Source organism: Magnolia sinica, chromosome 17 (assembly GCF_029962835.1).
Source record: "Magnolia sinica isolate HGM2019 chromosome 17, MsV1, whole genome shotgun sequence".
In the NCBI taxonomy this organism is placed as follows: domain Eukaryota; kingdom Viridiplantae; phylum Streptophyta; class Magnoliopsida; order Magnoliales; family Magnoliaceae; genus Magnolia; species Magnolia sinica.
Genome location: NC_080589.1, coordinates 12207279 through 12279367, shown reverse-complemented (window position 1 = coordinate 12279367; position 72089 = coordinate 12207279). Strand labels below are relative to the sequence as shown.

The window sequence follows — 72089 nt, the reverse complement described above, 5'->3', positions numbered from 1 at the left end:
CCACCAGATATACACAGATGTATATTATATATATTATATATTATATATAATACATATCACAGGTGGTTCCCACGTGGGGCCACCAAATATAATATAATATAATTATATATAATATTATATTTTAAAAGAAGCAACGTCCAGAGGCTCTGAACGGATGGTGTGGATTAAAAACACTTACATCAAGGTTGTTCTCACCTCACATGTGTCACATGTGCAAGGTGGGCCCCACAGCAGCAGATGGGCAGTGTAAGATATAATACATACATCTGGTGGGTCCATGTAAATGGACAGACGGTGTGGATGACATCCACACAGCTGGGTCCCACAGACCCCGCTGACGTCAATAAAGCAGCTATATAGCTGTGTATAAGCAGTTGCTGCTATTTCAAGGCAGCACAGGTGGGTCCCACATAGGGTCCACCATAACATATATTTATATAAAATATATATTATATTAATATATTAATATATTTAAAGCTGGTGAGTACACCCCACTGTCAATTTACACCTCACTGTATTACTACGTGTGGGCCCTGCCCAGGTGGGCCACCAAATGGCTGAGTGGCGTGGATAAGACATACATCAAGGTGGGGTCCATGCATGTGGGCCGCCCCACTTAAGGATCCAGCTGATATTAGTGTTTTCCTTTCAACCAAAACAGCAGTAAGGTGGGCCCACTTACTAGATGGCTTAGATAAAATACATACTTCATGTTGGGGTCCATCCGGGTGGGCCACATGGCCACATCATCACAAAAAGATGAAAGAGAGGGAGAGAGAGAAAGAAAGATGCGAGCGATGGAGGGACCCCACCACTATGGGTCCCTTTTTAAACAATGCATACATCAAGATGGGTCCCACATATGTGGCCCTCAAATCACAAAATCAAATAATAGAATCACCCACCATTAGATCTTGGACTCTTCCTTCCACCGATGCTATCTAGAGCTCCAAGGGTGCATTTTCAACGGTTGAGATGATCTTTAGATGATGGAGATGAGAGGTAGGAAGGTGGGCCACACCTAGCTATCTCATGGAGCATTGGACGTGGGATGCTTGGGAGGAAAATGAGAGAGAGAGAGATGAGAGAGAGAGAGATGGGTGAGTGATGGGTGAGGGATGGGTGAAAGGTGATGGGTGGATGTACTTGTGTAAGGGAAAGAAGTTGACTTTGGGGGGTTGTTGTACTTGGGGATGGAATGGTTGTACTTGACATTTGATATGACATGTTGTAGAGATTCTCTCTGTATTTGTAACGTGCGGCGTTTTTCTCGAACTGAACACAGGCCCACATCTCCTAACCCGGGTATCGCCTCAGCGCGTAAGATGCAACGTCCAAACCGCAGCAATGGCGCGGTCGTGAGGATATAAGTTTCGAGTCGAGCCAACTTTAATATACGGGACATGACTTAGGATCACGCACAAACGCCGATAACAGATCACGGGTTGCTAGAATTCGACTAGGAGGGTCGTGGAGGCATACGGAATGGTACGGGCTAGGATACGGGTCCCACAGCACCTATTATCCTTAAATACTCTCAAATATACACACAATGGTGAGCTTTATCAGAAAGTCTCTAAGTTATTCGAACTCGGGGACCTAATCATTCTAAGTTCTCAACAATCATAAAGTGTAGGGTATCTATCAGCAGATATGTGATATTATCCTTAGGTATTCCCAAGTTATGCTCTGATACCAACTTTTGTCACGCTCCAAACCAGGAAATCGGATTCACAGGAATTCCGATTGCCGATCAGATCCTGGGATCCTATAAGGAGGATTTTCCAACGTGCATTTATCTCGTAAGAGGCATAACCACAAGTTTACCCTAATCACAAAGGCAACATCATCATCACATATCCATTAATATAAATATGTGAATACAATACTGAAAGAAAAATACATATGTTAAAATCAAAACTCCAGAAGTTAGCTACATGCTCCATGCTCCATACTGCTACAACCTAACATCACCTGCACGCATCTATTATACATAAGCTTGTAGAAAGCTTAGAGGGTGGTGAAAGTATGTGCGTAAGATAAGTGTCAAGCACACAAATACAACGTCACAATCATATAATGTCGGGATTACAGGTAAGATCATGAATCATACGATATTAGAGTAAGCGGAAATACTAACAAGTTTATGAGTCAATCAATATTAGAGTACGCAATACAGATCAATTATGCAAATGAGGAGTCATAAAGAACCAAATATCAGATGCCATATCTAGACCATATAAATGCAGAAACAAAGTAACCTAAAATATCATATGCCGCAGATGTAATACAATATGCGGTGCGAATGGAGTGACCATGCTGGAGTGTGAAGTCGGGATGATAGAATGTAGTATCGTAGGCTATGGGGTCCATCACAAGGGACTTCTATCGAAATCAGTCCCATACCTAAATTTGGATAGTCAGACTCAATGTGATAAACTCCTGATCTCAAGTTAGTCGTGCACCTCAACCAAAATCCTGATCATTGTGAAGGCACATATAACAAATAGTTGCACACCACCAACCCGAGTGGATAGTGAATGAATGAATAAATGAATGAGTATGCAACTCCTGTCCAATAAGTCCACATATCAGTACTATTCATCTTTAGGATCATCACCGGGGTCTAGTACACTCTACACCAGCTTGCCACCCCATCAAGCGCACAACTGGGTAAGTGGAAAAGGCCTCACTATCCGCCTGGCCAGTAGTCTGCCAATATCTACCTGACACGTCGATAGCAGACCCATTCATGAGCTGGTCAAACTCAACCTAAATATGCCTACTCCCTCATACGGGTAAGGCCACACCCCCTCCCAACTGACCACGACACAGTGGGAGACGCGGCCTACTGGTATACGGCCCTCATGCGCTCATATATATCCACTCAGTCTCGACGTTGGGGCATCCTTTGGTACCAAGAGGGTTTAGAAATTTTCACCCAAGGCCATCTATGGCAGCCCGATGCTAATAACATATTTTCGGTGTCCCATCTGTCCATCCACGATATGCCTGTAGAGGCTACGACCCTGATGTCACTAGGGTATATAGTATCACAACACACAATGCCAGATGTATGAGTCATACAATCCAGTCATGCATCAATCATGCGCATACCGTGCGCTCATGTGAGGCAATCTTTGTCCATCAGGGAGTCTCATAATAATCTGTCCAATGACATATGCAATGGTCAACCATATCTCATAACAAACATACAGATGATGCATATAGGCATGTATCATGATGTTATGCTATCACATACTCATAATCGATATCAATAACCAGTATCGACAATAGGCCTCGACAATGTAGACATTTAACCAACATTGCCTCCAAGGAATGGCCCCCATAGAGCCTAACATATAGTGGACCCATGGCCTCACACAAGGGCCAAATATACAACATTATGGGCCTCACTTAAGAGCTTAATACACATCACAATGGGCCTTTCACATGGGCCTCACATATATCACAATGAGCTCCATCTCCTGACCCTCAAACGCACCACAATGGGCCTCATCACATAGGCCTCACATATGTTACATAGGCCTCAAATGCGTCAAGTCGAGGCCGAATCCTCATCAGAATGGGCCTTAAATACGGGCCGCATATACATCACAATGGGCCTCGACAATTGGCCTCGATATCTGGCCTCGACAATCGGCTTCGACAATCGGAGTTGGCCTCGATAATCGGAATGACCTCGACAATCGGAAACGGACTCGATAATCGAAATCGGTATCGACAATTGGAATCAGCCTCAATGATCGGAATTAGCTTCGATAATCAGAATCAGCCTCAATAATCAGAATCGGCCTCTACGCAAGGTGGGATCCATAGATGGATGGTCGATGATGGACCAAGTAATATCAAAGGGGCCTAGTCATTTGGGTCAACCCACGAGAGAATGATGAGGAAGGGCCTAACAAGGCCAAAGGGAAGGTCACAATGTGGGCGTTCAACCATCATTGTCCATCAATGTGGTCATTTAACAAACATTGCTCCCAAGGAATGGTGCTTATAGGGCCAATCGGATAGGGGCTCATGGCCTAATACAAGGACCTAATATACATCGTCATGGGCCTCAATTACATCAAATGAGCCGAATCAATCAAGTGGGCCAAATCAAGTGGGCCGATCAAATGGGCCGATTCAAATAGGCCGAGTCAAGTGGGCCGAGTCAAATGGGCCAATTCAAATGGGCCGAGTCAAGTGGGCCAGGTCAGATGAGCTGAGTTGAATGGGCCGATCAAATGGGCCAATCAAGTGGGCCAAGTCAAGTGGGTCGCTCCAATGGGCTCATATTCATCAAATGGGTTGCATCATTAGGGCCCAAAATACATCATATCGGGCCCTATCAAGTGGGCCCAAAATACATCACATGGGTTGCCTTAACGGGCCATACCGCTACCCCATTCATCTATTATTAGGGATCTTTTTAGAATATTATGTAAAAATATGAATCATATCAAGAGATCATCAGGACCATACCACACATAACAGTGGTGATAGTGATTCCCACTGTTAAAATTAAGAGGGCCCACCAAAGCATTTATTTTCCATCGAGTTAGTTCATAAGGTCATAAAGACCTAAACTTAGAGGAAAAACAAATATCATATTGGTTCAAAACTTCTATAACCCAAAGGGTTTTAATGGTAGGCATTCAAACCACTGTTTCTGTATTGTGGTCCGCTTGATACCAGATCTGTCTTATTTTTAGTCTCAAGCCTTGAGACAAGCCTGCCAAATGGATGGACAGTTTAGACGTAACACATACATCAGTGGGCCCCACAGAATTTGCTTACTTTAATTATAGTAGCAAGCTACTGCTGAAGTTGGGCCATCCATCAGATGAACGACGTGGACACAATATATACATCACCATGTGGCCCATGCCACTGCTGCTACACGTATAGCAGCTGTATATGGGGGTCCCACCGTCCTGTGGTGTGGACGGTGTGGATAAGACCTTTACATCACAGTAGGGTCCTCAGAACTCGATGATATTACTGCATCCCACCGTCCATTATGAAACACATATACGGTGGGGTCCACAGAGCTTGGTGACGTCAACACAGCAACTGATTATCTGCTGTTAGACGCACCAACCAATCTACGTCCCATGTAAGCGGGTCCCACGTGAAAGTGGCCCACCCGATATATATACCATCCAAACGTTCGTCGGGTGGGTCCCACATGAGAGGGTGGCCCACCAAATATTTATTATAATATATTTCTTATATTATATATATTATATATATCATATCATATATATATATATATATATATGTAGTGTCTTCCCACCATCCAGATCCATCTGAATGGTGCAGATTGCTTATGATAAAGGTGGGTCCCACGTGGGAGGGTGGCCCACCATAATAGGTATTAATAATAATAATAATAAAATATTAAAATGATGAAGTATCATATATGATATATATATATACATATACCTATGTATGTACGAGAGGGAGTGAGGTGCCAGCGTCCAGGCTCTTTGGACGCTAGATGGATGGCTGGAGTGGCTGCACCGTTGTGGGCCATCTACACACGTGCAACACGTGTGGAGTGGTCCCCACTCCTTGCTGTCATATGATGGAGACGTTCATCAAGGTGGGGCCCACACATGTCGCCCACATTGGATCCAGGTCAAACTGATACTTATGTTTTCTTTCATTTAAGCCCGTCCAAACGGACTACCATGTGGGCCACTCAGTGGACGACATAGATAAAATACATACTTCATGGTGGGCCGCACACACACACACGTCGTCATCCATAAGAGAGGGAGAGAGAAAGAGAGAAAAACGAGATGGGGAGGCCACTATTGGGCCCTCCCGAATACAATGCATACATCAAGTGGGTCCCACAACAAGTGGTCCCAAGAACAAGTTTTAACGGTCGATCACCCACCTATTCACTCCATCTTTAGCTCCTTGAACTCCTATGCTCCTTACCTTCCATTTTAATGGAGGTTGATGGAGAATGAGTGGTTGAGATAGGAGATGAGAAGGTGGGCCACACTTAGTTTTTGGGAGAGAGCTTAGACGTTGGAAGCTCTCATGAGATTTGGGAATTGCTTAGAGAATGAGAGGGAGAGAGGAATGATGGATTGATAGGGATGGGTGTTGTAAGGAAGGGGATGGAGAGGTAAGGTTTTGTTGGAAATTTAAAAAAAGAAGGATGGGTAGGGAGAGAGTGAGGGTTGACTTGTGGAAAAGAGGAGGTGAGCATTTGTACTTGGGATAAGGTGAGGTGGCATTGAGGTATGGTGGTGTACTTGACTTGATTTGATGTGATGAGTCGTAGAGATTCTCTCAGAATTCGCAACACGTGGCGTTTCTTTAGAATGAATGCAGGCTCATATTCCCTGGCCCGAGTATCGGATCGATGTGTGAGTCGCTAGGGTACAAGTTTCGAGTCAAGCCGACTTCGGTATGCAGGACTCAGTAGTGTGCAAACATCGGATACAGGTCGAGGGTTGTTGGAATTTAACCAAAAAGACCGCGGAAACCTAGGAATGGTACGGTCTAAGATACGGGTCTTACATGGGGGTTTTCCACTAATGTACCAGTTTAAATTTCCTAAACAATCACAAGTAATCCACAAGCATGCGAAGTTATGTAAGGTAAATATTAAGAAGCATGTAATCTAACCATTTAATTCCAATAATTACAGATATGATTATAAGATGGAGATAGCAATTATCAATTGAAATTAAAATAAAAACTATCACTTAAGTTAATGGAAAAATGGAAAGCTTAAGGGGAATAAATCATCACCTTATATTTGAATCGCTAACTAACGTTGCTAGGAAGTTCGTACACCCTCAAAGTTGAGTCCTACCATGGATTGTGAAGTTGTACATGAGATCAATGTTTTACCAAGTGTCTATGGTCAAGATTTATACGACCTAGGGTTTGGATTTCTTTTAGGGTTTTAGTATAAGATTAGGATATCATCCTAGAGTTTAGTTATAAGCTTTAGATTCTAGGATTTGAATCCTAGATTATTATTAATGTTATTATTATTATTATTATTGTACCATGGGCCAAATAATATTCATGATAGGAGTATCAATCCATCATATTAATAATGATGGAGTACAAGTTCATATTTAAATATACCGATATTATCCATTATTCTTTTAAATGACTAATAATACCGATATCAATCCATTATATAATAAGATCTTTTACTAACAATAATATAATAAGGATTTACACTTATATTCGTATTAATAAGGATTATACTAATCTTATAAGGAAAATGATAAATATTTTCTAATGATAATAATGATAACAATAATAATGGCTATCCATAAAGGATATGGTCATGATAATAAATACTATGATCTACCGTTGAGACTAACGTTTAAGAGAGTTAAATGGAATTTTAATATGTAATAACTAAGATTTGTTTATGATAACTAGGTTGAGCACAAATGATTTTCCAATGGCTAATCATATCTGATGTTATCAATCCTCATAGAATAGTGGCAAAAAATGGTAAAACATAGTGTGGACTATTATCAATGATAATATTTAGGAATAAATACTAATATCTAACATCCAACCGTTGTAGTTCTATAGTAACTAGTACTAGCACAAATTAACCTTCTAGTAGCTAATCACATTTAATAACCGCAATAGTTATAATAACACTAATGATAATAGTGAATCAAATAATTTATGTTGGGAAAGAAAACTGACCCATGTAAGTTGACTCAACAGCGAGTCGACTCAGCTAGAGTCGAGTGAGTTGATTCTCCCTCCCCCTTTCTTCTTCTTTCTATTTCTTCTCCTTTATTCTCTTCTTCTCTCTCTCTTTTTCTCTCTCTATCTTCCTTCAACTAAGGCCAGCTGGACACGTCTAGGTCCACACTTAACTGATCTAGACTCAGCTCAGTGACTCGGCTCGGTTTGAGCTCAACCCGATAGCCCTCATTTCCTCTCTTTTTTTCTATTCCTTTCCTTCTACTTTCCACCTGCTAGAAATCCAACAAAATTTGGACCATACCAAACCAACTCGACAAGATCCGAATGCAATATATATTAACAAAAGTGTAACATCTCAGAAAAAACTGTACAAAGACCTGAGTACCACCTCAGGTAGAAACCGCTAAGGATTGAATTATGTAAAAATTAGACAAAAATTAATTAAGTACTAAACTGAATTAATTAGTAGATTAGCTTGAACCGCTTTCTGTACGAACTGCAAGACCCAAAACTAGTAGAATAGCTAACTCTACATCACCTAAAAATATAGGAGAAATCTCAAAACCTAGTTGCTCTCGAGAGCACACTGAAACTCCATATCGGACCTGGACCACGCGTCGAAAGTCCGACTACCGCGAAACTATATAATTATGACCACCTTACTAGGCTCGACAACTATCTCAAGAATCAAGTCCAAATAATATCCAAAAATACACAACTTGAGCTTGGAGCGAAGTGTGTGAGAAACACGAATATCTTTAGAAAATAGACTCAAACTTAAGTGAATGGGGCCATTCGCTTACAGGCCAAATCTAAGGTTTTAGACCGTTAGATTTTGACCCAACTACACTCTTGGATCAGGAAAATTTTCCTACACATGTTAGTGTACTTGTGGCCCTGATCGAGTGACGATAGCCATTGAACTGAAACTGATCCTCCATGGTCGATCCACAAATCCGATCAGACCGAAATCTTAACCTGACATAGATCCATTGTCTGGAAACTTTCTCCAAACTGTATGCGAGGTATGGACCTCCAGATGAACTCTGTTGGTCTGAAACAGACGACTTTTGGCTATAACCTAAGTATACCATGGCCCTGAGGTCATTGACATTAGTTCTGGGCCTATATAAGGGCCTTAACCCACTCCTCTCTCATTCCATACGAATTTCCTAAACCCTACGAGAGAGAAGAGAGAAAAGAAGAGAAAAGTGTGAGGAGAAGAGTGAAAGTCAGGGAGATCGAGGCATTGTTTCTCTCATGCGACTACACGCACTAGATCACCTCTTTGCTACACTACTCAATTCATTTCAATGGTGACTTGGGTAAGGAATCCTAACCCTAATCTCATTTTTGAAGTCCAAATAGAGGAATCAACATAATAGCTAACCTATTCCGTGATTCAGGTAGCCGTTGTGCCGTAGACAAAGACGTAGTGTTCGAACTGAGTTCGATACGAGTTTACCGATGGAAGGTGTGGACTATAAACGTTTAGGTTATGGTTTTCAAGGCTTTTAATGTCAGCAATGATTTATGTCTGACTTGATTGTTGCCATATGATCTTAGTTACGATGTATTCGATAGATTATATATGTGTATGAACTATGTGTTTATATAATGCATTCTATGTGTTTATTGAAATGTTTGAATGAATATAAAATTATGATTTGTGCTTACTATGACTATTAATTGAAAATACATGTTTGTTGTAGGTATGATAACTTCCTTGTAAAAGGATTTGCCATAATATATGCTATAACTAACTTTTATGTATGTAGTAAAGTGTAGTCTAAGTGTTTGACAAAATGTTTGAATGAGAAATTGTTTGACAAATTGTATTTAATAAGAGTATTGAGATAGGATTCTCAACTACCTTATGAATATCTATAATTTCCTTCATGTAATCTATATTGCTACTACGTGATTTTTGTAGAAGATGCATATGTATATTAACATGTTCTGTGTTTGATAAAATGCTCAAATGATTATTGTATTTGTATTTGTTGTTAAATTGTTGTTATGATTATCACATGTGAATATCAACTGCTTTTGAGTATGATTGAGACTACTACGTAGTCCAGGTAATCGATAATATTTTTCGATCTAGTGGCCAAATTAGTTTCGCCACAACGGATATGTTCGATGAATCCGAGTCATACGGTGATTATCGATAGTGGTTAGGCCACGAGGAGCATGTATGCACTCCATATCGATTAATTTAGCGTGCACTCGTACTAATCGGACTGTCAAGTAACCCGATTGGCCTAATGTGTGTTTACCATGTATGGATACTATTGCTTGAATCTAAGGTACCACTTACCAATGCAAAGCCCGTTTAACCTTGGTACCACGATCCGCTAAGTCTCATGAGTCGGGCATGGTGGTGTATGGGATACCATGGTCGAGCTGTCGGCCTACACTGAGGTGACGAGCCTCCCCGTAGTGATCAGTGAGCAATACAAACTCGTGAGCCGAATATGATGATGTATGGGATACCATATTCGAGTTGTTAGCCTACGCTAAGGTGACGAGCCTTTCCGTAGTGACCTCGAGTATAAACTAAGGCCTACACTGAGGTGACGAGCCTCTTCGTAGTGACCTGAACTTGCTTATCCACTGCTTTCAAATCAGGGGTGATGTTGCCCTATAACTTGCCTATCGTATGTAATTAACTAGGATTGATGACCCTAGATGGATCATCGTTTGGGTAAATGATATAAAGGGAGGTACCTTAACTTCCCGAATACGCAGTATGAATAAGCCTAATCAAGAACTCAGCTAACAAGTACATGCACCGCATTGCATGCGCTTTGGCGATGAAGGCACAGTGGGAGTAGCATGTGCGACCGTGAGATGGTGTCATTGAGGGAGTGCAGGCGAGGGCATTCATCATCATAAAATATCATTCCTGCATTAACAAGAGTACTTAGGATATGATTGTTGTACTGCTTTATCATTATTGCTTGACTGAATTGATAACATGTTAACCTTTGCCTTATAGTACCACTGAGTTGATCACTCACTCCCACTCTAGAACAGTGTTTCAAAATATCAATCAGACCCTATTTTAGTTTCAAATGAGGGCGAGGCTTACGAGGTGGAGCCCGACTTTTATGATGACGAGGAGTTCTCCTACTGCAATCTCTGGCGGGTCTATGTAGACCTGGAGTTGTGTCAACGGGGTCACAGGGATACAGATTAGATGCCATTATATTGTATTATTTTATAAATTTTGGAACTATACATGTAATTATTTAACCTGGTGACATGTTCATACTCTGGGGACTTACAACCACTTATATACTTTATATAGTTATCACAGTCTTCCGCTTACGTAATTCAGTTGCCTCTAGAGTATGATATGCTATTTTAGTGTAATTTCATTCATGTTTAATGTACTAATACGGACAACATTTAATCATCATTATCTATGTTGCATAAGTGATGCGTTGGAACTCGGAAGCTGAGCTTCTGCTCGACCCCAGATTTTCAGGGCGTTACAAGTTGGTGTTAAACCATGATATAGATTAAATTGGACCTGAGTTATGGTAACACGATGCACACAGACATACTTTGAGTTAGGAGAAAGCGGTAGAACGTAGAAACAGTCATATGATTCCCAGTTTTACCGACAGGTGAAACTGACCGTGAAATATGACCCGTAAGCATCTGTGATCATGTGAGATGATCCTAACACCTTTATAGACCTTCAGTCAATGAGTGTAGATGGTGATTTGGCATATTTCGCACTCAAATAACCTGGAAAGCTTGAATATACATGAGTTAGAACCTGAAACCGCACCAAACGAGCTCGGGGGCCTAAACCATATAAAACAGTGGGACCCGAGGTGGGTCCCACACATTTTCAGCACCCCGAGAGGGGGATGCCATCACCCCTGGGGCGATCAATCGCCCAAAGGTCCAGCAGACCACGATGGCATCGCCCCTACCGCGATGCATCGCGGTCCATGGTCAGTGAGCCGGTCGGGCCACAGCGGGCCGATGGATTAGTGTACAAGCGTGTGGGGCCCACGAAATCATGTGGAACCCCTTATATCTTTCCCATTTACTTCATTTCTTCCATTCCCACCCCTCCAAGCTTTCCAAACTTCTAAAAATCTCATTTTTCTCTCTCAAATCCCCCCTCCAATCTCATCTTCTTCCTTTTCTTGTACCCACCTCCACCATTCTTTCGAACCCATCTTCTACAACCACCTATCTCCCTTAAACCCTCTCATTTGAACACACCAAACCACCTTTGTGTCTCATACACCTCCAAATCCACCAACCCATTCCATCTCTCAAGCTCCCTTGGCTTCATGGCTCTTTTTGAGCTTGTGGTTACGATCTTCTCCCTCTCCACACTTCTTTCCCTCATGGGAAAGAAGAGGGCTTCCACAGATGAAACTGGGCCTAGCTGCCCAACCCCTCCAAGGAAGAAATCGGGCGTAGAAGCAACTACAAGGGTCGCATGAGAGGGGAGGATGAAGCAGTACCTTGATCCCCAAATTCCACTCGAAAGGGCCCGACCGTCAGGCATCGCACATGGTAGGTTCTAAGGTCATAGAGTTCTCTGCGAGGCTCACATGGATGAAAAACTATTTGAGCTTTATCCGGTGGTGGACCTCCTAGTGGATGCTGGATGGGGTCCCATATTTGAGGGCAAGTCACGTGCGTGTGAGAGCACTGTCCGAGCCTTCTACGCCTATATACGAGACCCGTCGCTAGAGCCTCTACAGTTCATTATTCCTGTGGGAAGACGGGAAGCCACAGTTGATATTGGTATGATAGCTCGGATTATGGGGATGGAGCATGGTGAGGTTCATGCTAGTGAGAAGAATTTCAAGAGTGTGCGTGAAAGAGATCACCGTACATGATTTCTTTGCGGCCGCCTAATCCACTGGGATCGAGGCAACTGCCTCCCAGCAACCAAAATGACTCTTGACTTCCGCCTACTCCACCACATATTCACACACATTGTGTACCCAAGGTGGAGCAATCTCTCCAAATGCACGCGTTTGATGGTGGACTTCCTATACAGAGCTAGGCAGGGAGACAAGCTGTGCCTACCTACATTTGTCCTACTCTAGATAGTTCAGACTGCATGCTCTCCTAGGACTGACATTTCACTCCCATTCGGCCGACTTGTATGCAAGCTTGCTCGAGAGTTCGACTACCGACTTGACACGAATCTTGTGCTGATTCACTTTATCAATGACTCTATGCTCAATAACATGGGTATTGGGCCACGACCATGCCATGCCCGTCGTGATGAGTATGGTGATAAGATAGAGGAAGAAAGTGAAGAGGAAGAGGGAAGCGAGGATGAGGAAGGTGAGGAAGGAAGCGACGAAGAGGAAGAGTAGGAAGAGGAAGAAGAGGAGGCCTAAGACTCTGATGGGGCTCTCCTCCTACTACACATGAGCACCACCATGATCGGGCTACTTTAGAAGGCTGCTTGGCTTAGATTGAGGAGGACCAGGTCGCCCTGAGACAGGAGGTCAGAGAGACCCGATCCAAGCTTGAAGAGAGTCAGGCCTATATGAAGCAGAGATTTAAGAAGGTGTCTCGCACCTTGAAGGCTCTCCTTTGCTGTATGCAGGACAAGGGCGCTCCCCCACTATCACCAGATTCAGACGACTAGTCCTATGTTGTAGTCATCATTGGGTCTTTTCTTTCCTTGTTTTTCTTGTTTTCTATGTTATAGCCTTGATAGGCTTAGTAGTATAATAGAGTGGTTGGTATGTTTTAGTGTTTAAAAATTTTATTTAGATTAGCTCACATGCATCTTCTGTCATGATCCATGTAAAACTACATCAGTGAAGGCAGAGATCGATTGCGATACTGAGGTGGTGACAACCCATGGACATGAGGGTACGACCTTTATTTTCCCAGTTCAGGTCAGTTGGTACTACTATATTAGTTGTTATGTTAACTTACTAGAGCATGTTGATGGTCCGACACTTGGGAGCACACCTATAGTCTGAGATTTCATGGATGTGTTCAGGACGATACCTGGACTACCTCCTCGACGCGAAATTGACTTTACCATCGACCTAGCGCCAGGCACGACACCTATATCTCTACCATGCTTCCATGTGAAATGGAGGAACTGAGGAGACAGATAGATAATCTATTGGATGCAGGCTTCATACGACCGAGAGTATCTCCTTGGGGAGCGCCCGTGTTGTTCGTGAAGAAGAAGGATAGATCACTACAATTGTGTATTGATTATCGCAGTTGAACTAAGTGATGGTGAAGAACAAGTATCTTTTGCCCAGGATAGATAATCTGTTCGATCAGTTGAAAGGGGCATAGTATTTCACTAAGATCGACTTGCAGTCAGGGTATCACCAGTTGCGCGTCAGGGATGAGGACGTGCAGAAGACAGCGTTCAGAACCAGCTTTGGGCACTACGAGTTCCTTGTGATGTCATTTGGACTCACAAATACACCGGCCATGTTCATGAACCTGATGAACATGGTGTTTCGGCTATATTTATACCGATTCGTCATCGTATTTATAGATGACATCCTGATATACTCCAAAAGTCGGAAGGATCACGAGAGGCACCTGCGAGCAGTATTTGATACTCTTAGGGAGAACCAATTATTTGCCCAGTACAAGAAATGTGACTTCTGGAAAGAAAAAGTCAAGTTCCTAGGACATGTGGTGTCTAAGGAAGGAATAGTTGTGAACCTTGCTAAGGTGACCGCAATTCAGGACTGGGAGCAGCCCGGTTCAGTTACAGAAGTGAGGAGTTTTGTGGAACTTGCTGGCCACCATCGCTGATTCATTAGGAACTTTTCCAAGATAGCTAAGCCATTTTCTCAAGCACTCAGAAGGATCTTAAGTTTGCTTGGAATGAGAAGGCAGAAGTAACTTTCAGGAACTGAAGGACAAGCTGACATCCTCTCCTATGCTAGTATTGCCAGAGCAAAAGGTCAAGTATACCATATACACCGATGCGTCTCATGTTGGTTTAGGTTGTGTTCTTATGCAGAAGAACAGGGTGATTGCCTATGCATCACGACAGTTGAGGAAGTACGAGGAAAACTACCCTACACACAACCTAGAGTTAGTGACTGTCATCTTTGCATTAAAGCTTTGGAGACATTACCTCTACGGAGAGGAGTTCGAGCTCTTTTGCAACCATAAGAGCCTCAGGTACATATTCACACAGAGAGACTTGAATATAAGCAACGATGATGGATGGAAACCTTGAAAGACTTCAAGTTTGAGGTCTCTTACCATCCTGGCAAGGCCAACCTTATGGCAGACACGTTGAGCCGTAAGAAGACGATAACATTTGCAGCTCCGCTGATGATCGAGTAATGGAACATGGTAGAATTTATGCGAGACTTTGAGCAGAAGCTTACAGTAAAGGAGCCGTTCGAGATCGTTGCACATATTCGAATGCAGCCACTTATCGATAACTGAATCATTGTGGCTCAGGGGGAGGATGAATGGTTGTTAAAGATGAGGAAACGAGCTAGCGATGATGAAGACTCTAAATGGAGAGTTGATACGGATGGGGGTTTACGTTATCATGGCCGCCTATGCCTCCCAAATCTCCATGACTTGAGAAGGGAAGTGCTCGAAGTTGCGCATAATTTGAAGATGGCGATGCATCCTGGTAGGATGAAGATATATCGAGATATGAATAGGTCATACTGGTGAGACGACATGAAGGCCCACATAGTAGATTATGTGTCCCGTTGTCTCACGTGCCAGTAGGTCAAGGCCGAACATCGCTGACCTCCTGGTTTGCTTCAGCCCATGCCCATAACTGAGTGGAAATGGGATTTCATCTCTATAGATTTCATTTCAGGGTTACCAAAGACGAGGAAGGGACATGACTCTATTTGGGTGATTGTGGACCGATTGACGAAATCGGTTCATTTTCTCCCGATTAGAGTCTTGAACTCAACAAACGATTTAGCCAGGTTGTACATCAAGGAGATAGCACGTCTGGAAGGAGTGCCTATGGAGATTGTGTCAGATTGAGACAAACGATTCACATCTATCTTCTGGACTCGCATCCAGGAAGCAATGGGTGTGAAACTAAAGTTCGGTACCACGTTCTACTCACAGACGGATGGGCAGACGAAATGGGTGAATCAGGTGTTAGAGGATATGTTATGAGCTTGTGTGCTTAATTTCAGGGACAGTTGGGATAATTGTCTTTCCTATGCTGAGTTTGCGTATAACAAGAGCTTTCAGGCAAGCATTGGCATAGCTCCCTACAAAGCATTGTATGGGCGTCCGTGTAGAGCACCGCATTGCTAGGCAGAGGTTGGCGAGAAGAGTTTGATTGGCCCAGATCTGGTGTAGGCGACCTCAGAGAAGATCGACATTATCAGGCATCGACTTCTTGCAGCACAGAGCAGACATAAGAGTTATGCCAATATAAGATGGCGACAGCTAGAGTTTGAGGTCGGAGACCATGTGTTTCTTAAAGTTCTCCCCATAAAGGAAGTCCTTCGATTTGGCAAGAAGGGGAAGTTTATGCCACGATTTATTGGACTGTTCCAGATTCTAGACCGAGTGGGTGTGGTAGCGTACCGCCTTGCTTTACCCACACCACCCGTAGTTATGCACAACGTACTTCATGTATCAATGCTGAAGAAATACATTCCTGATCCTTCCCACATCATCAAATGGGAGCAGGTAAAGTTGAGTGAAGATGCTACTTATGTACTACGATCGACATGTATTCTTGACAGGAAGGAGCAGGTGCTACGTAATAAAGTTATCCCGCTTGTGAAGGTACTGTAGACACATCACACTGAGGAAGAGGCTACTTGGGAAACAGAGGCCAAGGTCCTTAAGAACTACCCTCAGATTCTCGAGGAGTACGAAAATGTACTAATTTCGAGGATGAAATTTTTCTTTAAGGGAGGTAGATTGTAACATCTCAGAAAAATCCATATAAAGACCCAAGTACCACCTCAGGCAGAAACCGCTAAGGATCAAATTATGTAGAAATTAAATGAAAATTAATTAAGCACTAAACTGAATTAATTAGTAGATTAGCTTGAACCACTTTCTGTACAAACTGTAAGACCCAAAACTAGTAGAATCGCTAACTCTAAATCACCTAAAAACCTAGGAGAAATCTCAAAACCCAGTTGCTCTGAGAGGCACACTGAAACTCCGTATTGGACCTGGACCGCCCGTCGAAAGTCTGACTACCGCAAAACTATACAATTATGACCGCCTTACTAGGCTCTACAATTATGTCGGGAATTAAGTCCAAATAGTATCCAGAAACGCACAACTTAAGTCAGGAGCGAAATGTGTGAGAAACGCAATATCTTTATAAAATAAACTCAAACTTAAGTGAATTGGGCCGTTCACTTGTAGGCCAAAACTAAAGCTTCAGACCATCAAATTCTTACCCAACTACACCCTCAGATCAGGAAAATTCCCTACACATGTCAGTGTACTTGTGGCTTTGATAGAATGACGATAGCCGTTGAACTGAAACTGGTCCTCCACGGTCGATCCACAAATCCGATCGGACTGAAATCTTAACCTGACATAGATCCATTGTCTAGAAACTTTTTCCAGACCATATGCGATGTACGGACCTCCAAATGAGCTCTGTTAGCCATAAACAGACGACTTTTGGCTATAACCTAAGTATACCATGGCCCTGGGGCCATTGACATCAATTTTGAGCCTATATAAGGGCCTTAACCCACCCCTCTCTCATTCCATACGAATTTCCTAAACTTTAGGAGAGAGAAAAAAGAAAAGAAGAGAAAAGTGTGAGGAGAAGAGTGAAAGTCAGGGAGATCGAGGCGGTGTTTCTCTCGTGCGACTACATGCACTAGATCGCCTCTTTGCTACGCTACTCAATTCATTTCATCTATGACTTGGATATAATGTTTAGCTTGTGCATTAGCTGACTTAGATGTAGTATGTAATGCTCGTGTCTCCACATTCACGGGGATATTAACAGTTGAAGGTAATATAGAGATATAATAAAAAAAATCTGAATAATAGAAATAAGAAATAATAAAAGAATAATCTAGAGAGCTGAGACACTTTACAGTGCACTATATCTCAGAAACTCTGTTAAACGGCTTGGCTCTGGTGTACAAGGGAAAAACCAAAGAGAAGAAGAAAAGATAGAGATGTTACCACACACAACACCGCGCCTCGCCTCGCTACGACCGTGACCATAGCCAAAGCCCACGTTCATGAGCATACAAGGTTTCATCTATTAGATACTCTTGGTTCCCAATACAAATTTCATGTTAAGGATTCTAATATAAATGCTTTCTTTTCCTATTCCCTTTTCAATGTGGGACTAAACTTAACTTTAGAAAATAAAGAGAATGTCTAAAACCATAAGACAAAGGAAAATTAATTTTTTTTTATTTTTTAAATTCATTTTTCTAACAATCCCTTACAATTTAAAAAATTAGAAAAAATGGTAAAGATAGACGAAGAGAAAACTAATTGAGCAAACTAATGAGACAAAGTGCATTAACAAATGTATCTCATGGATTTGAACCTTGCCTAGTGTAAACATGTTTGGTTTGTCAAATGACAATAACATAGAGTTTTGAACTGCCCCCCAACAATGACAACCCAAACACATCACATGCACAATATTCTGGAGCAACTTGAATTTCTTAAGCCAGTATATTACATCCATGTGTTTTATCCCAGTTTCATAAGTACTCTAAAGAATGTCTCAATTTTCATTGGAAGCAGCCTCACTTCCACACTCATATAGGCAAGTCTACCAAGGATGTACCTATAGCTAGAGATCCCACTATATCATACCTATGGAATTCATTAAGGACGTAGTCCAACCTCATTACCGGTCATAGCACTGTTGCATCATAGGAATGAAATTCTCAATTTATTCATATGCAGTGCTAGAATCAAATTATGCAAAGTAATTTTTTTATTACCTGTTAAACCTAGTTCTTGAGATCTCTAGTCATATAGGCTGGGTTTCTATTACCAGTGATTTATTTAGATGGGACTCAACCCCTTTTTTCTCGATGTACTCATCGCTAATTCTCTGGCTAACACTTTAGTTAGTGGATTAGTTAGATTCTTTTGGAACCTCACAAAGTCAATTGTAATTATCTCATATTGAAGTAATTTCTTAACTAAGTTATGCCCAGAGGTAGATGTTTGGATTTCCCATTATAGGTTTTATTGTTCGCCTTCACTATAGCAAGTTGGCTATCACCATGCAACACAATTATTATCATAGATTTTCTCAACATAGGTATATCTGAAAGTAGATTTTTCAGTCATTCTACTTCTTTACCTATAATTGCAAAAGTAATAAACTCATACTCCATCGTGAACCAAGAGATGTAAGTCTGCTTCCTAAACTTTCATGATACCATGGATCCTCCAAAAGTGAAGATGTAATCACTCATGGACTTGGATTTAAAAGAATTTGATATCCAATTTGTATGACTTGGATTACAGTAATCTTCTCTAAGATTACTAGTGTATCTACTTAGTTTATCAATTGCATATGTAATTTCAGGGTTTAGTGCAATTCATTAGATACATTAAATGCCTAATACCACTAGAGTACTTAAGTTGTGAAACACTATCACTCTCATTTTTGCACAATTTCAAATGAGGATTAAAGAGAATGCTTGTTGATGTACAATCAAGAAAATTATATTTTTTTAGAATTTTTTAAACATAATATATTGTGATGAAGTGATTATATATGAATCTTTCACAATTTTGATTCCAATGATCACATTAACCTCTCTTAAGTCCTTCATGCCAAATTAAGAATTAAAAAATGATTTATTTTTATTCACCACATCAATGTTGCTTTCAAAAATTAATATCATTCGTATAAAACCATATGATAATACATACATTCTCAAATAGTTATTGTACACACACTAATCAGATTCATTGATTTGAAAATAACATTTTGTCAATTTTCTCATGTCAATGCTTTGGAGCTTGGATAAGGCCATACAAAGATTTAACCAATTTGCACACTTTATTTTCATAACCATTAATCACAAACCTCTCAAGCTGGTCTATGTAACTCTCTTCCTCTAATTCTCTATTTAGAAAAATAGTTTTCATATCCATTTGATGGATCACAAGACTGTGCATGGAAATAATATCTTTCAATACTCGTACGGTAGTGATTTTGGTAATAGGTGAATATACATTAAAGAAGTCAATACCTTCCCTTTACTTGTAACCCTTAATTACAAGCCTAGCCTTGAATTTCTCAATAGACTCAGATGATTTGAGCCTAATTTTAAACATTCATTTGCAACTTATAGGTTTGTTATACAAAGGTATGTCTACCAATTCTCAAGTATTATTGTGAAAGGTAAAATTTATTTCACTATTGATGGCTTCTTTTTAAAAATTTTGCATTAAGAGAGCTCATAACTTCAACATATGATGATGGGTCATCCTCTACAAGAAAGATGTAGAAGTCAAGTCTAAAGCTAGTCTCTAATCTGGCTCTCTTATTCCTTATAGGTTTAATGAGCTCATCTATTTTGTCATTCTCTTTGTTAATCATTACAGTTGAGTATGCTACTTCCACGGAAGAGGTAGCCTTAGATTTAGTTGGAAATATATTTTTAAAGAATTTAACATGTAGGATTCGAAGATAAAATTGACATCAATATGATTAATTATGAGACTTTAACACCAAGAATAAATATGCTTTGCTATTTTGTGTATAGTCAATGAATGCACAATTAAGGATTTTATCCCCCTAACATTTTGTATATAGGTAGAGGTAGACCGACCTTGGCCAAGAAACCATATACTTTAAGATACTCGAGATTCAGAGATTTGTTTTTCCATAGTTCATAAAGAGTCTTATTTGAATGTTTGTAAGGTACACAATCAAGAAAATGACATGTAGTAAGAATGACTTCTCCTCACAGGTTAAAGGGTAAACCAAAAGTAGAAAACATAACATTTACTATATTCATTGGTGTTCTATTTTTCATTTCAGTTATGTCATTTTGTTAAAGTGAATGTGGAGTGGTTATCTATATACAATCCATTTTGATTCACAATATGATGAGAAGTCATGAGAAAGATATTATCTACATTTATCGTATCGTAAGACCTTCATTTTTCTTTATAGTTGGTTCTTCACTTCATTCATATATATATAGAGTAACTATTTATAAAAGTCATAAAGTATTTCTTCCACGAGCAATAATATTTTTCAAATAACATATATCATTGTGAATTAAATTCAAGACTTGGGTGTTTCTTTCAACTTTTTTGAACGGTTTCTTGGAATGTTTAGATTGTACATAGATTTTACATTTATTTTAGTTTTTTCTTTCAACTCTAGAAATAAATCTATATTAATCATGTTTTTAAAAGAATGATAATTTACATGTCCTAATCTATCATACCATATATCAAGAGACTTGATCAAGTAAGTAAAACAAATAACACCATTATAATTCATAATTCTAAGCTTAAACAAGCCATCAGATACATAAATTTTTTCAACAAATGCATCATTTTTTTTAATAACACAATTCTCATATTAAATAACTAAAACCCGTTCTTGTCAAGTGTAGAGCCGGAGACATGATTCTTCCGAAGTTCCGATGCATGTAGAACATCCAAAAGGATTAGCACCTTGTCGGATGTAAGCTTCAAGCTCACATTTCCCTTGCCATTGACGTTTGTCTTGGATAAATTTTCCATGAAAATGTTCCTTCTATCTCCTACCTTCTCGTAGGAGGAAAAGCCACCTCAGTCGTAGAAAATATGTTTGTAGCTCTTGAGTCTATCCACCACTCATTCGTATTACAAGTGATGAGTGCTTCGATGATGACTCCACAAACTCCTCGACAACATGTTCATTGTCTTTCTCCTTCTTGTCATCTTTGCATAATCTACATTCTTTAGCGAAGTGATCATTTTTTCCACATATATAATACTCATCGTTCTTCTTATTATTTCTGTTAATTTTCTTATTCTTTTAGACATGTGGGTGTTTTTTCTTTGGTAGTTCAGACCTTCAATTTTCTTAACTCTTCTGGTTACTCTCTACAAGATGGGCTTTAGTTACATATTCCAAATCAAGGAAAAGTCTATCACGATTTCTTACCTCTTCTTCAATTTGTATATAAAGGACGAGGTCATCCAAGCTCATATCTTTCCTCTTACTTTTAAGAGAGTTCTTACGTTCCTTCTAAGATATTGTAAGTTTTTCAATGATTATAACAACTTGGAATGCTCGTCAATCACTATACATTCGAACGAGATTTTATGAGCAATTTTATGTAAATCATACACCTAATCTGCTATAGACTTATCATTTGACATTTTAAAATCAATACAACGACTGACTACATATTTTTTCTTTCAAGTGTCGTTTGTTTTGAATTTCTTCTCAAGGTGGTCCCACATATCTTTGGTCAATGAGTGATGACTATAGATATCGTATTTATTATTTATCATTGCATTGAGAACATAATTTTGACATAAATAATCATCATTATTCCATTTGGATTGTTCAAAGGATGTTGTTGGCTCATTAGCCTTAGACGATGTAGCGTGATTTTTAATAACAAACACCAACTTGAAGGTGGTAAGATAAAACTCCATTTTCTACTACTATCTCTTAAAATTCTTCTCATAAAAATATTAATTCTAAAATTCTTTAAAACGGTCGCCATATTAATCAAGCTTTGAATGAGAAATCTGTCTTTAAATTATTGGAAGTAATATAGAGATATAATAGAAAATATGAATAAAAGAAACAAAAAATAATAAATGAATAATCCGAAGAGTTGAGGCACATTACAGTCGTTATCTTAAAAATAAAATTTCCCTCATGAGGAAGATCCTCGATGTACTAGGTCTCAACAACTCTGACCCCGGTATACAACACCTCTCATCTTCGATGAACGGCATGGATTTGGGGCACACTCAGTCTCAATCATACAAATCTAAGCTTGCTTGTACTGATTTTCCCAAAGAAAAGATTACAGAAAGAAATCCCAAAGGGAAAATTAGAGAGAAGAAGAAGAGAGATTTTCAATAGTGGAATGGGAAATGAATTGCCTTTATAAGGAGAATAATTAGAGGCATTGCACCCAAGGCACATACAGTCATTGATGACAGTGCATGTTTTGCGCGATACGCCCCCCCACTTTTAGTTACAAATATAAATTACATGTTCAGAATTTTAATATAAAGACATTTTCTTATTCAATTTTCAATGCGGGATTAAACCCAACATTATAAAACAGATGGAATATCCACGACCATAAGATACGGAAAAAACAAATTTAATTTTTTATTTTTTTTTAAATTTATTTTTATTAACATTAGCAACATCGAAAGCTTAAAGTGACACATGGCACAACCAATTATCAAAATAGATAGTTCGTTGAATTTTAATATAAAGACATTTTCTTATTCAATTTTCAATGCGGGATTAAACCCAACATTATAAAACAGATGGAATATCCACGACCATAAGATACGGAAAAAACAAATTTAATTTTTTATTTTTTTTTAAATTTATTTTTATTAACATTAGCAACATCGAAAGCTTAAAGTGACACATGGCACAACCAATTATCAAAATAGATAGTTCGTTCAATTGTATTAATGATGACATGCCATGGGGTGAAAGTCACGCCAATCAAATGATCTTAACCATGCTAGAAATGCCATCAGAACCAGATGGTCAAGATACACCAGAGAAAACAAAATAGGTCCAACCATTATCTTGAAACATCTATTTAGTAGGTCCCACCATGAATTACTTATAATTATAGAACAACTTTTTGATTTGACGCTGCTAACCCAATGATTTATGACTCGTTCAAGTTGACTTGCACTGGGTTGAGTTTGATTCGGTTCGACCCCACAAGCTAGTGTTGAAAATAATAGGGCTTGAAAAAAATAGTTTTTTTTTATTTATTTCCTTCGAAAAACTAATCCATGAACATTTTTATAATAATGCAATGCCACTCGTAATTTTAGATTCAAATCAAACAATGCATATTGGCTATTGACCTTTTTTCATATCTACTATTTCAACGTTAGCTAAGGATAAAATGATTTACCATATCTGTGCTTAGATATCATCCTACTTAATAAGGACCTTACGTTAGAAATGTAATTGCAATTTAATTAAACTAAATGTTCACAATTCAATTAACTTGTACATTCAAACAAGGCATTAGAAATGCCATTCATTCCAATCGTAAACAAAAAACAAGCCAAACAGGGCTAATCCCTTCTGTCAATGAGAATCATAGGTCATCTAAATACAATTAATAGATTTAAGGATTCCATGTGGGATACCTTGGACTAAAAAAGCCGGCGATAACGTTGGAATTAAGTAGTTCAAGTGCACTACCGGATTTGATGCACCTCGGCGTCTTATACTGATTAATGGACCCTCCTTGGCTAATGCAAAGGTCCATCAAGGCCTCGAATGTGCCCGGCTCGACCACGCGTATCTCTAATGGGCCCACCGACTTGTCATACGTTCGGCATCGTCGATACACATAGTCAAGCGATTCCTCTATGGCCACACAACACTCTTGGAGAAGGTGGGCCTCAAGGGGGCCCGCCATGCAAGATGTGTATGCAATTTCCCAATACAATACGTAGTGGCCTGGTACGGATGATGTGTCGGCATAGCTGGTGTACTCCACTAGCAGTGCATCGTATGGTTCTAAGAGCTTCTTTGCAGTGGTCACACTCTTGTGAAGATCTTCTTCGTTGGTTTTGTCAATGTCTATGCTGAGGATGACATTCCTCCGGCAAATGAATCGAAACTGTGGAGCCCGATTGTGGAATCCGATGACTTGAAGCACATCGCCAATGCGGAACCTATACAAGCCTGTGCCAAAATGGAATTTCCAAGTGATCATTTGATTTAATATTGTGGACAAAGAGACTTAAAAATCATAGTAAAAAAAAAAAAAAAAACCCATCGACTCAACTGGGTTCCAAGTTTTATATATATATAGAGAGAGAGAGAGAGAGTTATCATAAGAATTCATGATAACTTTTTGAGAATTCATCTCCTGTGATGTGAGTGCAAGATCTGAACCCTCCACATGATACAACACCCCATAAACCCATTAGGGCCCAACGTTTACATGATCCAATGCTTTAGTAAGCCGGGACAAAAGAGAGAGAGGCAAATCAAGGGAGAAAACTATTTCGTTTTCCATAGCCGACTAATGAGGTTTCATGGGGAGTTGCGTTACGTGGATAATTCATATCTCGCACGAACCGGAGATAGTTCTCAGAAAGTTCTCACGGGTTACCATGATAACCTGTGTTATGACAAGAACTGACTTTTTGAGAACTCATTTCGCATTGAATGAGCACAAAATTTCAACCGTCCATTTGGTGCAATACCCATAAAACCTTAGGTCCTAGGACACGTGTGCAAAGGTGCGCATATAAACAGGTGTGCGGGTGAGTGTGACTCTCTCTCTCTCTCTCTCTCTCTCTCTCTCTCTCTCTCTCTCTCTCTCTCTCTTCTCTCGTCCTTACCTCTTTTAACAGATATATATGGAAACCTTCTTGAATGACCAAAATTTACATACAAATTTGGAGAACCCATCATACGTGATGTGGATCCAAAATCAAAACCGTTCATGTGGCTCGTGAAACCCCCCTGGACCAAGTTTTACTTTGATCTAAAACTTCAGGGCCATGAAAAATGAAAACAATTTCCTCCTGTAATTTGTTTATATTGGATCATGACCTGATGCATATGCAAACATGTATAGTGTGTGTGTGTGTTTGGTGTGTGTGTGTATTATATATATATTGGGAAAAGTACTATGGCTTGACCAAGAGTTCTCCCACAGGTCAGCTATGTGGCCCCACCGTGAGTTTTCAATATCCACGATAGTCAGATGAACCATTCCATCATGGGCCTAGGTCTCAAAATCAAGTCAAGTCTAATTGGGCCACACCACATACAGTAGAGTGCACCATTAAAACATTTATAACTTGGGCCCAAAGATGTGAGTTTGCAAATCCAGCACCAAACCATTATGTTGTCCACACTTGACTAATGAGGGTTCGGGGAGTTCGAGGAAATTCAAACTCGTGGCACACCAGAGATGCTTTTATATGTTTTAACGGTGTTTCACATTATTTTAGATGGTATGGCCCACGAGAGTCGTATACGGCTGATTTTTGGGAATATTCCCATAATTTAGAGGGTACCCATCAAATGCACGGTGATTGATGGTCGACACGCATCACGGTGGCCCAACAACTCGACCTCACGGGAGCTAATCGTGAGTTCGAGCGCATAGTCTTTTCCCATATATATAATATATATATATATATATATATATATATATATATATATATATATATATTTGTGTGTGCACGCTTTTAAGCTGTGATAAAATAAATAAATAAATAGGTGGGAAATGATCTCAGTGGAATCAAGTGAGGCCCAATCATGGTGCAGTCAGCATATGATTGGTCCAGGCTAGATTGCTAATCCACCCTACACGCGGCATGCATATGATGTAACCCAAACTGAGTTACTCGTTACGCTTTTATCGTACTGAGTCAACTCAGTTGGGCCCACGGTGAATGTATGTGGTTGATCCACACCGTCCATCCATTTTTCCTGCTAATTTTAGGGTTGATCCTAAAATTGCAATAAATCCAAAGCTCAAGTGGACCATGCCACAGGGAACAGTGGAATAATAATTTCCACCGTTGAAACCTTCTTAGCGACCACAATAATGTTTATTTGCCATAAAACCTGTTCATAATATAAAAAAGATAGGGATGAAGAGAAAACACAAACATTACCTTGATCTAGAACTTATGTGGCCTCAGAGAATTTTTCAGTGGTAGAGGTTGAATCACACTATTTCCTATGGTGTGGTCCACTTGAACTTTGGATATGCTTCCTTTTTGTGCTCAAGACCTAAAATTAACTGATAACATGGATGAACGGAGTGGATAAAATAAATAAGTAACGGCGGACCGCACAGAGTTTACTCAGTACGCTAAGGGTACTGAGTTACTCAGTAGGCAATCCGCTTCCGTGGGTACGTGTCGCTACTCAGCTCCGAGTTGTACGAACGGTTCAAGGGAGATCAAAGTTACATGGTCCTACAATGATGTATTTATTTTATCCACATCGGTTATCAATTTAGAAAGATCATTTTAGAGCATAAGACCAAAAATGAGTCATGTCCAAATATCACTGGACCACACCACAAAGAGAAGTGAGGCAATGATGGTCACCGTTGAAACAATTGTAGGGCTACCAGGATTTATGTAATTTATGAGTAAACCCATGTCACCGGAAACGGATTGGCTACTCACCCTGTCACCATCCCAGTGGCTCGTGGTCGGTGCTCTGTGGGCCCTACCATGATGTATGTGTTTCATCCATTTTTACAGATCATTTTAGGGCTTGATACCAAAAATGATATAGATATCAGGTGCACTACCCCACAGGAAAATAATAGTGATTGGATATCCACCATTCAAATCGTCCTAAAGCCCACGGTAGTGTTTATTTGACATCCAATCTCTTTATTATGTCATACAGACCCACATGAAGGGAAAAATCAAAGATCATCTTGATCCAAAACTTTTATGGACCCCCCTAAAAGTTTTTAATGGTTGACGTTCATTCAACACTGTTTCCTGTAATGTGGTCTACTTGAGATTAGGATATACCTCATTTTTTGCCTCATACCATAAAATTATCTATAAAAATAGATGAACGGCATGGATGAAACACATACATTATGGTGGGGCCCACAGAGCACCGACCATCAGCCATTGGCTGGTGGCAAGGGGAGTGGCCAAACAGGTCATCATGGCTCACGTTAGACTGCACCCAAACACACTTACCAGCAAATGTAGTGACGACGAGCTCATAATAGCAGCCCAGCTTAACATCCACCAAGTCCACCAGCATGTCCTTCACCACCTCCCCTTCATCATCACCACCTGACTGTGGCCCACTATCCAACGGTATAAATTCAAAGTAAGCCATATTCGGAAGAAGTGTGTACGCAACCTCACTCGGTGAGCACAATGGCTTCAAATTCACCCCGAAATAGGACTCTGAAGATGCGTACATTGCGCACACCAGCGGCAGCTTTCCAGCACTATAAAACTCCAATGCTGGTATGTATTGAGCCATCGATCCAGTCACAACCACCTCTATGTACTTAGCACCAGGCCACAGCTGTCCCAGTATTCCCATCCAAGAGCTACGGCCACAGACGGCCTTGATTTCATCTGCGAGTTGTGGGTCAGGAGATCTTAGGATATTACACATGGCATCCCTACAGTTGGGATCCGTTATGTCTTGATCGAGCTGACCCGTTCGGATATCGTGACACATTCGGGTCCAGTTCCGCTCTAGGAAGGTAATGGCGCGGAGGAAGGCGGATGCGAAGACGGCCCCTAGACGGAGGACGTCCCGCCGGTGGATTAGGCCTGATAGGAGCTGGCAGTACATGCTCTGGCCGCTGTCCATACACAGGATCGCTTGATCAGGGCTCGTGTAGTCATTGAATGGGTCCTGTGGCCGGCATTTGAAGTGCTTGCTCTTGTAGTAGCTGGTTAGGACCGGACGGGCTGGTAGGCCACATGGTGTAGCCATCTCTGTCTTGGCGAAGTAGAGGTACATGGCCTTTCCCTTGTCAAGGCCTTGGATGTACCTACAAAACACGTGAAAATGGAACTCATTTTCACAGAGATATTATAACATATATACCTTATGGGCCCACTATTATGTTTGATCATGGATTGACGACTCGGATGAGTTTGATGCGACTCATCCGAGTCGATTTGGACTTAGCTGGTTCGACACGGTGAATCACCCCTAACTTAGTGAGATGGGCTAATTTACACCCAACTCAATGAGTCATGACTCAGCTTGAGATGGGTGAGTCATGACTCTGCTCCGGATCTGACAAGTCATCACGTCTTAAATACATGTATGTGATTAGAGCTATACACAAACCGAGTTAGCTCAATTAACTCGCTCGACTCGACTCGAAAAAGCTAGACTCGACTCGGCTCAAAACTGGGTTCGAGCCAGGTTGAGCTGATGTTTGAGTTTGAAAAAATTTCGAGCTGAGTTCGAGCTAGACTGGATTCGACTCGACTTAGTTTGGAACTTGACTCAAACTTGACACGGTTCGAATTGATTCAACTCGTATCTGGTTCACTTGGTATAAATATTTTGTATATATTTATATATTTAAATAAATTATAATTTATATATTATATATATTATATATTAAAAACTATAAAACCTAAACTTGAACTCAGCTCAAAAGCTTGAACTCGAACCTGACTCAAAAGATCGAGCCAAAAGCTCAGCTCGAACAGGCCCGAGCTGATGATGAAGCTGAGCTGAGCTGCCCAATCAGACTCAAGGACAGAGTGAGTCAAGTTCATTCTAAGTAATCTACTAGCCAAGCCGGGCCAAGGTGGGCCAAGCTCACCGAGGTTCAACTTATGTACAGCTCTATGTGTGATTCCCACCCAATTTATCCATTAGATGAGAGATGAAGATTTTAGGTATGGATCTCAAAATCTAGCCTGACCCATAACTCGAGTGGGCCACACCAAAGGTAACAATGTAGGTCTCATGGTGAGGGTGACACTCACCATAAAAACTTCCGGATAGAATGTGGGTCCACCGTGCTGATTATTATTCCATCCAATCCTGTCCTTTGTGCATCCCACCAAGATGAAGGGACACAATCAAATGCAGGCCATTCAAAAACTCAGGTGGGCCACACCATGAGCGACTGTACATTTCTTACTGTGGTGTGTCCCACCTAAGTTATGGATGAGGATGATTCTTGATAAATATGGTGAACAAGATGAGGCGCACAAGATGCATGGTTTGGATTCAAAACGTCACAGGTGGGTCCCGTGCATCCGGAACTTGGGGCACTTACCACACATTGGAACACATGGATGTGATCATTCTCAAACGACTTATACGGTTAAACTGAAAAAATATATATATATAAATAAATTAAAATGCCCCCATCAAAGGGAGAACAAAAAGGGATGATAGTTTCCGCAAGAAAACCTCACATTTTCTCATTGGGAAATGTGACAAATGTGTACAGGATCTGGACCGCTCGCTGGTGGGACACCATGTGGATGGACCATGGCACAAAAATTTGGCTGCGTGAAGCTTAACAGATTGATTTGAGAAAGAGTAAAATGAACCCTTACATTCGATATGGGGCCCACGATTTGAGCATGAGTTAAAAGACTAAGGGGGAATGGAAACACCACTTTAGTGGACCATGATCGTGGGGCCACCTTGATGTTTGTGTTGTACATCCATTTTGCCAGCTTTTTTAGGGGCATGGGATCTAAATCTCTCGTAGACTGCACTATAGAAAATAAGTGGCGATTGAATGCTTGTGGGCAAAGAGGGTTGTCCCTTTGTTCATGTCTAGTAGACTTTATCAACAAGTGTTGGATGGCACATAAGCATTACTGTGATCCCTAAAAAAATTTAGCGGTCAGCATTCAATGACCACTATTTCCTATTCTATGGTCCACTTGAGATTTTAGCTCATGCCCTGAAAATGAGGTAGTAAAACAAACGATAGGTTGATATACAATACATGCATCAAGGTGGGCCCTATGGTCACCTCACCAAATCTGCATTCGGAAAGGGACAGCCACTGACGGTTGGGATGATGCATGCCATGTCAGCATTCGTCTTGTCACCAAGGGATGAATGGGACTGTCTTTCTATAGTGGAGAAGCTTTTAGGAGCTGTTTGCCTGCCACACTAAAATTTGTTTATATTCAATCAGCAACCCCTCTTCCATTGAAATTAAAATAAGCACCAGGGAGTGCTTCTCTCACGTGTGTGGCCTAACTCATTATAGCCGTTTATTTTTTCAGTGTTAATCTAACTTTAAAAATTAATGGACAAGATTATCTTTTTAGCCTCATAATTATATCATAATCCATCCATTGTAACTTCTCAAAGGATAGTGGGTCACCTCATGGTGAGGTTAAAGTTGAAAGCTCAAATTATGAGGGTACTATGGTTAATTTGAACAATGTGAATGATGATGATGGCCTACCCAAGCTGAGTAAGCTTGACTGAGTCAAAAGAGCTCACTAGTGATAGTCCGCAAGGTTGTCATGGGACGGACAATGCTTGCATCATATCTAGCTCACTAGTGATAGACCTAGATGAAGGAAAGCTTGATCCAAAACTTTTATGGGCCCCAAAATTTTTTAATGGTCGACATTCATTCAACACTATTTCATGTAATGTGGTCCAATTGAGATTCGTATATACCTCATTTTTTTGTCTGATACCCTTAAATGATCTATAAAAATAGATGGAGGGCATGGATGAAACAGATACATCGTGGTGGGGCCCACAGAGCACTGACCACCAATCATTGGTTGGTGCCCAGCGAGTAGCCAATTCGTTTCCAAATGGGCAAAAAGAGGATCCGAATTAGGGGTGTACACGAGTCGATCCGATTCAAACTGGGCTCAACCCGGCCGACCTGGTCACCAGCCACACCCAGCCTGAACTCGGCCCAACCCGGTCACCGGGCCAACATGTCCAGCCCAAACTCGGCCCGGTCAGCAATCGAGCGAGTTCAGGCCAATTTCGACCTGCTCCATCTACTAAGGGACGGACGGCGTTCTCACTTCTCTGTCTCAAATGATTAAAATAAGAATTTAGGATATATATATATATATATATATATATATATATATATATATATATATATATATATATATATATATATATATATATATATATATATATATATATATATATATATTTGAAGAAAAGCTAAAATCACGGGGTTTTTCATACGTGGGGTCCGCATCAGCTGAATCCAGCCTATCCATTGCTCTCTGCGGCTCAAGACAGATCAAACGAGCCCTATATCTGACGTGTTTCGGTTGGACATGGATTAGATATCACAGGTTGAGTAGCGAGTCGCTACTGAAGTTACGTCACCAAGCTCTGTGGGCCCACCATGATGTATGCATTGTATCCACACCATCCATCCATTTTGAGATATCATTTTAAGACATGAGCCAGAGAATGAGGCATATAAAAATTTGTAGTGGACCCCACCACAGAAAACAGTGGGGAGAGTGTTTCCAACCGTTGAAACTATCCTAAGGCCCACCATAATATTTATTTGAAATCCAACCTGTTCAAAAGTTTAAAAAAGACATGAAATAAGAGAAAACACATAGCTTCATCTAAAACTTTTGTGGCCTTTAGAAGTTTCTAATGGTGAGCGTCACTATCCCCACTGTTTTCCGTGCTGGGGTCATCTGGAGCTTTAGATTTAACTTATTCTTTGGATATTGCCCTAAAATGATCCCTCCAAATGGATGGAAGGTGGGGATGCAAAACATACATCATGGTGGGGCCCACGGAACTTGGTGACGTCACTTAAGTAGCGAGTCTCGCTACTCAACCTGTCAGTAGCTATTCCGCGCCCGATCCGGATTCAGTTAGCAGATGGCAGGCAATTGCTGCGGCAGGGTGTCGCAAGCAATCCGTATCCTTTGTCGTTTAGCTGCCGTAAAAAGTGGGGGCCATAGTCAGCCGTGGTGCTGTACATGTAGGTTGCACCAAATGAGTGCCGTCTTGTGTCTAACATGCGCTACACGCCATCTTCCACCATGGGGTATTTTCGTCATTTCACTTTACTTGCATACTAAAATTGGAAATGCATGTTTCCGTTACTTATAATATAGTGACAGCCTTCTCTTCCTACCTTTGGTAATAGAGTCAGTACAAAGCCGTACCATTGTATTACCAAAAGTAGAAAGAAAGGGGGTGTCTATCAATAAGGCGGGGTGAACAAGATCTGTCCTATAAATGGAAAAAGGTGGGATGGAGAGTGGTGTAGCTTTCAAATGCGTGAATGAATGAAGAGATGTTGTCGTGGTGGTAGAGATGATGTTAGTGGTGTTGGAGGTGTGGGGGAATTGACGAAAATGCCCTTGGGCATGAGAGGCTTACTGGTTCATGATGGGCATGATGAGGTTGTAAAGGAAAGTTCGACGGTCGAGATCCTCGGCGATGGATGGCATCAGCTTGGGGTTACCGCCGGAGGTGCCGGAGCTGGTAAGGAAGATTTGGTTAGAATGTTATAATAATGGAAATGAAAAGAAGAATAAGAAAAAGAAGTTGAAAGGGATAAGTGAGGACCGTATTCTGATTAAAGGGGTGGCGTGAAAATGAGAATATGAATAGAATGGCATCTTTGTTACATGCACCACGTAGTACGTGCTCCGCGTTTTGTGTGTGTGTGTGTGTGTGTGTGAGAGAGAGAGAGAGAGTGGGGGTGTGAGATAGAGAGAGTGGGGTGTGTGTGTGAGTGTGTGTGTGTGTGTGTGCGTGAGAGAGAGAGAGAGAGAGGAAAGTGGGGTGTGTGTGTGAGAGAGAGAGAGAGGGGTGTGTGTGTGTGTGTGTGTGAGAGAGAGAGAGTGTGTGTGTGTGTGTGAGTGAGAGAGAGAGAGAGAGAGAGAGAGAGAGTGGGGTGTGTGTGTGTGTGTGTGTGAGAGAGAGAGAGAAAGAGAGAGAGTGTGTGTGTGTGTGTGTGTGTGAGTGAGTGAGAGAGAGAGAGAGAGAGAGTGGGGTGTGTGTGTGTGTGTGAGAGAGAGAGAGAGAGTGGGTGAGTGTGTGTTAGAGAGAGAGAGAGAGAACGCGTGACACTGAGGCGAGGGATGCAACCTTCCCTTGCCTGCCATGCACACACACACGCACACGCACAGAGAGAGAGAGAGATGCAACCATCCCTTGCCTGCCATGCACATACGCCCAAAGGTACTCCACACAGCTCACGTTGTGGTCACACCTTCATGGATGCACCATCATCTCAATCAATGCAGGCACATACATACTTATGTGTGTACGTGCGTTTATACTTCCATGTATATAATATATCCACGTACGAGAGAGAGAGAGAGAGAGAGAGAGAGAGCACCTGATTATCATCTCCGTAATGGGATGGCCCGATATTAGCGAAGAATCCTCACCATTGGCGATCCGCTGTATGTACGGTCGTACTCCGGCATAAGTGATCACTGGGACCCTGCACTTGAAAGCCGATCTATCCGTCGATCCGCCTAAGTACTTATTCAAGTACTCAGTCGCCCCATTTCTTGTTAAGATCTCCTTGAGAATTCTCTGCTGAACTTCATCAGCCTTCTCAGTCAAGTTCTCAAGTTCCTTCAATGCATCCTCTCCTTTGTATTCTAACTTCATCCCATCCATATCAAAACACTCACACCCTCTCTCTACTCTTAATGTTTCACCCTCACTAGCTATAGCGCTTGGGTGCAATCGGTGCATGTATATATAATCTCTCGACGCCCGTCCCTCTGCAACCTTTGTAGAGTATGCATATTCTACAACATGGTGGTGTTTGGGTCCCTCCTTGATGTTTTCATGATATCTAATCCATCCATCTTGCGTGACCCCTCATGTACTCCTTGTAAATAAAAAATAGGCACCACCCAAATCTCAGGTGGGCCGATCCATGTTAGATCATGCCTAAAACCTCTATAATCACGTGGTGGGGCCTACCTGAGTATCATAACGGCTTGAATTTTTAGATGGCTATCCATCCTGTCTGGATGTATCTTCTGAATGGATGCGATGGCAAAAAAATAATTACAGTGGTTCCAACAAAAAATCCTAAAGTATTTAAAGGTGGGCATTCTCTCTCAACTTTTCCATGTGGTGTAACCCACCTTGTTTTTTGATGGGGTTGATTTTTGAGTTATGTTGACAAACTTGAAGGGCTGCAATTTATGGACGGATTGGTTGTTGTCCGTACATCACCTTGGGCTCCACAGACCACGTTGTAGAATAAGGTTCTGCAACCGTTGCAAAGAACCAGCTTTATATCTGTCAAGATAAGTGTTGTCCAACAATTTTTTTTTTTTGATGTCATATCCGTCCGATTATGGCCAATCCGCAGGGGGAAAGCCGTACGGTGGACCCCACATTGCTTTTGATGATGTGACCCGTGTGGATTGAGAGTTTTGGCTTCTTTCCAATATTCTAATTGTACCATTGAGAGTTATTCGGTGGAATGGTGTCTATCTGTACTGGCACGCCACCGACTTCAACTATCTGGGACACGTGATGGATGATCAGGGTTCTGGTAATCTGTACCGTTGGTGATCTTGGGTTAGAAAACACAGCGTGGATGATCAGAGAAATCACTTCTCCTTGGAATGTCGACCGTTGATCGTTTATCTTTAACCTTCCATTTGTAGGCCACCAATTTGTCCAGCTAGTGTTGTTTTGTATTGGGTCAATCGTAAATGGCCCACTAGACGGGGAGTTCTGATCCACTCTCCCATGTAGTCCGTGGTGTAAGGTAGGTTGTACGGTAGTTAGTATGGAGACGATACTACCAAATCATTTATATTGTACCATGAGATGTTGGGATGACATAGTTAATCGATGAAGTTTACATTTTGATATTGTCAAGCTAATCAAGGGGGTGGACAAATTATCTTTCGTTGCTGACCAGAAAAGAATCGTACATCATCCCCCATCGTTGGAACGAATCGTACCTATTTTTAAAAAACTGGGTGGCTTGGATCAACTCGGCCAGGTTGGGTGACTCGGATGTCAAATCAGATTGGGTCTAGGTAGAAGTTGAGGTAACACGCAGAGAGGATTAGGGAAGTCCCTCGAAAATATTAATTCTAAATTTGATGAACCATGTTTATTAAAATAGAGTAAGTTTTTTCTAAGACTATAGTTTAAGGGTAGAAACATTAAAAATATTAATTCTAAATTTGGTGGACAAAAAGTTTCTAAGAGCGAATAAATTTTTATGGGAATAGAGTTTAAGAGAAGAAATAAAAGCATATTAAAGTAAAGAGTGTGGAATGTTTACATCGAAGGCAGAGGGAATTCCTGCTGCGTCACTTCTCATTGGTCAACGTCATTGTTGATAATGTTGGAGGACCATAAAAGTAAACCCTGAATTCAAATCAAACAATAAAGAGATAAATGCAAATAAGCATTACTAAGAACATGCAAATTTTATGTAAAAAAACCATCGTAGGAAAAAACCACGGCATAAAGTGACAATGATCACTATGAAAACAAAAAGAATAAGAGATTGATGAACTTACAATCAGAAAACACTCGTTTTCTCATTTCCAAACTCTAGAAACATTTAAGCCCCGATTGGAATACCCTAATCCCGCAATTACACCCATATATATAGTATAACACACGGGATATAAAACTAATCGCGCAATTACGAAAAATCTTGCGCATCGTTGATCTAACCATCGATCGAGTGGTTCTCGACCGATCGATTACCATGTTCAATTGCTCGAACATGCTCAAAAGTGTCCAGATAGATTATAAGCATTTTCAACTTCTATCAATCAATTGACCCAACAGCTTGATCGATCGAGACTGTCCAAAACTATCCAGATACCAATCTGTATAATTTGGGGCTCACTTGATTGATCAATCAAGGTGGTCGATCGATCAAACCCCTGTTTCATGTACAGATTGAAGACATTTGACAACAATCTCCACTATGGCTTCAATCATCATGAACCACTGCTCCACACTCCATCTCTAATCGCCTATATCATAGCTTCACTATCGCCATCGTTTTTCGTGCATACTCCATCTTCATTAATTTTTTGTTAGACCTAGAGCAGTCACATATAATCTGAACTTCTCTATGGGAACCACCTTTGTAAGCATGTCCACCAAATTCATACTTGTGTGGATTTTCTCAAGAGACACTGTCTTTCTCATGCACCTGTCAGATAAAATGATGACGAACATCAATTTATTTATTTCGATAATGGTAAATCGAATTCTTTGTCAAATTGATCAAACTTTTGTTGTCACAATTAACCAGCACGACCTCTTACTGAAGCCCGAGTTTGTTTATCATTCTATGCAACCAAACACCTTCCTTGAATGCCTTTGTCACCGTTATGTACTCAGTTTATGTTGTGGAAAGAGAAATCACAGACTGAAGCTTCGCTATCCAACTGACTGCTCCACCTGTTAGCACAAACAAGTAGTCAAAAGTCGACCTTTTGTTATCATCATTTCCTGCGTAGTCTGAATCAACATAGCCTACAAGCTTTCTCTTTGAATTCTCAAATGTGAAGACATAATACAATGTTCCTCGTAAATAACAAAGTTCATTTTTTTATCTAAGTAATCGAATAAGGGGAAGGATGCCTCGTCATAAGTAGCCACTACCTTTTCACCATCACCTTTGAGACTATGTTCTCGCTACTGACATTGTCTATGATTACATCATAGACCTTTTCATTGACAGTACACCGTGTACGGAATATATTGTGTCATTACCGGTGCATCTCATTCCTTGGAGTATACAATAATCACATCACGACCAAGGATTCTCTATGACCCTTGGCCAACCATTCTTCATCACTAACTGCTTCCTCAGCAGTCTGTTCATCTTCATCAAATTAAGGGCCTTCTTCCACTGCCTCTCCTTCAGTTCCACCTTCATTAATGGTCAAGTGGGCTGTAGGGCATTGAGGGCATGTATTTGATAAGTGGTATGGTTGGCCACAGCGATAACAATTGTTCGGCCTTGGTCGACCATAATGATTTGAAATCCTACTAGGACCCAATGTTGTAGGTGCTGCATATTGAGGCTTAAATAAACCACTCTCCGTATCATAGTTTACGATTGTAGAAGGTTAAGGACACCCTTCTATTGGTTCATTTCCTTTAGCCAATGTTAAATCCTGCGTGAGACCCGTCATGGGGGGCCGATTCAAAAGATAAGGCCGAGTAGAGACTCTTGCAAGCTGCATTTCACACTACTTTATAACTGAACCGCTTTATCCATGGTCCTGGTCAGGTGCATCTGAACTCAGTCCTGAATTGTCGGTTGTAAACCACTTATGAACCATGCTGCCTTCTGTGATTCGGTCTCCAACAAATCATTCCGCGTTGCCAACCGCTCAAATTCTTTGATGTAATCTTTGACGGTTCGATTTTCCTACCGATAATTTTGGTATTACTAGAACAATACCTGCTCATAATCACTGGGGAGAAATTATGATTAAAAAATGCATCTCATCCGCAATCATGATCGGATGGGTGGCTTGTTTTATAAAGCACGTGAGAGTTTTAATTTCTCCCACCATGCAAAAGCACCAGATTTTATTTTAAATGCTACTAATTTCACTTTTTATGTTTCGGCACATCCATATAATCAAAATATCATTCTACTTCGGCTAACCAATCAAGAAAATCTTATATACGCAATAAGCCATTAAAATTGAGAAGTTCGGTCTTACCTCAATAGTCTCTTTCAACACGATCTAGTCGATCGTCTTTATGGATTTGTCGTCGGGCAACGCCGCCATCGATATCCTCGTTATTGGAATTCAACTCATCTGGGGTAACCCTACGATTCACCTCCAGAAGTGCTTTATGAAAATCGATGTTGTATAGTACAATGATCACGGGTGGCTGAGCATCGCCTTAGGCTCGGGGTGGAATTAGTGCATCTGCAATACGGTCAAGGGTTGCCTACAACCCTTGCATAGTTAACTGACTCTCCTGGTAGAAAGTTTCTATTCTTCCCAATAGATAATGAATCCCTGGATTACTGTTCATAGGATTTTGGTCCATTCTGTCATTAGCTGCCATCAGCCCGAGGGGAGTCCTTGCTCTGATACCAATTGATGCAGGGAAGGACGTGATGGAGTCAATCACCATCTTCCTTAAGGATAACTACTTTGAATCCACTGAGCTCTCTAGACTCCTCATAGAGCTTCCTCAAATCCACAAGGGATAAAAATATAAATAAATTTTAATAAATTCAAAAATAAATTGATTGATGATAATAATAAAATTACAATCCTTTAAATAATGAGCTCAAACCTATGATAGAGTTTTATACTCAAACTCCCTAAAAACATGACTTACTGTAAATAGCAAACTTACTATAAATAGCAAACTTACTATTTATAGATTGTCATGAATCCTACTAGACTTATGGTTTTGGGCCAAAAATAGTTAGTGTCTAATTTGTCCTAACCACGTTATTCTCCTAATTTTTCTAAGCCCTTTTCATGTTGGGGGTTCACAACCCCAAGTGTAGGGTCGCGATGTAGTAATAATCTCGGTGAGACTGGGGTCGAATCCACAGGGACTAATCTTGAATGTTTTTTAAAGTAATTAGAATTAGAGCTAGAAGAAAATCTAAATTAGAAATTTGGAATAAAGGAAGTAATTGTGAATATTGTAGATTGAAACTTGTGAATTTAAAGGTGGGAACTAGGGTGCCAAGGATCCACTTGTAGCTATTAGGATTCTACCTTACTTGATTCAAGAGATCCAATTAGAATCAGAGTCTTATCTTATCTAATTGAAAGGAGAGACGATCAAATCTCTAAACTTCTCATTGATCTAACCTCAATGGAAGAGGATTGTGAAGATTTGGAAGGGATTCCGTCACCAAACCATGCCCAGGAGACAATGGCAAACAACAGGATTTACCAATCCCACAATCTCAAATAAGAAAAGAATATACACAAAGCTATCGAGCATCTACTACAATTTAAGTTACAACAAACCATAGAAAACTAAAAATATTCCTTAAAATCAACTAAAAATCAATGAAGTTTAATATAAATATGAATCAAAGTAAAGTAAAAATCCCAACACACTACAAGCTTTACCTCTTAGCCCTAACTAAGAGCTTAGCTGATCATAACGAACTCATAAACATAAGAAAAACATAAAGATCTACTAGAACTGTTGAGGATCAAATATTGCATATTAGACCCCAGTTATTACTTGGTTTTACGTACATGATAATGTTTAACGTCCTATTTTAATCATGTTTGTGTTGCAATGTGAATTTAAGAGCTTGGACTGAAAAAGGGTACTAAAACCATGGATTTGATGCTCAAGAATTACCAAGGCAAGAGATGAATCTTAAGGGTCCAAGATCGAAGAATTCACATGCCAAAGATCCGAGAAAACTCAGCGATTGAAGTTAAAAAGGCCTGAAAGTCATCCTGAATGTAAGATCATAGGGTTTCCACCATCTATTTGGCTCGAAACTTTATACCTAGCCTAAGGACCTTAAATTAACTGTACACGTCAAAATTCAACCCTTGGATCCGTGTGGAAGTGGCCCAACGGACAGATCAGCCCATAAATCACTGATCTGAGGCCCACTTGATCTCTGGATATACTTCAATTTTGGTCTCAACCCCTTAAATCAGATGGCAAAATGGATGAACGGAGCGAATTTCTCATAAGCATCACAGTGGACCCCACATAGGGGCTTGAGGTGCACAGCCGATGCACTCCCGCGCCACACCGGACCGCCAAAACCAGTCAAGGGTTGTTGACCCAACCCTTCTTTGAAACAGCAGCCAGCATTCGCATGCTGACACGTCGGGGACTTGAAGTGGGCCACCATCATCGCCCATATGGCTGATCCGAATCGTCCATTCAATCTAGGACGTGGGGCTAACCATACCCATGTTGATTTTTTGGTCTCATGCACGTGTACACATATAGATCGCTGTAAAATGCAGGATGAACGGCGAAAAAATTTAATACAGTGGGCTGCACCAAACTCGAGCAAAACCGTCCATTCCTGACTAAAATTTTGCCACGAATCTAATGGATGGGATGGATTTCTCCGAAAACATCACTTTGGGGCCCACCAAGCATCTTAATACAACTCGCGTAAGGCTTACGCGCGTCCGAAAAATTGGGAATTCCAGGCTGTTCGGCGATATTGGTCGGGATCGAACCGATGATTCCAACCGTTCAAATCACTTCCAAGGTGGGGTCGACCAGGGCCAAGAAGCCTGAACAGCTCATATCCCAATCAGGCTTTCACTGTCCCAAGAAATCAGGTTAAACGCAAGAATTTCTTACAGTTTTTCTTTCGTTGTCGCTTCGCACGCAAGGTGCTGCGTAAAGACGCACGCACGTTCTCCTTACGCATCAACTCCAAGCTCTCCACTGCCTCATGAAGGCTATAAAAGGAGAGGGAGAACGTGGGCATCATTATCTAGACATGTGAAGAAGAGAGAGAGAGAGAGAGAGAGAGAGAGAGAGAGACGTGGAGTTACGGCCGGCTTCAAAGAGTTCCTCCTTCCTTTCTTTGCTTTTTCTTTATTTGTGTCTTTCCTTAAGAGTTTTTGGATCATAATGTCTACGATGAGCTAAACCTCTTAGCTAGGGCTAAGAGGTGAAGCTTGTAGCATGATAGGATGTTTTCTATGCTTTGATTCATGTTTAAATTGAACTAATTTTGATTATAGTTTGATTATAAGGAATGTTTTTAGTTTTTAATGGTTTATTGTAACTTAAATTACAATGGATCTGCGATAGCTCTGAGCATGTCCTTTTCGTTATTATGAGTGTGGAGTTAGGAAGCCTTGTTGTTCACCATCGTCTCATGGACATGGTTGGATGAGGGAATCCTTCCTAACGTTCATAACTCTTTCAGATTGGTTGTGGATTGGTTAAATTCTGTTGTTTACTTTGTCTCTTGGGCATGGTTTTGTGATAGAATCAATTCTAATTCTCATTCCTCTCATCTCTTGAAAACTAGATCAAAGGAAGTTTAGATTTAGATTTTAATGAAATATCTTCCAATTGGATGAAGACGGGACTCTGATTCCAATTGTGTTTTTAAATCAAGTATAGATCTCCCTGATCTCTACAAGTGGATCCTTGGAAACCCTAGTTTCTCACCTTTAAATTTTACAAGTTTTAGTTAAGAACTTTACAATTATTCTCTTAAAATTTCCTGATTTAGATCACATCTTCTTCTAGTTCTAATTCTAGTTACTTTCAGATTACGTACAAGGTTCAGTCTCTGTGGATTCAACCTCAATGTTACCAAGATTATTACTACATCGCGACCCTACATTTGGGGTTGTGAACAAGTTTTTGGCGCCGTTGTCGGGGATTGACAGTTGCATTTTTATGAGATTAATTAGTTTTGAAATTAGGTTAAGATTAGGGTTTTTTCTAATTTTAGATTTTTCTGTTTTTAGAAACTAACCTAACTTTCCTGTTTTGTAAGACCCTGATATAGACTTTCTAAATTGGTAATCTCTTTCTAATTTTCTAATTTTTTTATCCTCTATTTTTAGATTAGGTTTTATTTTCTATTTTTAAAAACTTTCTAATTCTAGGATTTCTTTTAATTTTATATACTAACTTTCTTTCTATTTTTAGGTTCTAACTTGTTTTGTTTTGTTTTGTTTTGCAGGTTTTTAACTTAGGAACTTCTAATTTGGTAACTTCTTTCCAACTCTTTTCTTTCTATTTCTATATTTCTATTTCCTTTCTTCCTTTTTAGGTTTAGGTTAGAATCTGAGATTAAGGGCTGCAAGTGTTTCATGCCCAAGTGGGTCCGTGACAACACTCGATGTCTCTTGACTGAAGGAGGATTGATTGAGGGGTTGACTATTCATCGCAGGACTAGACACCGCTCGAGATCTCCAGAGTTAATTGAGGTTATGGCCGCAAATCAACTAGCCAATTAACCAGAGGGACAACCTTAACCTCGGGTTGGGGAAGTCCAGGATGAGAACGAGGTGCATCAAGCACCCCCGCTCGTACTTTACGAGATTATTTACAACCGGCGGGGGTGAGCACGCCCTCATGCATGGTTTTTCCAGAGAATACGGGACACATGGATATCAAGCTAGGGGTGATCCAACTCCTTCCTAAATTTTATGGGCTTGAGTCAGAAAATCCATATTTACACCTGAAAGAGTATGATGATATCATAGCCACTTATATTTTCCAAATGTGTCTAAGGACACGGTCAGGCTGAAACTCTTTCCCTTTTCCTTGAAAGAGAAAGCTAGGACATGGTTACATTCACTACATCCTAGATCTAATGGCACATGGAATAATATGATATGGGAGTTCATAAAGAAATTTTTTCCATATCATAAAACAAACATCCTTAGAAAATCAATCATGAACTTCGCCCAAAAGGAGGACGAAACATTCTTCCAATGTTGGGAGCGGTTCAAGGATCTTGTTAGTTCATGCCCACAACACGGTTTTGAAATGTAGCACATTACACACTTTTTCTATGATGAACTGACATCTTCCATACGCCAATTGGTTGAGACAATATGCAATGAGGAATTCATGAATAAAAATGTTGATGATGTGTGGGATTACTTGGACAGACTTGCTGAAAACGTACAATCATGGGACACTTATCCAAAATCAAGCACCACTTCTAGGCCCACTCAATCAAATGAGAGGGGCGGATTATACCTTCTGAAAGAGGATGATGATATCAATATTAAAGTGTATAATCTCATAAGGAAATTCGAGGCCATGGAATTAAATAAGGATAAGGTTAAGGAAATTGTTTGCGGTATTTGTGCTTGCAATGTTCACACAACTGAAAATTGTCCAATAATACCTGCCTTTCAAGAGGTGTTGAATGAGCAATTCAATGCCGTGAACAATTACCAAAGACCTTTCAATGGACCTACCTCCAATACATACAATCCTGGTTGGAGAAATCGTAAAAATTTCAGTTGGAGGAATAGACAAACTGCTACTCCTCAAGGTTTCTTTAATCAAATTCCAAATCAAGCGAAACTACAAGAGGATCTGGTTCTAAACATATTCAAAACCAAGAGCTTATCACTCAGGGTATATTGCAAATCCTTCAAGACATTTCAAAGGTCATACAAGGGTGTGAGACAAAATTCAATTGGGGAAAAATGGATTCTTCCAGCCCAACCTTTTCCCAATCCCAAACCACAATATGAGATAAGTGATCCAAGCTCTTCAAATTAAATGGATCAAGCTAAGCCTATCACAACTCTTAGGAGTGGAAAAATAATTGACAAATCTATTCCGGTAAAGACTGAAAAGCCTAAGAAGCCGGAAGAGGATAACAATGATAAACCTAGCACTGCTCCATAAGAATTGGAACCAAAACTTCAAGGCAAGTCGATTGCCCCATTCCCCGGAAGAGGATTACACACTTTTTCTATGATGAACTGACATCTTCCATGCGCCAATTGGTTGAGACAATGTGCAATGAGGAATTCATGAATAAAAATATTGATGATGTGTGGGATTACTTGGACAGACTTGCTGAAAACGTACAATCATGGGACACTTATCCAAAATCAAGCACCACTTCTAGGCCCACTCAATCAAAGGAGAGGGGCGGATTATACCTTCTGAAAGAGGATGATGATATCAATATTAAAGTGTCTAATCTCATAAGAAAATTCAAGGCCATGGAATTAAATAAGGATAAGGTTAAGGAAATTGTTTGCGGTATTTGTGCTTGCAATGTTCACACAACTGAAAATTGTCCAACAATACCTGCCTTTCAAGAGGTGTTGAATGAGCAATTTAATGCCGTGAACAATTACCAAAGACCTTTCAATGGACCTACCTCTAATACATACAATCCTGGTTGGAGAAATCATCTAAATTTTAGTTGGAGGAATGTACAAACTGCTACTCCTCAAGGTTTCTTTAATCAAATTCGGTTCTAAAACATATTCAAAACCAAGAGCTTATCACTCAGGGTATATTGCAAACCCTTCAAGACATTTCAAAGGCCATACAAGGGTGTGAGACAAAATTCAATTGGGAAAAAATGGATTCTTCCAGCCCAACCTTTCCCCAATCCCAAACCACAATATGAGATAAGTGATCCAAGCTCTTCAAATCAAATGGAGCAAGCTAAGCCTATCACAACTCTTAGGAGTGGAAAAATAATTGACAAATCTATTCCGGTAAGGACTGAAAAGCCTAAGAAGCCGGAAGAGGATAACAATGATAGACCTAGCATTGCTCCAGAAGAATTGGAACCAAAACTTCAAGGCAAGCCGATTGCCCCATTCCCCCAACAGTTGGTTGCAACAAAACCTCTCTCTAACTCTCAGGACATTCTAGAGGTGTTGAAACAAGTGAAGGTTAATATTCCTCTACTTGATGTTGTAAAACAAATACCTTCACATGCCACCTCAATTACCTCCAAACCATCCAAAGCCTGCGTCTAAACCACCACTCATGTCATACTATCGAAAGGCCTTGTCCCATCTCCGATGTTCCCAATCTGTCTCTCAAAAGCCTCATCCAATCTCCTCTCCACCTATGGTATGCGCTTATGAGCCAGCATCTGATCCTCACTTCCCTCCTACTGATGATTTTGATCATCCAGTAGAACGGACACGTTATATTTGAAAAATTAAAGATCCTCCTGGTCTTCAGACAGATGGTACTCCCAAACGTGTCTTAGCAGCAAAAGCAGCTCTAAATTGGCAAGCTGAGAATGCCGCTCAGCGGAATCTTGCATTGCAGGAAATTTTGCATATACAACAACAGCTCGCGGCTACTGTTCAAAAACAAAGCCCAGTTATTCCTATGCTAGAAGCTCGTATCGCTGCAGTTGAAAAAGAATTGTATATCATTGCCACAACGGTTCATAACTCTAATCTTCTCCTGCAGAAAGAAATAGAAAGGAAGAATTTGAAGGCTCAGCTCTATTCTCTCAAGAATTCGCCTTGCCCTACTCCTCCTATTTTTGACGAAAATCCATTATTCCCTAGACAGCATCCACTTCCCACTCAACCTCCATTACCATTAATGCCATCTTCAATCCTAATAGTCCCATGAGCTACTCCTACTCCATCTTATAGCCAACCTCTACCTCAACCTCCTCAGCCTCATCCTCACAATCTTGTCAACCTACTTCCCCTCACACTCCGCCCACTTAACCAGCCTCACACCCTTCTGTCCCCTCTTCCTCTAAAGGCAAACAACCTATTGACTCAGATCATTTGTTCACCTATGATCTGATGGCCTCTTCTCTTCCCTCTGAAGACTTCATGCCTCAAGAACCATTAAATCCTATTGCTTCCTTCCTTCGAAGTCAAGCATTAATTCCGTCCAGCGATGATTGTGCTTCAGATGATTCCTCTCAGTCTAACAGTGTTGATTTAGCTGTCCCTGATCAACTTATGCAACAACCTACTCCATAGCCTCAGGCTCCACAACGCCAACTGTGTGAACTTAACAATGTTTGTACTGAAGACATCCCTCATCCATTTGGGATACTCCGATTACGAAAGCAAATAGTGATCTCTGCTTGGAACATTTCACAACCTACATTGAAAGAAATATGGAAATCCTTGCAGCTCCGTCTCCATCTTCCAGTGATGAAGATGCACATTCTCCCTATGCTGTCTTCATGCTCCCATATGCCACAACTTCTGACTTAGAGGATGATGACTGAGTCCCTACTCAGTGAGTTAACTCGATGCGTTGCCAACTCAACGAGTTTCCAAAAGAATGCTCCAGGAGAAATGAATGCATATCACTATGCAAAATACTATGCTATACTATGTTGAATAGTATTTAAATAGTATCTTCATTAAAGCTTGCTGTAAAAGATGTAAAAAGTTGCACTTACGAGTCTTCTCTCCTGCAACACTCCTTTTTACGTGTCACCACATGTGGCCCACTTCTCCTGAGACAAGTTTTCTTCTGACAGCACATATCTCCGTAAACCGCCATGTATCTGCTTAGGTGTTGCTCCAATTGATCCATGCCATCCACGTCGCCTAGCCAATCACCGCCTTGCAGTCGAAGCACCTTGAAGCGTCTTGAAGATAAGAACAATGCAAACTTCACCGCCTCTCCACCACCCTACCTTCATCTATAAATACTAGGTGATGCAGCAAGTTAGATCATCAGAGGATACATCAGAAAATACAAGTTGAAGTTAGAGTGACAGAGTGTAAGAGTGAAAAAAGTCTGTGTGTGAAAAATGCTTTGTAAATAGTAGTTTTCATGAGAGTTAATGAGAGTTAATAGTGTATCTTGTACTTATATGCTTTTAATGAAAGTCTTTCATGTTATTACGTAAAAGTGTTTGTTTTAGATTTCGTGTTTACATTAAGTGTTTGTTATCTTATAATTTTCCTAGATTTCACCTTATTACTGATATTATCTTTACAACACCATTCCCTCGCACTGTGTATTTACGTTTACGTCAGGTCCCCGTTCTTCCATGTCTCAGCCAGAACTTATTGCGGCCATATTAGTGTGTATAGGTTTATTTTTTATGTGTTTGTTTTCCTTTATTTACTATCTTTCTTTATCTTACTCTAAACCATAATTTTCGTAATTTTTTGCTCCGTGCTACAGTAACAGTGCTATAGTATCATCGCTACAGTAATACTGCTATAGTACCATAGCTACAGTACACGCAGTCTTTTTTCATATTTAGGATTTGGATTTCAGTTTTCTTGGTCTGTATCTTCTTATCTAGGGTTTTTAACATTATTTTAGGGTTTAGGGTTTAGGTTATGCATGTCAACATTGTGGGTTTTTGTGGGAAGGCAAATATATTACCGAGGCTCCTCTCACTGGCCCAGATCTGAGTGGTGTTCGCTATACGGAATGGCCTCGTTGCAACAACATCCATATCGGATGGGATGCTTGTTCTTGTGATGAGTGCTATGATGATTGCATGGAAGATAAGTCTCGCAACTCTAATTCTTTCCAAGCAGAGATCACTGTTTGCTGTCGTAATCGGAGTATCCCAAATGGAACGAGGGATGTCTTTAGCACGGACATTATTAAGTTCACACATTTGGTGCTTGAAGAGGGAGAATGGAGCGTCAAAATAATTCCAATGTTGCGCAAGGTTGAAATTCTCCCTTCTAGCTTATCTTTACAAATACCTTCATATATTTACAAATACCTTCATGCTGGCTTATCTTTACAAATACCTTCATATGCCAAATTTCTAAAAGACTTGTGTACGATCAAAAGACGGCAAAATATTCAAAAGAAAATCTTCTTGACTGAGAAAGTGAGTGTCATCCTAAAGCAAGATGTGCCACAGAAATTCAAAGATCTCGGTAGCCTAACAATATCTTGTGTAATCAGGAACTACCCAATTGAGCACGCACTTCTTGACTTAGGAGTGAGTGTAAATCTAATTCCCTACTCGGTGTACAAACAATTAGGTTTGTATGAATTAAAACCCACCTTAACTACATTACAACTTGTTGATCACTCTGTTCGTGTACCAAAAGGGATAATTGAAGATGTGTTGGTCCAGGTTGACAGATTCTACTACCTTGTAGATTTTATTGTCCTAGATACTGAACCCATCAGTAACATGAGCACCCAGATTCTCATCATTCTTGGTCGCCCATTCCTCGCTACTTCAAACGCAATTATCAATTGTAGGAATGGAGTCATGAGTATATCCTTCGAGAATACAACATTGGAGTTGAACATCTTTTTTAATACAGGCAGACGGTTAGAGGATGATGACGATTTCCATGACATTAATATGATTGACTCTTTCATGGAAGATAGAACACCTTTGACCTTATCCTCTGACCCTCTAGAGACGTACCTGGCCCACTCCCATGATTTTGATGATGATATGATTAGGGAGATGGTTGTCATGCTTGACACTGTGCCAGTACTTGAAGTTAACCGATGGAGGCCACAATTTGAAGAATTGCCCCAAACTGATGTAGTGCCTCTATCGTCTAGCCTTAAGGCACCGAAGCTTGACCTAAAGCCGTTGCCCTCTGATTTAAAATATGTCTACTTACGTCAAGATGAGACATACCCAGTGGTGATTTCTTTCCACCTTGAGCAAGAACAGGAGAGTATGCTCATATCTACTCTCATTGAGCATAAGGGAGCCCTTAGATGGACGATTGCAGACCTCAAAGGAATTGACCCTTCGATTTATACTCATCGCATTTATCTTGAAGATAATACGAAGACCTCTTGGCAATCACAACATAGACTAAATCCAAACATGAAGGAAGTGGTTAAATCCGAAGTTCTTAAACTATTGGATGTGGGTATCATATACCCTATATCCGATAGTCATTGGGTGAGTCCAACTTAGGCAGTTCCTAAGAAGTCCAGAATCATCATTATATCCAATGCCGATAATGAACTCATGCTAACTAGAGTTACTACTGGTTAGAAAATGTGCATTGACTACAGGAAGTTGAATACCGTAACAAGGAAAGAGCACTTTCCTTTACCCTTGATTGATTAAATCTTGGAAAGGCTAGCTAGTCATTCCATTACTATTTCCTTGACGTATATTCGGGCTACAATCAGATAGAGATAGCCCCTGAAGATCAGGAAAAGACCACATTTACATGTCCTTACGGTACCGTTGCTTACCGAAAGATGTCATTCAGACTATGTAATGCCCCTGCCACCTTTCAGTGATGCATGATGAGTATTTTTTCTACATGGTGGGGCAATATCTAGAGGTCTTCATGGATGATTTCCTTGTCTTCGGTCTATCTTTCAGCGATTGCTTAAAGAATCTTAAATATATGTTGAAAAGATGTGAAGAAAAGAACTTGGTACTCAATTGGGAGAAGTGTCATTTTATGGTTTGTAAGGGAATTGTCCTTAGACATATCATCTCGTCCAAAGGAATCGAGGTAGATAAGGCGAAAATTAATCTTATCTCTAACCTACCTCCACCTGAGAACATACGAGACATGCGATCCTTCTTAGGACACGTCGGTTTTTATAGAAGATTCATAAAGGACTTTATCTCCTCTCTCGTCCTTTATGTAGTGTACTTCAAAAGGATGCACTATACGAGTGGACTGAGTAATGTCAGGAAGTTTTTACTAAACTTAAAGGCATGTTGACTACTACACCTATCATGCAGCCACTCGACTGGAGTCTTCCTTTTGAACTTTTGTGCGATGCATCTGATTATGCTCTTAGGGCGGTTTTAGGCCAGAGAAAAGAAAAGAAGCCCTACGTTATTCATTACGCAAGTAGAACTCTAAATCCTGCCCAAGTGAACCACTCGACTACGGAAAAGGAACTCTTAGCCGTAGTGTTCGCTTTAGACAAATTTAGGTCCTACTTGATTGAATCCAAGATCATCGTTTACACAGATCATGCGGCACTCAAGTATCTTCTTTCTAAGAACGATTCTAAGCCTCGCCTGATAAGATGGATCCTCCTGCTCTAAGAATTTTATTTAGAAATAAAGGATAAAAAGGGAGTAGAGAACGTAGTGGTTGACCATCTTTCTTACCTTGATCTCCCTAATTCTCCTGAGACAACACATATCAATGACATGTTCCCTGACGAACAACTGTTCAAAATCTCTCATTCACCTTAATTTACTAATATTGCTAATTATCTTACCACAGGTTTCACACCGACACATTTGACTGCGCAAGATAAGAAGAAATTTTTCACCACGGTACGCAAATTCTTCTGAGATGATCCGTATTTGTTTTATTGCCCAGACCAAATCTTAAGGAGATGTGTGCCAGATGATGAACATCAGAGTGTCATCTCCTTCTATCACTCACAGGCCTATGGTGGGAACTTTTTTGCTAAAAAGACCACGGCCAAGATTCTGTAGTGTAGCTTTTACTGGCCCACTATGTTCAGGGACACTCATGAGTTTTGTAAAGCATGTGAGCATTGTCAAAAATTAGGAGTATTGTCTCATCAAAATATGATACCCTTAAACCCCATCCTTATCATACAGGCATTTGACTGTTGGGGCATCAATTTCATGGGACCATTCCCTTAATCCTTGGAAAATTTATATATTTTGCTCGTCGTAGACTATGTCACTAAATAGGTCGAATTGATTCCGTGCTGAAATAATGACTATCGAACGGTCATTAAGTTTTTAAAAGAGAACATCCTTTCCCGGTTCGGAATGCATCGAGCCATCATTAGTGATGGGGGCTCACATTTTTATAATAGACCATTCAAGAATTTAACGAAGAAATATGGTATCTCTCATAAGGTGAGCACTCCATACCACCCACAAACAAGTGGGCAAGCAGAGATTTTCAATAGGAAAATTAAACATATTTTGAAAAAGACGGTTAACCCTAACTGTAAGGATTGATCAATTCAATTAACCGATGTCTTGTGGGCATACCGTACTACATTTAAGACCCCTATTGGAACGTCTCCCTTTAGACTTGTCTATGGGAAGGCCTGCCACTTACTTGTGAAGTTGGAACATAGAGCCTACTGGGCAATTAAAAATCTGAATTTCAATATGGATAACGCTGACTCACTACGCAAACTTCAGTTAAATGAACTTAAAGAAATTCGGAACGATGCATACGAGAACTCAAGAATATGCAAGGATAGGATTAAGGCATTTCATGACCAACACATTCTACGAAAATCATTCACGCCAGGTCAGAAAGTCCTTTTGTATAATTCTCGGTTACATCTCTTTCCAGGTAAGCTTCGATCTTGTTAGACTGGCTCGTTCATTGTTATCAATGTTTATCCTCATGGGGCTGTCGAGATTCAGAATCCAAACAATGGCAATGAATTTAAAGTAAATGGACATCGATTAAAGCCATTTGTTGATAAATTTGATTCAGAGGACATGTTCATTCCTTTGAATAATCCTGTTTACCCAGATTGATCTCCTAGTCTGATTAAGGTATAAGTAGGTTTACTACTTTCATAGGACTAGGGTAGTTTATTTTTTATTGTTCTAGGATAGTCGACTTTATGCTATTACGATAGTTTGTTTTCCAGTTGTTTTAAGATAGTTTGCTTTTGTTGGTTTCACTCTTATGCTGACCCACCTTCACGCTGACATCTCTTTTAAAAAAAAGTCATTCAATTTACTCGTCAGGTACTATCTTTCCATCACTTTTCCTTTACTTTCGTTGTCTCATATGTATTGCATGCTTAAATCTTTTACATTAAGGATAATGTAGATTTTAGGTTGAGGATGGGAGATTAGGTTACCTAATCAGTGTTTTCTTAGTCTTGAATATAAATTGTGAAAAAAAATTAAAATTTTTCTAAAAATTTTTTGTTAATTCTAAGTGATTTGACGGCCATCTTTGATTTAGAAGTATAAGATAGTTAATGTTAGTGATTTATGACTCTTGGATTCAGTTGCTTGTTAGATTTCACAGTTAAGTTCGAATTAGTAATCCATAATTAGAAGTTTTAAGCATTGATTAAGTCATGATTTCACATGTCACATCTAGCTTATACATTAAGGTTTCAGTTCGATATCGAATGATTAACCTGGTAATCACTAATCATGGAAGGAACCAACCTGGGAAATTTGTCCATCATGTTCATTGAAAAAAAAGAGAGAGAAGAATATCCAGCTAAAAAATAGTTGTCATCGAAAATGGCTACCTGTTAAAGATCTTTAAAAAGGTTGACACAGCGTGAAGCTATCGATGGAAAAATCAGAAGTTGGAAGAATAAAAAGGCTAAACTGTAAGGTAAGTTTCAGTTTAGGTTGGGTTATCCAAGAATGCTCGATTTGATTATCAATGTTATCATGAAAATTGATTATTGGACTCTTAATGATGATAAGCCGAAATTACACTATACACCCATGGAACTCAATATTTAGAATTGTTCTAATCGATGGATTAATACTTTGAACTTGACTATGAAGTTTACCGTGCGCTTGAGTCCAGGAGAAAGTAATACCCAACATTCATGAATCTTAAAATTCTAGTATCTGAATTATTTTTCAAAAATCACTCAAGTTTATAGAAATTATCCTGTAATTCTTAAAATATTTTTCGCATACTTTACTCTAGACTAGCAAAATGTTGGTTGGAGATTGTGTTGAGGGTCAAATATTGCATATTAAACCCTCAGTTATTACTTGATTTTATTTACATGATAATGTTTAACATCCTATTTTAATCATGTTTGTGTTGCAAGGTGAATTTAATAGCTTGGACTGAAAAGGGGTGTTAAAAGCATGGATTTAATGCTCAAGAATGACTAAGGCAAGGGACGGATTTTAGGGGACCGAGATCGAAGAATTCACACGCCAAAGATCCGAGAAAACTCAACGATTGAAGTTAAAAAGGCCTGGAAGTCATCCTGAATGCAAGATCATAAGGTTCCCACCATCCGTTTGACTCAAAACTTTATACCTGGCCTGAGGACCTTAAATTAACCATACACGTCAAAATTCAGCCCTTAGATCCCTATGGAAGTGGCCCAACGGACAGATCAGCCCATAAATCACTGATCTGAGGCTCACCTTGTCACGCCCCAAACTTGGAAACCGAGCTCACAAAATTCTCGATCACCGAATCCGGTGCCGACAGCCTCCGTAGTACCCCATTCTCGGCTCTCAGCGCCCATATGCTAGATTTCGATCCTGCGATCATAAAAGGAGGATTTTTCAACGTACATTTAACTCGTAATAAGCATAACCATAAGTTTAGTCAAATCACAAAGGCAACATCATCATCACATATCCACTAATACGAACAGTTAAATACAATACTGAAAGGAAAATATACATATATCAAAAATCATATGCTCCAGAAATTCGCTGCGCGCTCCAAGCTCAACGTTGCTGCGACCTAACGCCACCTGTACGCATCTATCATGCATAAGCTTATAGAAAGCTTAGAGGGTGGTGAAAGTGTGTGTGCAAGGTAAGTGTCAAACACACAGATATCAGAGTAAGCAGAAGTACTGACAAGTTCATGAATATCATCAGCCTTATCCAGGCTATGTGATGCAAAAACATAATAAGTCAATATCATATACTGAGAATGCAATACAATATACAAATCCTGACGAGTCCATGAATGTCGTCAACCTCATCTAGGCCATATAAATGCAGAAACGTAGCATAGCAACCCAAAATGCCATATGCCCCGGATGTAATGCAATATGCGATGCGAATGAAATGACCAAGCTGGAGTGTAAAGTCGGGATGATAGTATGTAGTATCGCAGGCTATGGGGTCCATCACAAGGGACTTCTATCCAAACTAGTCTTATACCTAAATTTAGATAATCAAACTCAATGTGGTAAGCTCCTTATCTCAGATTGGTCGCACGCCCCAACCGAAATCTTAGCCACTACGAAGGTACACATAACAATTAGTTGCGCACCACAAGCCTAAGTGGATAATGAATGAGTAAATGAATGAGTAAAATGTTGAGTATGCAACTCATGCTAAATAAGTCCACATATTAATAATGTACATCTCTGGGATCATCACAGGGGTCTATTACAGTCTACGTCAGCTTGTCGCCCCTATCCGAGTGCACAATTGGGTAAGTAGAAGAGACCTCATTATTCGCCTGCTAATATCGGGCCCAGCTCGTTGATAGCAGACCCATTCCTCAAGCTGGTCAAACTCAACCTAGATATTGCCCCCTCACTCAGGCGGGTAAGGTCACACCCCCTCCCAACTGACCACGACACAGTGGGAGACATGGCCTACTGGTATACGGCCCTCATACGCTCATATATATCCACTCGGTCTAGATGTTGGGGCATCTCCTGGCCACAGAGGTTTAGAAATTTTCACCGAGGGACATCTATAGCGCCTGTATGATAGAACCAAACATTTCTGGTGTCCCATCTGACCATCCACGATATGCCTATGGAGGCTACGGCCCTGATGTCGCTAGGGCATACAATAATCACAACACACAATGCAAGATGCATGAGTCATATAATCCAGTCATACATCAATCCTGCGCATATTGTGCGCTCATGTGGGATGACTCCGCCTATCAGGGAGTCCCATAAACAACCTACCCTATGGCATATGCAATGGTTAACCACATCTCATATCAAGCATGCAGATGATGCGTATGGGCATGTGTCATGGTGCTATACTATCATGTACTCATAATCGGCCTAACAAAGGGCATAAGGGAATGTCACAATGTGGAAATAACCTTCATTGTCCATCAATATGGACATTTAACCAACATTGCTCCCAATGAGTGGCCCACATAGAGCGTAACATATAGTATGCCCATGGCCTCACACAAGGGCCTAATATATATCACTTGGGCCTCATACAAAGGCTACATATACATCATGACGGCCCTCATCACATGGCCCAAATACACATCACAATAGGCCACATCACATGGACCTTGAATACATCATGGTGGGCTGCTCACATGGGCCCAATATACATCACAACGGGCCTTGTATACATCACAACGGGCCTTGTATACATCAAGTCGGGCCTCATCATATGGGCCAAAAATATATCATAATGGACCATGTCCCATGGGTCTTGAATACATCAAATGGGCCGCACCACCTGGGCCTCGAATGCATCACAATGGGCCATAACCCATGGGCCTCAATACATCACAATAGGCCACAACCCATGGGCCTCAAAGACATCACGATGGGCCTCATCACATGGGCTTCAAATACACAACAGGTGGGCACTGCACATGGGCCTCAAATACATCACATCAAGCCTTGCCATATGGGTCATAAATACACAACAATGGGCCTCGCCAAATGGGCCACAAATACACAACAGGTGGGCACTGCACATGGACCTCAAATACATCACATGGGCCACAACCCATGGGCCTAATGTACATCATAATGGGCCTCACTAAATGGGCCACAAAAATATCACAATGGGTCACATCACATGGGCCTTACACATCGCAATGGGCCGCGTTTCATGGGCCTATTACATATCACAATGGGCTACACCACCTGGGCCTTACACATCAAGTGGGCCGCATCGCATGGGCCGCACCAATGGGCCTCATATACATCAAGTAGGCCGCATCAATTAGCCATAAATATGCAATAGGTGGGCCCTGCACATGGGCCTCAAATACATCACATTAGGCCTAATGCACATCATAATGGGCCTCACTAAATGGGCTACAAAAACATCACAATGGGCCGTATCACATGGGCCTTACACATCGCAATGGGCCGCGTCTCATGGGCCTATTACATATCACAATGGCCCGCACCACCTCGGCCTTATACATCAAGTGGGTCACATCGCATGGGCCACACCAATGGGCCTCATATACATCAAGTGGGCCGCATCAATGGCCATAAATACGTAACAGGTGGGCCATGCACATGAGCCTCAAATACATTAAATGGGCTGCAACACATGGGCTTCATATAATCAAGTGGGCCGTATCACATAGGCCTTAACAATGGGCCTCATATACATCAAGTGGGCCCATTGCATCACAAGGTGGGACTAATCCTAATGGGGCAGCCCATTACCCAGGAAAATGGATGGGCAACTTGAAATCATACATCACGACGGGCCTCACAAATGAACGGACGATGTGTATAAAACACATACACCACGATCGGCCCACACATACATGCACAAGGTGGGTCCCGCCCGTCCAAAATGGACGGACAGCAAGGTCATAAAACACATACATTGAGGTGGTCCCCACCGTTCAAACCACTAGACGGTGTGAATATAAAATACATCAAGGTGTTCCCACATACATCAGGGCTCACCGTCCCATACACATGGACGGTGTGGATGCTGCACACATGCAGCAAGTGGGGTCCACGTCCCAGCCCTGGATGGCGGACGAAGTGGATATAAAACACTTACATCAAGGTGGGTCCCACCCCCACACGTGTGGGGTGGGCCCTCATATCTGTCAAGTGGATGGGCAGCAGGGATACAATACATAAATCATGGTGGCTTCACCCACCACCGCCCAAACAGATGGACGGCTGGGATAAAACACATACATCAAGGTGGTCCCCACACCTCCCGTCCAGATGGACGTCGTGGGATGAAAACATACATCATGGTATCCCTCACAGAACCATCCAGATGGACGGTGCAAATCACCTACATCACGGTGGTCGACACAGTACCGTCAGATGGACGATGCAGACAACACATTCATCAAAGATAGGCCTGCACAACACCATCCAGATGGACGGTGTAGAAAACACACACATCACGTGGGTCTGCATAGAACCGTCAAGATGGACGGTGCAGATGGCACATATATCACAGAGGGGCCCCAAGTGGCAGGTGGGTCCACACGTGTGGGACCCACCAGCCTGGAAGAAGCTAATATTTGTTTTCTCCCTTCATCTAGGGTCTATCCAGGAAGGACGTCCTAGATACAACACGTACATGGGGTAGGTCTCATCGTCCAGATAGCTGGACAATGTGGATTTCTCATATACACCAAAGTGGGCTCCACCGTGATGGATGGCATGGATATAACACACGCATCAAGTGGGCCACACGGCATCAAAGAGAGAGAGAGAGAGAGAGAGAGACGTGAGAAGGGGAGGGACCTCGCCACTATGAGTCCTCCCTATACAATGCATACATCAAGATGGGTCCCACCATATGTGGGCCCTCAAATTACAATAAAAACAATGGTGGAAGTCATGAAATCACCCACCATTCTTGCTTCTTCTGGGCTCCATTGAGTGCCTAACACCTTGGCTACCACTTTGATAGAGGATGATGGAGATTGAAGGGTTGGGATTGGGTGGTAAGGAGGTGGGCCACACCTAGCTTCTTCCTCTCTTTGGAAAGCCATGGACGGTTGCTCTCTTGCTTGGGAGAATGGTTTGAGAGAAAGAGAGAGATGATGTAAGGGATGGGTGATGGATGGAGTGATGGGTGAGTGATGGATGTACTTTAAAAAGGGATGGGTGGAGAGAGAGAGAGAGTTGACTTTAGGGGTTGCTTGTACTTGGGGATGGGATATGTACTTAACAAAATTGATGTGATTGATGGGACATGTTCTCTTGGGTTTACAAATGCTCGGCATTTTCCTCAAACTGAACACGGGCCCACATCTCCTGCCCTGGGTATCGTATCAGCGTGCGAGATGCGGCGTCGGAACTGCAACGACGGCGCGGCCGCAAGGATACAAGTCTCGGGTTGAGCTGACTCTGGAATACGGGATACGACTCAGAGTTGCGCGTAAATACCGATTACAGATCGCGAGTTGCCGGAATTCGACCGGGAGGACCGCAGAAGCCTACGAAACAGTACGGTCTAGGATACGAGCCTTACACACTTGATCTCTAGATATTCTTCAATTTTGGTCTCAACCCCTTAAATCAGATGGCAAAATGGATGAACGAAGCAAATTTCTCATAAGCATCACAGTGGACCCCACATGGGGGCATGAGAGTGCACAACAGATGCACTCCTGCGCCGCACCTAACCGCCAAGACCGGTCAAGGGTCGTTGACCCGACCCTTCTTTGAAACAGCAGGTTGGCTTGCCGGGGACTTGAAGTGGGCCACCATCATCGCCCATATAGCTGATCTGAACCGTCCATTTAATCCAAGACGTGGGGCTGACCGTACCGACGTTGATATCTTAGTCACATGCACATGTACACACGTAGATCGCCATAAAATGCCAGATGAACGGCGGGAAGATTTGATATAGTGGGCCACACCAAACTCGAGCAAAATCGTCCATTCCTGACTGAAATTTTGCCACAAATCTAATGGACGGGGTGCATTTCTCCGAAAACATCACTGCGGGGCCTACCGAGCATCTCAGCGCAACCCGCGTAGGGCTTACACGCGTCCAAAAAATTGAGAATTTCGGATTGTTCGGCAATCTTGGCTGGGATCGGACCGATGATTCCAACCATTCAAATCACCTCCAAGGTGGGGCCAACCGAGGCCAAGAAGCCTGAGTGGCTCAGATCCTGCAATCAGGCTTTCACCGTCCCAAGAAATCAGGTTAAACGCAAGAATTTCTTGTGATTTTTCTTCCAATGTCGCTTCGCACGTAAGGTGTTGCGTAAAGACGCACGCACGTTCTCCTTACACACCGACTCCAAGCTCTCCACTGCCTCATGAAGGCTATAAAAGGAGAGGGAGAACGTGGGCATCATTATCTGGACGTGTGAAGGGGAGAGAGAGAGAGAGAGAGAGAGAGAGAGAGAGAGACGTGGAGTTGCGGCCGGCTTCAAAGAGTTCTTCCTTCCTTTCTTTGCTTTTTCTTTTTTTATGTCTTTCCTTAAGAGTTTTTGGATCATTATGTCTATGATGAGCTAAACCTCTTAGCTAGGGCTAAGAGGTGAAGCTTGTAGTGTGATGGGATGTTTTCTATGCTTTGATTCATATTTAAGTTGAACTAATTTTGATTATAGTTTGATTATAAGGAATGTTTTTAGTTTTTAATGGTTTATTGTGACTTAAATTACAATGGATCTGCGATAGCTTTAAGCATGTCCTTTTCATTATTATGAGCGTGAAGTTAGGAAGCCCTGTTGTTCACCATTGTCTCATGGACATGGTTGGATGGTGGAATCCTTCCTAACGTTCATAACTCTTTCAGATTGGTTGTGGATTGGTTAAATTCTATTATTTACTTTGCCTCGTGGGCATGGTTTTGTGATGGAATCAATTCTAATTCTCATAGCTCTCATCTCTTGAAAACCAGATCAAAGGAAGTTCAGATTTGGATTTTAATGAAATATCTTCCAATTGGATGAAGATGGGACTCTAATTCCAGTTGTGTTTTTAAATCAAGCATAGATCTCCCTGATCTCTACAAGTGGATCCTTGGAAACCCTAGTTTCCCACCTTTGAATTTTACAAGTTTTGGTTAAGTACTTTACAATTATTCTCTTAAATTTTTCTGATTTAGATCACATCTTCTTCTACTTCTAGTTCTAGTTACTTTCAGATTACGTACAAGGTTCAGTCCTTGTGGATTCGACCTCGGTCTTGCCGAGATTATTACTACATCACGACCCTACACTTGGAGTTGTGAACAAGAACTCATGAAGAAATCGGAGTAGAAGAACGTCATCGGTGCTCCACATACGCCTCCTTTCCCTTTCTAAACCCTAGAAAATACTTTAGAGCATCATAGAAACTCCTATTTATAGTTAGGGAACTCCAACTTTCGCACCGAGTTGGAAAAGTCTAGAAACCACATCAAATTTACGCAATTCATGTAAAATATGCATAATCTTTCGATGCTATCGAAGGGCCTTCGACAAAAGCTTCAATGCATCTAAGTACCTTAGATGGAATTGGAACTTGTCCAGAACTGTCCAGCAAGTTTGGCTTGAAGATCCTGAAATTCTCGATTACACCTTTGATGCATTTAAGTTCCTTCGATGCATCTAAGTGCCTTCGATAGAATCAAAGTTTATTTTAGCAATTTTCTAGAACTATGTTTTTCTGGTCTCGAAATCTGTTTACAGGACAATTTTCAGGATTCCTTTTCTTCACTTCAAATCTTCGATTCTCTTCATTCATCACTTAGTTTCCTTGGATCTTTGGCATGTGAATTCTTCAATCTTGGTCTCCTAAGATCCATCCCTTGCCTTCTTGAGCATCAAATCCATGCTTTTAACATTCTTTTTAATCCAAGCTCTTAGATTCGCCTTGCAATACAAACATGTATAAAATATACCCATTAAGCATTATCATATTCATAAAACCAAGATATAAATACCGAAAAATATGCAATATTTGACACTCAACATTGGGCATGGCTACTACAACTCAAAGGATTAAAAGTTATGATTGAATTAAAACTACTAGCTATAGTAAAAATGAAAATAAAATGGACTTTTGAACGTCGATCTGATGAAATCTCGCGAATCCGACGTAGGTAACCTGGCATAGCAGGGTTGGTTGGCTAAAGTAGCTTCTTCTTCCGAAGAACTCATTCCGGTTTGTGAGATACAACTGTTTTAAGGTTCTAATGGTCCTGTTCACTTATGCCTCTGATCATGCCTTCTCTGGTCCATCTTTGTCATGAAAGTGTCTATGACCCTCTCTACATCAGGTCTACCTTGAACAACTCTTGTGCGTTGTCCTAGCCTTACTTTAGGGAGTGACGTTTTTGCTCTTCTTCTCTCCTCATCTAGGATAGATTGGGGAGAGAGCATTCTCAATTGAGGGAACAATATTAACAATCTACATGGTTTTGGATAGTGATGATTTACATATAAATCCTAGCCAATGCTTCACCTTTATTCATGTAAACTTGATAATATCTTGATGGGGATCGGTAGAATTAGGTTAACTATAAATTTTTAAAAAATGAAAATTTTAAAGTCTATTGTTATATAAAACTCTAATGGTACCCTGTTGAAAATTACGCTAAAGGGACGAGCTTAGTCATCATGATTTTCCTCTTCAATGTTGACCTTTAACCATTTTCATTTATCACATCCAAGTTAAGGTGGCTATTCTTAAACCAGGACAATTTGTTATATGTAATTTTCTATGGGTGATCTATGGACATGACTTGCTAAATAGACGACTTAGATCACAGATGACCCATTATTTGAACGCTTCATGGGGAAGGTAAAACACAAGGGGTTCTACATTTTAGGTGGCATTACTATGAACGACTCTTTCTCTACTATAAGACTCCATCCAGTGGGCCACACATGATCATCGGTTCAGGTCTGACTATTGGATTATTCAAATTGGGTTATTTAGTGAGCCCCATTACAATTGTGATCATTGTAAATAGGTTTAGGGTGGGACGTTTGATGTAACGCCCTGAAATTTGAGGGTCAAGTAAGAACTCGGCTCCCGAATTCCCGAGTGCCACGTATGCCCTAATGGGCCCCATAGGCAATTATAAATGAAGTATCCTATGGACAATGGAGAACTAAACCAAGCATAGAGTAACAATATCACATACGGAAATGTCAAGTGCTACTAATAAGGTAAACATCCAAACATAAGACCGAAATATCCAAAATAATATCCAACCAGGGATCTAGTCCCATCCATACATACGACCCAAAATGACTAAAGCCTTGGCCCAATCCCGCGATCGTCCACCGAACTAGAATGATCTGCCAAAGGCCTGGAAGTACGCCCGCTCTTCCTCATTGTCCATGCCGGTACCCTCCAGAACATCCTGCTCCATCATCCCTACATCTATGACAAGTTCTAATTGGTGTTTTAAAACACCGTCCCAGAGTGGGAGTGAGTAGCTAACTCAGTGGTAGCATTAACAATAAGTTACATAAATTATCATGCATGGGAGTAAATTTAGTGAAAAGCATACATTCATAGAACCCTAGATACTCTGATTAATGCAAATGCATGTTTTAATGATATGATGTATGCCTCTCACCACAACACTCCCTCTTGCGACAACATCTAACATTCGCAAATCAACACTCCCACAAGCAACCTCAATTGCCCAATTGCAAAAGTAGTCAATGCATGTAGTGCATGTTAGCCGAGTTAATTAGTTAAGTTCATTTATCCAGCAGGTTAGGGAAACCGAGATACCCCGACGAATCGTTACCCTAATCCGATCATGCAGCTCTAATGGAAGTGGTCGTATGACACTCGCGATCATTAGCCCTTGAGGGTTTGTCATTCCCATAGCCTTTAAGCTCATACAAAAACAATTAGGACTTTAGAGTCCTGCTCACGGTCACTATGGGGAGATTGTCACCTCAGCATAGGCCGACAGCTCAGGCATAGTGTCTCATACTACCATCCCCAGCTCACGAGTCTTCAGTGCTCACTGGTCACTACGGGGAGGCTCATCACCCCAATGTAGGCCTACATCTTGGGCATAGTGTCTCATACTACCATCCCTGGCTCATGAGTCTTATGGACCGCAAATTATGGTTAACAGTGAGTGCAAGGGTTACAGGGTACCTCAGGTTCAATTAGGCGTGTACAATCATGGTTAACATACGAGGATGACCAACCAGTGGACTAATCTGCCCCCATGAGACAAACTACAAACTGTACGACCTGATAATAACGTCTCATGTAGTCCAACTACGGCCGGTGACTCACGGTTTGGCTAGTCAGGCCAGACTTGCCTGTGGGCTGACCCAACGGAAAAGTTGCCCAAAGAGTTCCGGTTGGCTGGCCGATCCACAAGGGGCATGTGCGCAAGTATATAGCATATATTTAACAATTCTAGGAACAATTCCATCAATAAATTAGCATATTTTAAAATTTCAACAATATGGACAGCAATACACTAGATCCCATAAAACATCCGCATGTGACAAGGTCAATCTTACAAGATCAGCAGCAATGGAGATCAAGTTCGACATATTTCAGCAATTCAACAAAATGAACAGCCATACACCCAACTCACACCAATTCAATTGTGTGTGCCAACATATGACATAACAAATCAATAACATAGGAGAAGTCAAGTGCAACAAAATTCAGCAATTCAACAAGTGGACAACAATTCTCCCAATTACATCTATCAATTGCATGAGACAAAATTTAAGGTACAAAATTAGCAACATTGGGGAATTGCACATGCAATTTCCTAAATTGACTAAAAATTCAGCAATCTACATATTAAGGAACCTCGGGACCTAAATCCCTCTGCCAATTTTAGGAAAATTCTAAGCATGGGTCCTAAACCAAACAATACATAAATTCAGCAACATGCACACATAGTTTCTACACAAAATCACTATGATTTACACTAGGTACAATAATCAGCCACCTAAAGGTAATAGTCTGTACCTATTGTCGATTAGGGGTCCTTGGAGTCGCTCTAGCGTCAACGGGTCCGCAAACTTGACGTGTCGGAACCTTGTGTCATACGAAATCTGCTATAAGGTGCATGCATGTTGCTTATAACTAAGGAGAGATGAATTGGAGTCAGAATTTTACCTTGGATCGGACGTGGCTTGTTTCTACGATGATCGGGTCAGGGTTTCCAGCAATGTAGGGGTGTAAGTGCGGGGAATTTCAGTCCCCAAGCACCACATGCACTACACAACTCTCTCTCTCTCTCTCTCTCACTCTCAGTTGCTAAAATTTTAATGGAAATGAGAGAGAGAAAGGCTTAAGAGCTTATATACCTAGAAATTTAAACAGTTGGCCCTGGGTTCCATTAATTTCTTCAAACGGCCTTACGGGGCCCATTTTTGGCTATTGGGGCGACCCTGATGGCCCTCTGGCCCATCCAATTCATGGGACAGGTGCCCCATAGCCCGATGAAGGGCTGAGTAAAGTTTGACGGCAAACGGATGTGGGATTTTGCCGTAATGGTTCGATTTGTGATCAACGGTCACCGATCCTCGATCAAGGGTCAGATTTTGTGGGCGAGCACAGGGAAATATCTCTAGCCTTCGATGAAAGTTTAAAAGAGATCCTACGGCTGAAATGCCCTGATTCATTAATTTAAGTAGCGGGGCCATTTGATTTAAAATTTCATATTTTTATTCCCAAGTTAGGGCGACTTGCATTTTACAAGTGCCGACAGGACGGTGTGATTTGTTCATTTTCGGGTGTCGTCCGAGTCTGTCGTTCGCGATGGACCACAAGCCCAGTGAGGCCCATGGGCTCCTGGAGTTTCAGAAATTTCTGCCCTGCCTTGGGCGATGGACAACCCGTACATGCAATCGCCAAGTACAATTGGGCTGACCAGCTTTACGGCTCATATCTGGCCCGAACGTAATTAGATTCATTAGTGGCTTAATTCGGATTAACTTATCGGTAATAGATCTACACGTGCAATTGAATCGTACGGTCCTACATCAATTCACACGTAGACGCCTTAGGACACTATTCCAATTGGGCTAGATGTTATGCTTGAATACACGGTTATTAAGCCGGATATGGAAACTTACGATGTGAAGACCTTAGAGGAGAGAAGTGTGATGGGTAAGCTTCTTTAACCAATTCTTTCCTATAAATACATGTCTTAGTCCCCTCATCAACATATGAAAGAAAATCCTAGTCTCATTGAAAGGTTCTCCTGAGGGTGTGAGGCGTAAAAGATCAAGATTCCCGTCAGCTACATCGAGAAATCGGGAATGGCGGCTTCCCAATCAAGTATGCTTTAAGGTTATGACATTGAATCTACATTATTGATGCATCAACGATCTGTCAATTATGCGATACAGGTTTAACATCTACTTCTAGCATATGGGGATGTTCATGGCTCGGTACCTCACACTAGTACATGAGGAGGTGGTTTTGGCTGTTTTACTTATGAACATTGTACTTTGATGGCCCTGGTGAAAAATTACACTGGATGAACAATCCTAGCCATCATTTTATCTTATCAATATTCACTCTAATCTTGACCATCCATTTGAAGGCCATTGTATGCACAGATAGGATTGCCAGTTTTGTATAATTTTTAACTGGGGACCATCACACTAGATGAATCATTTGGATCGCCTTCCAACCTGCCATGTGTTAGGTATTGGGTGACACGCCCTGCCTAATAAGTGAGGCACATTGCATGTGTGTCAGGCATTGAATATTGGAGCATCTCTCCTCAATAGACATGGTAGGGTGATGGTTACAGACTATTCAAAATACACATATTGGGTGATCTAGCCATCTAATGAGTGGCCTTCCAACCGAAGTTAAAAAACAAGACTAGTTGATTTCTTTTCATTGACGAAAAGTAAAGAAAATCGACAACTAGGATTGTATGGATGGTGCGGTATTGGAAGAACAGGCCATCCATCATAGGGACAACTAGATGATCGATCGTCCCAACCAATACATTACCTTTCCATGGAAGCGGATTGGGAGGTGATCCCAACACCAACCATACCCCTTATGACAAGACTCTATGGGGCCCACTATGATGTTTGTACTTTATCCATACCGTCTATCAAATTTTCCAGGTCATTTAAGGGCATGAGCCCCAAATTGAAGTATATCCCAAGCTCAAGTGGAGCACACCATAGGAAATAGTGGGGATTAAACATTTACCATTGAAAATTTCTTAGGGGCACATAGGTTTTGAATCAAGTTGATATTTGTGTTTCCCTTTGTTAAAGTCTCTTGATATACATTAATACACCATCCTCTAGCTGCTCAAGCTTTTAGAGCAAGTGCTTATTTGACATGGAATCAGAGTAAGAGGTCAAGTTTTGAATCCTAAGGGCAGCAAAAATGCCTTTGTATTATATTCTCCCATGGGAGCCAGGAAAATCAAGTCCAGTCCGATAACGGAAATCAAGCCCGGCCTATTTATGATGTGAGTGTTCTTATACCCTTGTCCAATATATTCCCGTGCAAAGCTTCACCCTGCACATGCGGTGAAGTGTTAAAGTCCATTAATATACATTGATACACCATCCTCCAATGACTCAAGTTTTTAGAGCAAGTGATTATTTGACACCCTTCAATAAGATTTGTGTGAAATTAAGAACAAGTTAGATGGCAAATAAATATCACGGTATCGCGATAGGGTCTACGAAGGTTTTAACGGTGAACGTCATTATCCTTATTGTTTCCTGTGTTGTGGTCTACTTGAGCTTTAAATATGCTTCAATTTTGAGTTCATACCTTAAAATAAGCTTGCAAAATAATTAAACACTATCGATAAAACACATACATCACAGTGGGCCCATATATAGAGTCCGGTCACCGGGGATATGGGTGGTGTTGGGGTCACCATCCAATATGCTTCTACATTAAAGATAAATCTAGGACCGAGCCCTTCTAAGGGCAACTGTCCGATGGTTCGTACCTTACAATCTGAAAGACTAATGATCAAACACAGTCGGTGTACCATAAGTTATGATACATACATTTTTCATCGGCCAAGGTGTTACATATTTAGAATATCCTAACTGTGCAAATGGTCAGCCATACCATGATGATCACTTGGTATGAAAATCAGATCGATGTACGCATTGATAGTAAGACAACATCAATATTAATGGACAATCAATAGTATGAGTTAGTAGGCTATTGTGGCCCATCCAATGAGTAGATCAGCCTAATTTTCCTTCCAGATGATTGTGATGGTATGGCTCATAGATTATATGACAAGCTGCTGGGAAATTAATAGCGCATCGATCATTTCTCGGAAGAGGAATGTAAAAAGCATAGTTTTGAAACTCAGTGACTCAACACCCAGCTAAGTAAGCTCTACTCAATGTGATTTTAAGATTGAGTCACTAGGAAACACACTTGCGATGTCATAAGGTGTCCAACCAATGAACTCAGTTAACTCGAGTTGAATTATAGTGAATCGAATCATGTCACTCACTTCTTTTCTTAAGAAGATGATGATTTTTCTAACCATCCAAGTTTAACCTAGTAACTGAATGCCAATAACCAACACATTATAAGCTATACATTTGCTTAGTAATTCTGATGTGGCAATCCCTATGCCTAGACGTGGATATGCAAAAAAAAAAAAGAAACAAAACAAAACAAAAAACAAAAACAAAAACAAACAGTAATTGTAAAATTTTCAAGAACAGATCAATTACTTCATCTTCCTCATTGCACAAAAACATATATCGATATGAAAAAAGTCTACTAGAGATGTTGATTCTCAACCACAAGAAAAGAGAATATTATACACACTACAGAATCTCTAGATTTAGTGGACCGGAGTTTCTATGAGGGAAAAGATTTATCTAAGGCTAGGACTTGAAAGGATAAAGAGAAGTATCACAAACCAAAGTACTACACCAATATTTATAGGCTCTATCATATAGAAATCCTAATTAGAGACTAACTCCAAGATATCTTATATTATGGTGCTAATGATGTGTACCAAATTACCATACTCCCTCTTGATTAGAAAAACTAATTTAGTCCCTCCAATTGGGTAGATCCAGTGTGAACCTTTGAGATTATAATTCTCCCTACGAAATAAACCACACCAAATTCACAAGTGGACCATAAATGATTTGTCCCAATCTGTAGTTGTTTATCCTCAATCATTGACTTAATCACCTTTAATCGGGCACCATTCATTACATTTGTGTACATACACAAATTCCAATCTTATGATTATGATGCATACTTATCTACTTTTAAGATTGAACGGATTTTATCTATTACAACTCGATCAATCAAATATGTTGAAAATATTAATCTAATAATGTACAAATATTTTTTTAAAAGATTTTATAATAAATTCCGACCATTCATTCAATCTGACACCTTAGATAAGTCTCATATGCATCATCATCACCATACAATCATTTACGATCTTCCTATATCCTATCTGAATGACTCAAACTTAATTTGACCAGTTCAGCGTACTTTGGACTCGGTCAATTTTGTGTGCAGAGTCTTGAAAATACGCACCAAAGTAGCATCACGTCATCATGATCTTGATCTTGTTATATATTGTAGAGTAATAAGGACGTAAGAATCACCTACATGACTAGCATACTCATAATATGACTGAATTAGAATCAATCCATCACTTATAAGTAATTGATCCCACAGCACGCGTGACTCAATTCACATATTGTGAATGATCAAGAGTTTGTCATCTACACGATCATCATGCAATATTCATTCAATCAACCAATGATTCATCCTTACTATAGTATATAGCTAGGCTTGCATGATCTGATAGTTAGGTTTAAAGTTAATCACGTTGATCGGTGTGATTTCTCATCCTTATCATCTCATAAATTAGGATAAAGGTTTATCTCATATGTATATGCATCTCAATATGTTTCGCTCCTATGTATGCATATTTGTACAATAATCTACATCGTATGAGAAGTAGACCAAGCCTTTAATCAATAAATATTGGCCCTATCTTATCATGAAAGCTAATAAAAATATTTATGTACATATTTTATCATGAAACCATCACATCCATACATAAAAATTCAAATATCATAAAATCTCAATATAAATATGTACAAATATCAATAACAATTTGATGGACCCCACAAAATCCAATAGTCCCCTCTATGTTGGATTCATTGCACCCAAGTGGTATTTTCCTCCGCATAAATGCAATTAATGGCCTTTGAGTTTTTAAAGTGAACTTTTAAGTTATTTCCTAAATCTTCCGTAACTTTCATTACACATAGGAAAGCACCACTTTAGCTCATTGAATATGGCATGGAAGGTGTGGGACCTTTATTTGAGTACTTGATGGTGTGGGACCTACCAAAATAAAGGTTAATATGGATTTAGTAAGATTCCCTACCCAAATTGGCCGTTAGCTATTTTGTGCATACGTAAGTAACTATTTTAACTAGCTATTAAAATATTTTTTATTTAATTGTCTAATATTGAGCCAAATCAAGTAAAAATTTGGTTGACTCCTTAAAATAAATAAATAGCTGTGATTTATCATCCTCACGTGGCGGTTAATCAATTAAGAGCACAACAAGACTAATTAAATAAATAAAATAAAAAAGTTACATGTATAGTTGTTTACAAAATTAAACACTTACAAATAAAGTAAATTTTCTACGATCCAACAGTTATGGCATAGATGGCGAGATCCTAAAGCTGCGGCCTTCCTTAATCCAGCAATTGAAACGTAAACAAAGTGAATTACACTAAAAACTAAATAAAAGAGTCAGTCCAGTGTGATAGTGTAGATGGACATGAGTATACTAAGCTAAGCTAAGGTCACCCCAGTATGATGACTAGTCGGACAGGATTACACTACTCTAACCTGAGGTCAGTTCCGCGTGACAGCATAGACCAACGGGATAAAGCTAAACTAAGATAGCAGTTTTTGTTGTGAATTTGGTAATATTGGCGAGGTCCTGATGCTCTTCGATCCTTCTCCTATGTATATAGGTTTTGGGCGTTGCTGGAGAGTGATCTACATGGCGTGCTCTCCACATTTGCTCTCGTGGAATAACCACATGGGCGATTATTGATCATAGCCCAATGTGTTTCACCATGTGTACAGAAGGTTGCTACCAATTGGCCTTCTGTTGTGCGCACATCTTCCTAATACTACGTAGGTTGGAGCCTCTCACACTCTGCAACATGTAGGCCTTTAATTATTCCTTCTTCCCCTGGAACATGCAACATGCGCCTCAGCTAATTTAATTTTCTTTATTCTCACAGCTTCTTTCTGTGGAACGGCGTGAGCTTCGTTCAGTTATTATCATGGTCGACTCTGTCACGTGTCTCCATCATGTGACATGTGTCACATGATAATAGCCATCTAGACTTTTCTTTTTGGGTAGTTAATGACGTCTGGAATTCTGATTAAATTCAGCCGTTAAACCTACCGAAAAAAAAATTTGGAGTCCTTTTCTGTGATATCGCTGTCACATGGCATCATTTAGCTCATTTGACCTAATACGGTTAAATCCAGTGTCAACCAGTTGCACCGAAATGAGCATAAGTATTAAAAGATTAAAAATTATTACTATCACATATATACTCAACTTCAGTTATGAAAAAATCTATCATATTTTACGATATAACCGCCACATGACATCATCTAGCTCACTTGACCTAATGTGGTCAAATCCAACATCAACCAGTAGCACCCAAATGATTTTCAATATTAAAATGTTAAAATTAAATAAGTTAACTGATTACCTGTGGGTGCCCGAACCAATCCTGTGGTACATGGATTTTTCACTATACCTTTAATGCATCCAATGGATAAGAAAAGCCATGGACCACAAAGATTGGTGAGGGGCCCTCCCACCTTTTTGTGATCAGTTGTGTAGTCGGCTACTTGTGTGGATTGTCACACTAGTCATTTCCAATGCCAGCAATCATTTCCTATCGCAATATATTTCCCTGAAAGTTCCAGACGGCCCCTATTGATGTCATCATATCTCTTGTGCACAAAGACAACCCCTCCATCATGTCGTCGAGAGAAACCATGCATCAAAATTCAGTGTATGAACCATCTCCAAGTCCAATCAGCCACACATTCTCATCAATCTGGACAAAAGAAAACATGGGCCATGTCCAAGATGTGTCCCATCCCCAAAATCCGTATCACCCAAATGATCATAGCCATCTTACCAACCACCTACCTTTGGATGGTCAGCAAAGGTTTTTTTTTAAAAAAAAAACAGTATGGAAGGATGTTCCTTCCATTAACTCTCATTTTCTTAACCATACTCCATCCAAGAGGTGGGCCATCAATGTGCACCTATTACATACTAAGACAATACACTGAGTTTTGGTGTAAATCTGATATCAGCACCATGTCCCATTACCTTTTGAAATTAGGGTTCCTACTACCACTTTTGTCTTTAGCTTTTTAAAGGCAACCTACGGTTATAGGCATCGCAGTCTCATTGCACCACTCCAATTATTAGATGAGAGAGAGAAAAAAAAACCATGGGAGACATTACACAGTCGTACCATATATTCTCCAATGGAAAGGATTTTTCGTATCCGGTTCGACGTCATGGTTGTCTGGAAATTGGATATATGCACCCTCTTACTTTGATAGAACACACCCTTTCTTTCTACTTTTGGTATTAGAATTGTGCAAGCCTTTAGAAAGATGAGATGTAGTTATGTAAAAAATTCCTCAAATGGGGTGTAGAAAAGAAGTGTTTTTGTGGTTTTATTTTTCTTTTTGAGCCAGTTTAGTAGTCCCTCAGACCACTAGAAATTGTAGCCCTGCATCAATTGGTCCATGATAATTGAAACCGTTCATTTCGTGTACTTATTTTTTACTGTATTTTTTTTTTAAGAGTCTTGCCCACGAGTGCTTACAAGAATTTTATAGAAAATAAAATATTTTTTTTCTTGATTTGACATTTTAATCCTCGTAATTTATAAGAAAAATGTAAATTCAATATCCTTATCAAGGTTAGCTTTTCTTCCCACAACGTGTGGGAGACAACTGTCCAATAAATATGGAATTTTATGACGTCTCCTTGCAAATCAAACAAAACCCAAATATTGAAATCCAATCTTTCACCATGGCGGCTGAGATTATTATTACGGTTTTGATTTTCTTTCCTTTCTTTTATGGGGTGTTTGATTTTTCGTTTATTAATGTAATTTATGATAAATAAGTAATGATTATTTATCCTTGTAATTATGACAAGAGTTCTAAGGTTGATCATTGACAGGGAGCTTGTTTGCAAAGTTTTTGACATCCTAGAATACATTGGTACAATTTTACATATAAAAATTATGAGGCCCACCATGATGTATATATCTTATCCATGTCATCCATTCATTCCACCAACTCTTGATTTTAGGGCAGATTTAAATATAGAGTTCATTCCACCAACTCATTTTAGGGCAGATTTAAAGAGAGAGTGGACCACGCCATAGGAAATGGTAGGAATTAAATGCTTAACATTGAAAAATTTTTGAAGACCATGGAAGTTTTAGATCAAGCTAATATTTATGTATATTCTTTATACATGTTAGTTTGATCTTATGAACAGGTTGAATGATAGATACGCATTCCTATGGGCCCAATGAAGGTTCCAATTTTGAACGGTGGATTTCAATAATCTCATGTCTCCTGTTGTATGGTATACTAGCTTTCATTTTGTCTCAAATTTGGGCTCATGCCCTAAAATGAGACGGAAAACATACAGACAACATAGATCACATACATACATCATTATGGAACCCACAAATTTTAATGGTACCTTTTTTTTTCATTTAGGGCCTGTTTGATTTTGAAGGAAGAGAAAAAAACCCTTGAAAAAGGTCATTATTACATTTTTCCTTGATTGAAATTTCAAATGCATTTTTGTCTCGAAAATTGGTCTAAAAAAGCTTACTTACATTTGTGGACCCAACTGTGATGTACATGATA

The 72089-nt window shown here is 40.4% G+C and overlaps 1 protein-coding gene and 1 non-coding gene across 2 annotated transcripts; both read right to left on the bottom strand.

Annotated features, from left to right (window-relative positions):
• Positions 1 to 23869: 23869 nt before the first annotated feature.
• On the bottom strand, positions 23870 to 34189 carry LOC131231503 (putative indole-3-acetic acid-amido synthetase GH3.9). Its single transcript, XM_058227724.1, has 4 exons — positions 33732 to 34189; positions 32765 to 32866; positions 27607 to 28424; positions 23870 to 24592 (listed from the first exon to the last, which is right to left on the bottom strand). Exons 1-4 carry the CDS (start codon positions 34097 to 34099, stop codon positions 24027 to 24029), a joined length of 1854 nt encoding a protein of 617 aa, XP_058083707.1. The 5' UTR covers positions 34100 to 34189; the 3' UTR covers positions 23870 to 24026.
• Positions 34190 to 42742: 8553 nt separating this feature from the next.
• Positions 42743 to 42849, bottom strand: LOC131232094 (small nucleolar RNA R71). The gene has a single exon (XR_009164697.1). It is a non-coding gene; the product is annotated as a small nucleolar RNA R71 (small nucleolar RNA).
• Between the last annotated feature and the right edge of the window lie 29240 nt (positions 42850 to 72089).

Excerpts from the sequence above, each read along its gene's own strand:
- LOC131231503 (XM_058227724.1), bottom strand. The coding sequence starts at position 34,099 with ATGCACCGATTGCACCCAAGCGCTATAGCTAGTGAGGGTGAAACATTA. Across the intron at positions 32,867-33,731 it reads ATTACGGAGATGATAATCAG|CTCCGGCACCTCCGGCGGTA; the intron begins GTGCTCTCTCTC and ends CTTCCTTACCAG. Across the intron at positions 28,425-32,764 it reads ATCATGCCCATCATGAACCA|GTACATCCAAGGCCTTGACA; the intron begins GTAAGCCTCTCA and ends CGTGTTTTGTAG.